The sequence below is a fragment of the Helianthus annuus genome, chromosome 12, assembly GCF_002127325.2.
Source record: "Helianthus annuus cultivar XRQ/B chromosome 12, HanXRQr2.0-SUNRISE, whole genome shotgun sequence".
Lineage (NCBI taxonomy): Eukaryota > Viridiplantae > Streptophyta > Magnoliopsida > Asterales > Asteraceae > Helianthus > Helianthus annuus.
In genome coordinates, this window is record NC_035444.2 from 85,568,592 (window position 1) to 85,640,680 (window position 72,089).

The 72,089-nt window shown below is 38.7% G+C and overlaps 3 protein-coding genes and 1 long non-coding RNA gene across 10 annotated transcripts; 1 reads left to right on the forward strand and 3 right to left on the reverse strand.

The window, feature by feature from the left end:
* Positions 1–22,988: 22,988 nt before the first annotated feature.
* Positions 22,989–26,450, forward strand: LOC110896877 (glycosyltransferase BC10). Its single transcript, XM_022143933.2, has 2 exons — positions 22,989–23,566; positions 25,590–26,450. Exons 1-2 carry the CDS (start codon positions 23,039–23,041, stop codon positions 26,235–26,237), a joined length of 1,176 nt encoding a protein of 391 aa, XP_021999625.2. The 5' UTR covers positions 22,989–23,038; the 3' UTR covers positions 26,238–26,450.
* Positions 26,451–28,716: 2,266 nt separating this feature from the next.
* Positions 28,717–29,554, reverse strand: LOC110896876. Its single transcript, XR_002568243.2, has 2 exons — positions 29,189–29,554; positions 28,717–29,099 (listed from the first exon to the last, which is right to left on the reverse strand). It is a non-coding gene; the product is annotated as an uncharacterized LOC110896876 (long non-coding RNA).
* Positions 29,555–29,908: 354 nt separating this feature from the next.
* LOC110893139 (4-hydroxy-3-methylbut-2-en-1-yl diphosphate synthase (ferredoxin), chloroplastic) lies at positions 29,909–31,897 on the reverse strand. 7 transcript variants are annotated; one of them, XR_004874958.1, is made up of 9 exons: positions 31,806–31,897; positions 31,188–31,264; positions 30,990–31,107; positions 30,816–30,890; positions 30,667–30,744; positions 30,527–30,586; positions 30,379–30,435; positions 30,241–30,294; positions 29,974–30,144 (listed from the first exon to the last, which is right to left on the reverse strand). XR_004874958.1 is itself a non-coding variant. In XM_035981010.1 (7 exons), exons 3-7 carry the CDS (start codon positions 30,990–30,992, stop codon positions 29,914–29,916), a joined length of 447 nt encoding a protein of 148 aa, XP_035836903.1. In that variant the 5' UTR covers positions 30,993–31,107; positions 31,188–31,264; positions 31,806–31,897; the 3' UTR covers positions 29,909–29,913. The 7 variants fall into 7 exon arrangements, 2 of the variants coding, with proteins under 2 accessions (XP_035836903.1, XP_035836904.1); XR_004874961.1 differs by lacking the exon at positions 30,241–30,294 and having other exon boundaries at positions 29,965–30,144; XR_004874959.1 differs by lacking the exon at positions 30,379–30,435 and having other exon boundaries at positions 29,977–30,144.
* Positions 31,898–34,132: 2,235 nt separating this feature from the next.
* LOC110895382 (alpha/beta hydrolase domain-containing protein 17C) lies at positions 34,133–37,721 on the reverse strand. Its single transcript, XM_022142695.2, has 5 exons — positions 37,212–37,721; positions 35,780–35,816; positions 35,446–35,682; positions 35,284–35,331; positions 34,133–34,783 (listed from the first exon to the last, which is right to left on the reverse strand). Exons 1-5 carry the CDS (start codon positions 37,508–37,510, stop codon positions 34,382–34,384), a joined length of 1,023 nt encoding a protein of 340 aa, XP_021998387.1. The 5' UTR covers positions 37,511–37,721; the 3' UTR covers positions 34,133–34,381.
* Positions 37,722–72,089: the final 34,368 nt, after the last annotated feature.

The following is a 72,089-nucleotide window of genomic DNA, read 5'->3' on the forward strand; positions in this document are numbered from 1 at the left end:
CCGTAGACTGTTACACTAATTAATATCCCGTAGGTTATGATGATCCCGTATATCATCTTTTATTCGAGTCTTTATTCAAATGTGTATACGTTTATATACGCATATGGCGTTAAGGCACCCCTTTTTATGTTTAGAATTATTCACCTTTACTTTTTGGATTTCATTTGACCTTGACCGTAGTCTAAGGCTACATTGTTTTCTTTCGAATTATCTTTCTGACTTCTTGACTTCTAACGTCAATTACACGTCGGTTTGCCCTACACTTACCGTTACCCGGTTCTTACCTATACTTCTTTACGTCCCATTACCCGGGTTCTTTTATTTTAATGTTTTTAACGCCTATAACTCCTTTACATAGGTTTATTAATATTTCACACTTTTATTTATTCGATTCGCGCTTACTTACTTTAGCAAGTGTCATCCTTTATTAAATTTGTTTGACTTGTTCATGTAAAAATTCATCACTTATGAATGTCAAACTTCAGTCTTTGTTCGACCCATTCAGCTTTGAAATAGTTGAACGTCATTTATCAAAATTTCTATTTGCAGTATCTTATCGTCCTTTAGTCATGACTCAAAACCCGAGTCTTTTTGACTTTCCATACACGTTCCTGTTTCTCAGTCTACGCATGCGTTTAATTCCTTACCCATCAACCGGGTGTTTTACCGAAATCGTTATCATTGCACCCCTTCCGGTATGCATTAAGACTTCATTTCGATTTATTTGGTCATCTTAGCGAAATCCGTCGCTTTTCTTCGACCATGTCTTTTATCCTTTACGTGACTACCATTGGCAGCCTTATTAATTATGAGTGACGAGTATCATCGTTATCCTTTCTTTACTACGACTAAAGTTAACAACCTTGATTATCTTTTTCATGTGGGCAACACCTTTGTTTTTATGACCCGGCGGATCATCTATACTTTGGTTTTACTTATCCATTTTGTTCACCATGGCCCTTTTGTCCAAGATGACTTATTTTCGTGAATTTTCTTTTGATCATTCATTTATATCATCATTTACATTAATCCTTGTCCCTTTTCTCGGGCTCATTATCCTAATGTAATACGCTTCTGTCACCCGGCTGTGCGTTTACATTATTATCAACTATTTGTTCATTTGTTTCATTTGGGTACTTTTTAATTTGTCCCATTCGCCTCGTCCTTACTACATCGGATGTAAATGTGTCCGCTATAAGAAGTTCATGGTATCATATTGTAACAACTCTCACTAAAAGTAATACTTAGGATGATAATTAATCAAAAAGGAAACCCTAATTGAGACACCCAAGTAATTCTGCATAAACCCTAAAATTTCCAGAACAATCGGAATCAGGATCAGGGCCCCTAAAACTCAGGGGGGTTAAACCCTAGTAACGATTATCTAAATTCACTCGTTGTCACAGTAGAATTTTATTATTCTGTCAACTCAGCATGCCTAGACCCAAACCTGGCTACCCTATAAATAGACTGCTTCCCTTACGTACCGTAAGGGAAGTGGCTTACGGTCCGTAAGCGTGTCCAAAAATCAGTATAAATAGCCGACATTGGCACTTGCATTCTGTCTTTGAAACGACGTAAGAACTCTCTGTGGATGTCAAGTTATAGCAAGAACAGTTCAATAACACACACTAATTCACGAAGTGCTGCCACAATCAGGGTAATAACTCGATCGCTATTACGATTCAACGTCCGATCGATTATAACTATCCAACGATTGTTTAAGTGCTGCTCAAATTGAGCTTATACTTTGATTATTCGTCGTGATTTCGACTTGAATATTTGAGTGCTGTTCGAATTCGGACTATGCTCTGTTATTCGTCGTGAATCCGTTGAATTATTCAGTATTGCACCGTATTAATCGTTGTGAGGGTTTAATCTCGTGAATTGTCGTAACTGCTGTATTAGTTACTAACCCGTTTGTGTGTGCATTATGTTAAATTAGGTTAATCAAGGCTAGTCAGTAGGCTTATACTTTGCTCATTAAATCTGCAATGTGAGTCATTCTCTTTTTATCAAATATGTTTTACAAAACTCCAAAATATTTTAAAAGTTATAATTACAGGGATTAAGTCTTTTTAATCACCAAATTATAGCTGGTATGTGGGGTTTTGTATACATTACTTGTTAATCCATCACCATTGGACAACGAGATAGCCAAGGGGTGATATGACCATAGTCACAGACCCTATTGGACAACGAGATAGCCAATAGGTGGTCGAGTGACAAATACCATGGGTAGTTGGTTGACATTGAAACATTGTAATCGCTCTTAATACTGTAAATTATAACAACCATATGATTTTCTGCAAAATGAATGATTCACTCAGTATTTCCCCGCTGACAAAACCTTTTTCAAACATGTTTCAGGTGAAACGTTGTGATCCAAGAAAAGTGCCGTGAAGCACTACAAGCTCAGAGAAGTGGCTCAATGTGAATAAATAAAGAAACATGTTTTGAGAAATAAAAGATTTCCTTGCGAAATCATACTATTGTAAATTATGGGAATTTATCCCTAACTTTATGTAATATATTAAACGGGCATTTTTAATATTAAAAAGATCCTGTAGTAAAGACTTCCGCTGTCACCTAAATTAGATACCACGGGATTCCTGTCTCGCGGCTCTTAAACCGGGTCAAACCGGGGCCGAGGGCCGTGACAGGAAAAAGGTGGTATCAGAGCCACTGATCGAGCCACTGATTTAAGCCTATTACTGATTTTAGTAAAGTATTTAAAATACTTAATTCTATTAATTGCCATTCTGTGATTATGTGTTTTATTAACTGGTTATTTGTTAGCTACAGTATGGGTAAACAAAAGCTTTCTGCTATCTACCACAAATTAGATACTACAACCATAGAAAAAGGAACCTCTTCCTCCAAACCCCCAGCAGATCTGGAAGAAGGAATTTTTGTCCGTAAAGCACAATATGAAAATCCTCTTACCCCAGAGAAAAGAAATTCGATCATTAGAAAAAGCCAGAAACCCCAAGTCAAGAAAGTGAGGTTTAATCCAGAAATTCAGGAATTAGGCAATAATCCACCTTGGGAAGATAAATTAGATGAAAAATGGGCAAATCTGTATATGCTAGCTACCGTAGCGGAAAATGCAAACCTCTAAACTATCAATAAGCCTGGTCTAGAAAAAAACTACCATATAGTAAATAAATAAATCCTAGCGTGTTCTCTTTCCTGTTATCTTTTGTACGAAGTAGTGTGCAATAAAACTTCAATGTTTATTTGTTAAACTTTGTTCCAAAGTTTTAACATTGCATTTTTGTGCATTTTGCATATATGCTGCACAGCATGAATGAGATATCGGAAGCATTTCAGAATCTCAACCTCTACCCAGTACCAATTGAAGTCTCCACGACTTTACTGGTTATATTGCTGACATAGAGGAACCCCTGGAATTCCAAGCTCCGCCGCTGGAAAAAAAGCCAAACCTAAAAAGAGAAGAAGATATGTAGGATGGAGAAAAGTGCGCAGGAGGAAGCCAGCCACTAGGAGACTTCCCAAAATAGAAAACCCCATAGACAAGGGAAAAGGAATCGAGACCGGAGAGAGTTCTAAACCAGTAGAGATAGAAATAAGACAAGACATTAAGCAAAAGGGAATAGAGATCGGAGAGAGCTCGAAACAACCGGAAGAAATCACATTTCAAGACGAAATAGACCGTCTACTGGCGAATTGTGATGTCATAGAACCTATCAACAATAATCTCTATTCTTACCCTGCCATAGCCCAATTCCCAATAAACTTAGAACCAGTGATTCCAGACTCACTAATCCACACACGACCTTTAGGCCAAATGGAAGAATGGTGGACAAATGACTGGCAATTTCAAAATATGATCAATAGTCCGTATACTTTACTTCCTCAATTTGATCCAGAACCTATCCCCAACCCGCCAATGAGCTATGAAAACCTGGCCGAACTTCATCAGTTTGGTGAAGAACTGATAGGTACAGGGAATAGGATCCGGGAAATAGGGTAACAAATCTCCTGGAAGTACGACGAGAGGGAGCGTCACTACTGAACTGCCAGTTGATCAAAGAATAGTGGGGTTGGAAAGTCTGTCTGTATAATAATAGTAATAGTGAAATCTAACTCTGTAAAATGGGAAATAAAACATTGTAAGAAATATAGTGTGTATTGGCGCCTATATAATCTATCAAACAAAGTAGAAGTCGAGAAAATCGACAATTTTGGTTATAGATGTGTGTTGTAAGGTTTTATGTGTTTATGTGTAATTGCTTTGTTATATCTAACTAGCAATTATTTGACACTAATAAATTACACTTATACTAATTATCAGAGGGAAAACGCTAGTAAAGAACCAGTTAATGAAGAGAATCAATCTGAGCAAAATCAGGAAAACCAGTATATGACTAGACAAGATATTGAAAATATCATCACTCAATGGATAGCTAATGCTATTCCAGCAATCATGGCTGCTGCTCAGAAACCTGTTGAACCACAACAAATCATTCCTAGTAAACGTACCCAGGAAGACAATTTTAGTCATAGTGTAAATGGAGGCAGCAATCATGACAATAATAATCCACGACATGCTCCACCTCCTAAGAAAATGAAAGCTGCAACGCCTGGTTGCACTTACAAAGAATTTCTTGCCTGTAAACCAGCAGAATTTGCAGGTAATGAAGGGGCAACTGTAGTCCTGCGTTGGTTAGAGAAAACCAAAGCAGTAATTGCAATAAGTAAATGTGCCGAAGAAGATCAAGTTATGTATGCATCGAATTTGTTCAAAGAAGGGGCGTTAGAGTGGTGGAACACTGTATTGCAAGCAAAAGGAAGAAGGGTGGCCTATGCAATGAACTGGGAAGAATTTAAGAGTCTTGTAGAAAGAAAATTCTGTCCCGAATACGAAAAGGAACAAATGGCCAACAAGTTCCTGAGTCATCGTATGATAGGCGTAGATTGTCGGGGATATACTTCGACATTCTTCGAATATGCGAGAGTGGTACCTACCCTGGCTTCGCCAGAACTTGTACTCATTTCCTGTTATATTTGGGGATTAATTAGTGAAATCCGTAACATCGTTAAAGCTGCGAGACCTCGCACTATTGACGATGCGGTAGAGTTAGCTAATACTCTAACAAATGAACTGGTGCGCACAAAAGAAGAAGATCGAAAAAAGGAATTGGCTCAAAAGATTACCCAAGGATTTCGTGTGGGTAATAATAATAATAAGTTCAAAAAGAGAGGAATAAGGCAATCCGCAAATCCGCCTTTTTGTAGAAATTGCAAAAAGAATCATTTTGGAAGATGCGGTATGACTTGTAACTTTTGCAAAATGGTGGGACATCGAGAAGAAGATTGTAGGAAAAAGACCAGAATCTGCTATAACTGCGGAGAAACCGGACATTTAGACCAGAATGTCCTAAGCTGGTTAAACCAACGGACAACAGAGCTAAAACGACCGATGGAACTACTAAGAAGAATGCACGAGCATTCCAGCTAACCACTCAAGAAGCCGAACTCATCACAGATGTGATAGCTGGTACGTTCCTAGTTCACGACGTGTTTGCAAAAGTATTATTTGACTCTGGTGCAAACCAAAGTTTTATTAATACTTCATTTTGCCAAGCTCTTAAGTTACCCTTAACCACCCTTAGGCAAATTTTTACAGTTGAAACTGTAGAAGGTAATTCTGTTAACATAGATAAAGTTTTGCAAGAAGGAAAAATAGAACTATTAGGCCATAAGTTTTCTGCAAACCTGTTACCTATGAAATTAGCCGGATTCGATGTGGTATTAGGAATGGATTGGTTAGTAGCCAACCATGCTCGAATCCTATGTGATAAGAATTCCGTAGAAATTCGTACCCCCACAGGAGAAGTAATTTTAATTACAGGGGATAGACCTCGAAAACCACTGAAATTCATCTCAGTGATGAAATTGGCTAGTTATTTGAGAAAACAAGAAATGGTGTATATGATTTCTGTAATCATTAACGCTAAAAGTAAGGAACTTCAGGACATCCCTATAGTTTCGGAATACCCAGACGTCTTTCCAGAAGAATTACCTGGGTTACCACCCGATAGGGAAGTAGAGTTTAGAATTCATCTAATTCCGGGTACTACACCCATAGCCAAGGCACCTTATCGATTAGCACCCACCGAAATGTTAGAATTGAAAAAACAATTAGAAGAATTACTAAGCAAATGATTTATACAACCTAGTTCATCCCCTTGGGGTGCACCAGTGTTGTTTGTAAAAAAGAAAGACGGATCAATGAGAATGTGTATCGATTATAGGGAGCTGAATAAGGTTACAATTAAGAATCGATACCCATTACCTAGGATTGATGATCTTTTTGATCAACTTCAAGGCGCTAGATATTTTTCCAAAATAGACTTAAGATCTGGATATCACCAACTGAAGGTACAAGAGGAGGACATACCTAAAACTGCTTTCAGAACTAGGTATGGTCATTATGAGTTTACAATCATGCCCTTTGGATTAACGAATGCACCCGCAGCATTCATGGACATGATGAATAGGATCTGTAAACCATACCTGGATAAATTTGTGATCGTTTTCATCGACGATATACTTATTTACTCCAAAAGCCAGAAGGAACATTGCGAGCACCTACATGTACTCTTAACTTTGTTAAGAAAAGAAAAGCTCTATGCCAAATTCTCGAAGTGTGAATTTTGGCTGCAAGAAGTGCAATTCTTAGGTCATGTGGTAAATCACAAAGGAATTCATGTAGATCCTGCTAAAATAGAAGCAATCACTAAATGGAAGGTCCCACAAACAGCTATGGAAATTAGAAGTTTTCTAGGCTTAGCTGGATACTACAGAAGATTTATTAAGGATTTTTCTAAAATAGCTGTACCTTTGACTAAACTGACCTGTAAAGCCGTTAAGTTTGAATGGGGACCTAGACAAGAAGAAGCTTTTAAGATTTTAAAACACCGATTGACGAATACTCCAATTTTAGCTTTACCCGAGGGAACAGAAGATTTCGAAGTATATTGTGATGCCTCAAAGTTAGGATTTGGATGTGTATTAATGCAACGCAAAAAGGTAATTGCGTATGCCTCTAGGCAATTGAAAAAGCATGAAGAGAATTATACGACTCATGACTTAGAATTAGGAGCCATAATTTTTGCCCTTAAGATCTGGAGACATTATCTGTATGGAAGTAAGTTTACTGTTTATACAGATCATAAAAGTTTAAGGTACATATTTGGCAAAAAGAGTTAAATATGAGGCAAAGAAGGTGGATGGAAATCCTAAATGATTACGACTGTGATATTCAATATCACGAAGGAAAGGCAAATGTAGTCGCAGATGCCTTAAGTCGTAAGTATCAGGAGAAGCAAAAGCGAGTCCGTGCTCTTAGATTAAATCTACAAGTAGATTTAATGGAACAATTGAAGAAAGTTCAAGAAACAGCAATCAAGGACGATGCTGAAGAAATGAAAGGATATATAAAAGAACTGGAACAAGGAAGTAATGGAATTTGGAAATTCCACAAGAAACGAATTTGGGTACCTAAACAGGGAGAGTTAAGGAGTAAGATTTTGGAAGAAGCTCATAAATCTAGGTATACTGTACACCCAGGAAATAATAAGATGTACCAAGATTTAAGGAATCATTTCTGGTGGATAGGAATGAAAAAGGATATAGCCGAATACGTATCTAAGTGTCTAACCTGTTCACAAGTTAAGGCTGAACATCAGAAACCTTCAGGACTACTACAACAATTGGAAATGCCTGTATGGAAATGGGAACTCATAACAATGGATTTTGTTACTAAGTTACCCAGAACCAGAAAAGGTAATGATACGATTTGGGTAATTGTGGATCGATTAACCAAATCAGCTTATTTTCTACCAATGAAAGAAACCTTTAGCATGGAAAGGTTAGCCAAGTTGTACGTAGATGAAGTAGTATCTTTACATGGAGTTCCACTCTCCATTGTATCGGACAGGGATAGTCGTTTTACTTCTCATTTCTGGACTAGTTTCCAGAAAGCAATGGGAACTCGACTAAATCTGAGTACTGCATATCATCCATAGACAGACGGACAAAGTGAAAGGACGATACAAACTTTGGAAGACATGCTCCGAGCATGTGTGATAGATTTTGGTGGAAATTGGGATAGCCACCTACCTTTAATTGAATTCTCCTATAACAATAGTTATCATTCAAGTATTGAAACTGCTCCATTCGAAGCACTATATGGACGCAAGTGCAGAACCCCAGTTTGTTGGGCAGAGATAGGAGAAAATCAATTATCAGGTCCTGAGATTGTACAAGAAACTACTGATAAGATAACTCAGATCAAGGAAAGACTGAAAACGGCTCGAGATCGTCAGAAGAGCTATGCAGACAATCGCCGCAGGCCATTAGAATTTCAAGTCGGAGATAAAGTTCTCTTGAAAGTTTCTCCTTGGAAAGGAGTAGTACGATTCGGTAAGAAAGGAAAGCTGAGTCCAAGATACGTAGGACCTTTTCCAGTAGTCCAACGAATAGGACCAGTTGCTTATCGTCTACAACTACCAGAAGAACTCGCTGGAGTACATGATGTATTTCATGTATCCAACCTCAAGAAATGTTTATCAGACGAATCCCTGGTAGTACCTCTTCAAGATGTAGAGGTAAACGAAAAGCTGAAATTCGTAGAAAAACCACTACAGATCGAAGATAGAAAAGTCAAGTTTCTCAAGCACAAACGACTAGTGCTGGTCAAGGTCAAATGGAATTCAAAGAGAGGACTAGAATACACTTGGGAACTAGAATCAGAAATGAAGCGCAAATATCCTCATTTATTTCAGTAAATATCGAGGACGAGATTTTTCTTAAGGTGGGGAGGATGTAACAGCTCTCACTAAAAGGAATACTTAGGATGATAATTAATCAAAAAGGAAACCCTAATTGAGACACCCAAGTAATTCTGCATAAACCCTAAAATTTCCAGAACAATCGGAATCAGGATCAGGGCCCCTAAAACTCAGGGGGGTTAAACCCTAGTAACGATTATCTAAATTCACTCATTGTCACAGTAGAATTTTATTATTCTGTCAACTCAGCATGCCTAGACCCAAACCTGGCTACCCTATAAATAGACTGCTTCCCTTACGGACCGTAAGGGAAGTGGCTTACGGTCCGTAAGCGTGTCCAAAAATCAGTATAAATAGCCGACATTGGCACTTGCATTCTGTCTTTGAAACGACGTAAGAACTCTCTGTGGACGTCAAGTTATAGGAAGAACAGTTCAATAACACACACTAATTCACGAAGTGCAGCCACAATCAGGGTAATAACTCGATCGCTATTACGATTCAACGTCCGATCGATTATAACTATCCAACGATTGTTTGAGTGCTGCTCAAATTGAGCTTATACTTTGATTATTCGTCGTGATTTCGACTTGAATATTTGAGTGCTGTTCGAATTCGGACTATGCTCTGTTATTCGTCGTGAATCCGTTGAATTATTCAGTATTGCACCATATTAATCGTTGTGAGGGTTTAATCTCGTGAATTGTCGTAACTGCTGTATTAGTTACTAACCCGTTTGTGTGTGCATTATGTTAAATTAGGTTAATCAAGGCTAATCAGTAGGCTTATACTTTGCTCGTTAAATCTGCAATGTGAGTCATTCTCTTTTTATCAAATATGTTTTACAAAACTCCAAACTATTTTAAAAGTTATAATTACAGGGATTAAGTCTTTGTAATCACCAAATTACAGCTTGTATGTGGGGTTTTGTATACATTACTTGTTAATCCATCACCATTGGACAACGAGATAGCCAAGGGGTGATATGACCATAGTCACAGACCCTATTGGACAACGAGATAGCCAATAGGTGGTCGAGTGACAAATACCATGGGTAGTTGGTTGACATTGAAACATTGTAATCGCTCTTAATACTGTAAATTATAACAACCATATGATTTTCTGCAAAATGAATGATTCACTCAGTGTTTCCCCGCTGAGAAAACCTTTTTCAAACATGTTTCAGGTGATCTGTTGTGATCCAAGAAAAGTGTCGTGAAGCACTACAAGCTCAGAGAAGTGGCTCAATGTGAATAAATAAAGAAACATGTTTTGAGAAATAAAAGATTTCCTTGCGAAATCATACTATTGTAAATTATGGAATTTATCCCTAACTTTATGTAATATATTAAACGGGCATTTTTAATATTAAAAAGATCCTGTAGTAAAGACTTCCGCTGTCACCTAAATTAGATACCACGGGATTCCTGTCTCGCGGCTCTTAAACCGGGTCAAACCGGGGCCGAGGGCCGTGACACATATGCCACTACTTACTTGGCCAGAGTAAGCGGTTAACACATGACACGCATGACCTTTTTATAGCTTTCATATCACACCCTATGTAAGTAATGCCTCTATTTGTTTCTCTTGAAAACAATATCCCGAATACATTTTCTATTCGGGTTTTTCCAAGTTTTTAATCTACATGTGCAACTTTCAATTTCTACTTATTTGTTGCATATTACTATTTGTGTAATTAAATTTAAAATGTGCACCTGGTAATGCTTGCCCTAACGGGCTTCTCTTGCCATTAGCCTTGTTCGCGACTCTTACGCGATTTAGGTCCTTGATGAGCATACTCTTTGGACCGTTCCTCTGTCAAATCTGCGATTTGTTAAACTCTCGCTATCCTCATATGCGAGTATCCTTCAACTAAAACATATACATCAGTTAGTAATTTCAACATTAAAGGATGCCCGTATTATAATACAAGGCTTTTCTACTATACGCATCAACGCGTGTAATTTCGTTGACTATATCTATTCTATATCATTTTTATTGGTGTAACGTGTATTACACGATAACCATATGTGTTGTTCTCAACACTTTAATCATACTAAACCATTGATATACATGTACTTACCGGATTTGCGATCAAGCCTCGAACCGAACACCAATCTTTATTAAGAGCATAAGGTTTAAGTCCAAACATGGTTTTCCCCACCATACTTGAATCTCTTAAACCAGGGCTCTGATACCAACTTGCAACACCCTTGTTATTATTTTAAAGGTTTTCGTATAATTAACGAAAATAAATATGTAATTACGATTGAGTATCCTTAGAAAATACGAGTAATTTAAAACTTTTACAACTTAAAAGTTTTCAACATTATATAAATAAGTTCGTCGTTTAAAAGTTACGACGTAACACTGTGCGGAAGCTTTAATCTCATGTGTTCGGTTCTTCTTCGAGCTTAATCTTCATCCGGGCACTCTTGGCGATCACCTATGATCAAAACCCCCTTAAAAGTTAGTTTTATTAGTTAAATAACAAGTTTAAACAAGTTATATGGGTCAAACAAACAAAATTAAACATTTTTGGGATTCAGGGGGGCCGTCGCACTACGCCTAGCCCCCATTTCGACAGAATCTTGTTTGCTGGTGCTGCAGATTCCCAGCATGACCCGATTTCACGGAAACGAGCATAACTCTCTCGTTTTTAATCAGTTTTACCCAATTCTTTTTCCTACACGTTCGTAATTTAATTCTCCATCATATGGAGTTAAAATACAACATCCAACATAATAAATTTTGAGACTTCTAAGCCTTCGACTCGTTACCTTTTTACCGAATTTTATCCCGTTTATGCATTTTATCAAACAAACATATTTGTTTGATCCCTATATCACATACACTTCTTTAAATTAATGTTATCTACCATTTTAGGATCTAATCACAGGTTTATTACACAATTTAAACCCGTTTTCGCTCATATGCTTATTTTGACCCGTTAAGGGTATTTTAAGCACTTTAAAGATTGAAATCGCTTTCATTCATTTCTAGCATCTTATTCCTACATTTCTTATCAAGTAATCTTCAACTACAACTCTATGTGTGTTGGATTTAAATGTGGATATCTATATCTTCCGAGTTTTACCCTTCGGATTGTTATTTTACGGCAAGACTCAAATATTGCCATTTGACTAACGTATTACATCTTTCAACTTCTACAGTTATTCTAAGTATTTATCTAATCATGAAACTCGTTTCCAAACAGCCTCTAAGGGTTGTTTGTTCAATTTAGCCTACAAGGGCGTTTTGGTCAATTTTGGTCCTTCTATTACGACGAAGGACTCTCACCAATTATTCGACCAAAATAGCACTTTTAACTACAACATAATTATGCGTACCTGGCTCGGATCAACATATTGGCCCGTTTTAATACCTTGTCTTGACTTATTTGCTATTTCATAGCTTCGCTAATTCACGAGTCGTTCATCCTGCGAGCATGACACTCGACATACACTTATTAGTCGTTAATTGTCAAACGGTATCAATATTACCATTTGATCCCTTTTACTCTTTTTACTAGTTTTGGCTTACTTATAAGGTAGCCGTTCGAAAACTCATTTTATCTTATTCTTTTCTTGACTAATTTACCGTTCCACCCCGTTTTACCATTACTATGGTTTCTAACATTTGTTTCTGATTCCGACCCAAATCATTTCGTGTCGGAAACCATATTTCGAATATTATCTCCATTGTATTTATAACTTATAGAATAGATATGTATTCTACGAAAAGGTGTAAGTTTCACTTACCTTGCATCCTGCTATGCTCTTTTTTGGCGTACTTGTTCCATTTAACCCGTTTCTTTCCCCAAGCTTCCACCTAGCTTGTCGAGCGTCAACTATCATCATAATTCGTAAGACGGTTAGTTTAGTCATTATCGCATACGACTATTCCATCTTACGAATTCTATGTCGAAACTACTATTCGACTTCAACGTTGGTTAATTTGACTTTCGATAGTCAACTAACTTCAATCATATTATACGCACAATAAGTTCAATCAACATCACGTTTAGAACCCATATTATTCCGTATTACACGTAGTTAGTCAAGTTAGCCAATTACGCGTTTCTTTCATAATTTCATTATGTCAACATTCATTCGGGCATTTTAACAAACACCTTGCGGGCAAGATTCTTACATATCTTTTATCTAATTTATCACTAACTTTTAACCAAGTTTTTAATTATCAAAATTAAACCATTTGCCTAATGTTCATGAACAATATCAAGAACTTGGATCATAACATCAGTTTTCTCACAATTTAACACACATCATCATATATTCATCACCATAATATATAACCCACTTAACACACATATGGGTAATCATTAAATCCCTAGTTTTTAACACTAATTCATCAAGTTTTCAACTAGGGTTTGTTTCTAAACATGAATTTCATCACAACTATGCTCATAGATTCATCATTCACCCCAGAATTTCGATTACGGGTGTTCATCATAATTTCAAAGTATCATCAAATAACACAATTCAACATACCTTGTGATCCCCCATGACTAGGTGATCATTTTTATGTGTTCATGCGTTGATTTAGGGCTTGAATCGAGCCTCAATTCGTTGATTTGTTGAAGTTAGGGTTTGAGCTCTCATGGAGCTTCTCCTGGTCGCATACATACACACATGTGTGTGTGTTTTTTATTTCTTTTTTTATATAAGTGTTTTAATAAAACACTTCTCTAGTTGCCCATGTTTAGTCCCTCAAGTTTAGAGATTCATAAATGAAATTATAACTCATAGTTTATTATTTAATTACCCATTACTAACTAGGTTAATTTTACCTACTTAACTTAGTGGGTCCCGGGAGTTAAAACCCGTTTTATTTTAAGTCCCGTTAACTCGGGCTCTTATAAACTCAATTTCTTAATTCTTTGATTCGCTTGTATTTAATTATTAGGATTTCTTATTTAAATCCAAATATTTACTGGGTTATTTTTGCTGCTAACGGTACTTTACCCGTCTTTTAGTATTAACGGAGTTTGATTACCAAACCCGTTTTCGGGGTGTTACAGTTATGTATTAATGACTTTAATAACTAGCTTCTTATGTTGAAGGTGATTCTTCCTTATCGTTTGTCAGTGGTGTCTTGGCATTATTTTACTGTCTATATAAAATAAAAGATTTTCACCATTCATATCTCCACGGTCTATATGGAGATATGTTGGCTACCTGGTCGGGGGTTAAGGGAACGGTTTGGTAAGAGTCTTGCCATTGTTCAGTGTATAGATCCTGCAAGGACCTGGGTCAAATTTAGTAGGACCTCCTTCAATACCCACCGGTATCGGATGGCGGGGGTCCAAACTCTTTGATCCCCTCATATGTAAGCTTCTATTAAAACTTTAACCCGGCTACTTAGGACTGTATCCCTGCTGACTCAGACTACTTAGCTGAGGGTAATGTCACCTTCAAAAGAGTGGCCTACCACATTATGCATTAATAACTTAATTAATTATCTTTCAAATTCCGACCCTTTAAGATTGTATCCTTGCTGACTCAAACTACTGGGTTGAGGGTAACGTCTCCTTCAAAAGAGGGGCCTACTACAATAACTAAGATAATCTCTTAAAAAGTGCAAAAGTGCGGAAAAAATCAAATGCTACACTACACACGAGTCGGATCCAAGTGATTCATCTTGTCTATCTGTTTTTATTTTTATTTAATTTTTCAGCATTTTAGTTAGTTTTATTTTTCTAGTTTAAAAACCTTTTTCTAACTTTTGATTTGATTAGACGTTGAGGATAAACCGGTACTAAAAGCTCTTGTGTCCTTGGACGACCTCGGTATCTTACCAACACTATACTACGCCCATGATGGGTGCACTTGCCCATATGTGTGTTTAGTGTTAGTAAATATCGTGTTTTATAAATTTAAAACTTGGCTAAAAAGTGTAAAAGGGCTTAAAATATACACCAAAAATATATTACACTACACGCACATCATCGGCAAACCAAGGTGACTCGTCTTTCACCTCGACACTTAAAAGGAATTCGTGGGGGAAGTTGTCATTTATTGGTTCCTCCAGTGAATTCTCATAATTACCATGGTCGAATCTCGAGAGATGATCGACTGCAACGTTTAAAGCACCCTTTTTATCTTGGATCTCAATGTCAAATTCTTGTAGTAACAAGATCCATCTGATAAGACGCGGTTTTGCGCCCTGTTTGCTAAAAAAGTATCTGATAGCTGCGTTATCCGTGTACACAATTGTTTTGGAAACACAAGGTACGACCTGAATTTGTCGAAAGTATAAACTACGGCCAAAAGCTCTTTCTCTGTTGTTGTGTAATGCTCCTGAGCATCAAGTAGAGTTTTGATGGCATAGTAAATAGGATGAAAATGCTTCTCCCTTCGCTGTCCTAAGACTACTCCTATTGCGAAATCACTGGCGTCGCACATTATCTCAAATGGCGACGCCCAGTCTAGTGCAATCAAAATAGGGGCTTCAGTAAGCCTCTGCTTCAATTGTTTGAACGCCTTCATGCATTCGTCTGAAAACACAAATGGAGCGTCTTTTTCTAACAAACGGGTCATAGGTCTTGCGAGTTTTGAAAAATCTTTTATGAATCGCCTATAGAACCCTGCATGACCCAGGAAATTTCTAATTGCTCTGACCGAGGTAGGGGGAGGAAGTTTAGAAATGATATCCACTTTTGCTGGATCAACTTCCAACCCGACTTTAGAGATTTTGTGCCCGAGAACTACTCCTTCCTTCACCATGAAATGGCATTTCTCCCAATTTAGCACAAGATTAGTTTCCTCACATCTCGTTAACATTCTTTTCAGATTTCCAAGGCATTGATTGAAAGAACTCCCGAACACAGAAAAATCATCCACGAATACCTCTATGGAGTCTTCAATCATATCATGGAAAATGGCTACCATGCAGCGCTGAAATGTGGCTGGTGCATTGCACAGCCCAAAAGGTATACACCGGTAGGTGAATGTGCCGAAAGGACATGTGAAAGTAGTCTTTTCCTGGTCCTCAGGAGCGATAGGAATTTGAAAATAACCAGAGAACTCATCCAGAAAACAGAAAAATGACTTCCTCGACAGACGTTCCAACATCTGATCGATGAATGAAAGCGGGAAGTGGTCCTTACGGGTGGCATCGTTGAGTTTGTGTTAATCGATGCAAACTCGCCATCCGGTGACGGTACAGGTAGGAATAAGTTCATTCCTATTGTTCGGGACTACAATAGTAACACCTTTTTTGGGTACTACTTGCACTGGACTTACCCAAACAGAATCAGATATAGGATAAATTAGCCCTGCATCTAACAACATAATTACTTCTTTCTTTACCACGTCTTACATATTTGGATTCAAACGCCTTTGATGCTGTGCACTAGGCTTGTAATCGTCCTCCATTAGAATCTTATGAGTACAAAAAGAAGGATTAATGCCTTTGATATCCATAATCTTACACGCCATGGCTTTCTTATGAAGCTTTAGAACCTCGAGAAGCTGTCTCTTTTCCTCTTTTGCTAAAGATGCTGAAATGATGACTGGCAAGTGACACTCCTCATCTAGAAATGCATACTCGAGATGCAGGGGAAGTTCTTTTAACTCCAACGAAGGTGGATCTTCAACTGAAGGTTTTGACTTTTCTTCAACTTCACGGTCAATCTCCACAAATCGATCAGAACTTTGGGAACCATCATCACTGATTTGGCGAACCGGCTGCTCAACTTTGTGGCCCTACTGTGAAATGCCATCTAGGTTCCCACACAACAGATGTGTGTCCGTATCGATTTCTTCAATTGTACCTTGGAAATGAGAGCTTACACAAGTGTCGACAATGTCGACATAGTAAAGCATGTCACCGTGACTTTGCGGATATTGCATTGATCTTTTAATATCAAAATTCACGTGCTCGTCATTTACTCGGAGCGTGATTTGGATACCTGCCACATCAATAATCGTCCTCGCGGTATTGATGAACGGGCGTCCAAGTATTAGTGGGCACTTTTGAGCCTTCGTCCATGTCAAGAATAACAAAATCCACGGGAAATACAAATTTGTCGATTTTAACAAGTATATTTTCAACGAATCCACACGGATACTTAATTGAACAATCTGCAAGTCGAATGCTCATTCTAGTGGGTGAAGGTTCACCCAGATCTAATTTAGCAAAAACCTTGTAAGGCATAAGGTTTATGCTAGCTCCTAAATCAGCTAATGTATGACTGACAGACATGCTGCCAATGAGGCAGGGAAGAGTAAAACTGCCCGGATCTCCCATCTTTTCAGGTAAATGATTTTGGAGAAGGGCTGAAAAGTTTTCATTCATCAACACACAAGACAAGCTTTCAAGTTTCTGCTTGTTCGTGAGGATTTCTTTTAAGAACTTCGCGTATTTAGGCATTTGAGCCAACGCCTCGACAAATGGTATGTTTATATGTAATTGTTTAAATATTTCTAGAAACTTACCATGTTGTTCATCGTTCTTCTGCTTCTTCAGTCTGCTCGGATATGGAATTGGAGGAGAATAATCTGTAACTGGCACCTGGAGTTGTGCTGTACTTGCTGGGACTCGCCTAGCGTGCACCTCGTCTGAAGCGTCAGTATGGACCGTCTCAGTGATCGGTGGTGAGTCCGATTTGTCGGGTCCTGTGGTTTTACCACTCCTCGTCATTACTGCATTAACATGCCCTCTCGGGTTTGGTTCTTTGTTACCTGGAAGACTACCCTAGGGTCTTTCAGACAACATTTTGGCCAACTGGCCGACTTGATTCTCAATGGTTTGTATTGAAGCCTTCTGGCTCCGTATTTCACCTTCCTGCGCCATGAAACGCTCCTCATGTTGCTGGTATCGTTTCTCAGATATTTGATTGGCATTGTTGGAGTTGTTTAATAGTTGCGCCATCATCTCCTCTAGTTTCGAGTTGTTTTGAAAGGCTTGTGGCTAGGAAGTGCTTCCTGAACCTAAATTATTGTAACATGGTTGAAAGGATTGCCCTTGGGATTGAAAAGATTGCCCTTGGGGCTGAAAGGATTGCCCCTGAGGCTGTTATGGCACGAGAGCGCGTTAAGCATATCCGAGTGGGATTTGATTATTAGAACTAGATTTCCACCCAAAGTTTGGGTGATTTCTCCATCCCGGATTGTACGTGTTGTTGTAGGGTTTATTTTGGGGCCTAATTTGATTGCCCAAATAGTCCACCTCTTTGTGGCCTGTAAACATAACACCCTACTCACAAGTACCTGGCTCGTGTGACACTCCACACTGCTCACACGATGATTGTACTTGCGAAACGTTCCGAGCTTGATCAAACCTTGCTGCCAAAGCTCCAATCTGCGCTGCAAGAGCCGTACACGTATCCACCTGATGAACTTCAGGAATAGATGATGCTTTATTTCGCACTCCATTGTGATGAGAACTCGACTTCAAAGTACTTTTTTCTATAATTACGTAGGCTTCAGTTGGTGGCTTAGTTCCAAGATCGCCTCCTGCATATACGTCTATGCGCTCTTGTGAGTCGTAGTTGAGTCCTTGGTAGAAGTTCAACACAAGTTGTCTTTTGGACAACCCATGATGTGGGACATCGATCAGAAGATCTTTGAACCTCTCCCAAGCTGCGTGTAGAGATTCTCCTTCGTCCTGCTTGAATGTGTTGGGATCGAACCCTACAGAGGAACAATTGATAAAGCCAAAACTGGATCAGATCAGTGGATTCACAATAAGCAGTTGTTTGCATCAGATCTTTCCCCTTGGAAGTGATTCTAACATCTGATGACCTCAAGTACTGCTCTTCACAAACAACTGCTGATCACCAAAGACTGTTGAAGATAAAGCACTGATGCTCAATCTACTGATATTGTTCAAGTACTGCTGAAGACACAAAGCACTGCTAGAGCTATAACAGTGGAATGAAGAAGCAGCAGTTTAGTTTATTCTTGTATGATATTGTAATCAGTAGTTTAGTCAGCAGTGTTTGTAGTGATCAGTGGTTATAGGTTGTTAGGAGGTTAGATGTCACTTTCATGGTGACGTCAGCCAAAAAATGCTCAGTGGTTTGTTCTGTACTATAAATAGAACAGTACCCTGTACTGTTCTATTAGCTCTCTTCATCACCAAGTCATTATGTACGAACAATCACTGTGAGCTCAGGCTGAGGGGGAGATTATGTGCATGCATGAATTGTAATTGACTATTGTAATAAATACAATCATTCGATTTCATGTCAAACATGTTTGCTAAACTTATTCTCTCATTGATTGTGTGTTGAAAGTTTATTCCATCTATTTCCGCTGCAACTATCTCTGTTTCATCTTTATTTTTGTTAAACAAACACAATCATAAGAAACTCAGATCCTACAGAATGTCATTATACGGTTCTTTAGCTTAGCTGTCTTTTCCGGAGAGAAGTATTTTTGCATAAAAAGATCTACCATCTCGTTCCCAGTCGTGATGGACCCTGCTGGAAGTGACAAAAGCCAAGATCGGGCTTTGTCTCGCAAAGAAAATGGAAATAGTCGCAAACGAATTGCGTCTTCAGAAACGTCTCTAATTTTGAAAGTCGAGCACAGCTCGAGAAATGAAGCGATGTGCCGACCTGGATCTTCGTGATCCTTCCCATCAAACTGCACAGAATTTTGTAACATGTTAATAATACTAGATTTAATTTCAAAACTCGATACTGCTATTGTAGGTCGGGCGATGCTTGGTAGCAAGCCCTCTCCTCCTAGATGGCCGGTCTCATTCAAAGGCTGGTCGTCCTCCGTCATGATGCTTCCTCTTTCGTCTACTGAACTCTCGCTGTCAGAAAGTATCACTGGTTCGTCGATTGCGGCCGCAATCCTTTGTGCAATGACAGGTGATCTTTCACGAAGCCGCCTGCTTCTTCTTAGATTATGTTCTGGTTCGTTGGCTAGCTCAGCAATAGCCTGTATAGGGGTTGAGGACATTAACCTACAAGTAATAAGGAAAGCATTATACAGAAAAAGAATATAATAATATTATAAGTAACAATTTTATACTATTATATTATATACATATATATACAGATTATACTTATTTATTTATTTATTTACATCCGAAAAATGTTTTTTTATCAAAAAATCTGATATGTTCGATAAAAATCTGATGAAATCTAATTATCTCATTGAAAATCTGAAATTTTTATATTTTACAAGAAATTCTGATAAATTCATCAAAAATCTGATAATTTTATCAGAAAGTTTTTATTTTATTTCGTGAAGTAAATAATTAAATAATTAAACAAGCTGCTCGTTTCCGAACAAGTAAATAAATAAATAAATGAGTACAAATAAATGAATGAATAAGCAGTTAACTAAATAAATAAGTGGACAAAATGAATAAATGAATAAAAGAGCGTAAATAAATAAATGTAAATAAATGCATAAATGAAATAAATAAGTATATATAAGCGGTTCGATTCCGAACACGGGCATAAATGTAAATATAAACAGGAATGAAATAACTGAAATGAAATAAATAAATAAAATGGTTCGATCCCGAACACTTAACTGAATTAAATAAATAAATAAAAAATGTTACTTGGACAATAAATGAATTAAATATAAGGTTAGAAGGTTAGTTAGTTAGTTAAACTGAATTAAATAAACAAAGGAAATAAAGAAAATGTTAGTAGAACAGCAAATAAATTGAATAAAAAGTCAGTCTGTTAGTTAGGCTAGTTAAACAGAAAAAAAAAAAAAGAAAAGTTAGTCGAACAGTTAAATATTAACAAGTTAGTAAATATCAAAACAAATAAATATACAAAAATGTACAAGTATTCACAAGTATTCAAGTATGTGCACCGGTAAAATAATGACTCGGATTGTTCCGAAAATTCGCCGCGTCCCCAGCAACGACACCAAAAACTTGGTGTGCGTGTCTATATACACTTGATATTTACAGTGATTTTACACACGACAAACCTTTGTTTTAATATTTAGAGTGAATTTCAAGGATTGTCCTTCATCTTTATACCCATTTTCATGCGTTGTCCTTTATGTTTAAAATTGACGAGTTTTGTCCTTTATGTTTTCATATCATACACGTTTTGTCCTTTAGGCCTAACCCAGTTAGTTTTTTCAGTTAAATTTGGTCATGTGCTTTGCACATGAGGGCATTTTTGTCAATTCAAAGGTTGCAGAAGCTTTGAGCTGTAAATCTGTCGTTGAACTTACCTTTGAATTGACAAAAATGTCCTCATGTGCAAAGCATATGACCAAATTTAACTGAAAAAACTAACTGGGTTAGGCCTAAAGGACAAAACGTGTATGATATGAAAACATAAAGGACAAAACTCGTCAATTTTGAACATAAAGAATAGCGCCTGAGAATTGTTATAAAGATAAAGGACAATTCTTGAAATTCACTCTAATATTTATAAAAATGATTTATACCTTAACATTAATATTTATAGAAATGGTTTATGCCTTAACATGTGATACGTAATTATAAATCATATGTGACATGATTAAATGCCATTTTAGTCCCTGTAGTTTGGATCATTTCGCCAGTTTAGTCCAAATGTTTCATTTTTCGTCTGTGGGTCCAAAAAGGTTTCACCGTTGCCATTTTAGTCCACTGGGTTAACTTCATCCATTATTTCTGTTAACGAGAAAGACAATTCGGTCATTTCATATGGCCGAATTGCCCTTCTAGCCAACAGAATTACATTTAAAATGACCGAATTGCCCTTCTCGTTAACAAAAAAATGGATGAAGTTAACCCAGTAGACTAAAATGGCAACGGTGAAATCTTTTTGGACCCAGGGGCTAAAAATGAAACTTTTAGACTAAGCAGACAAAATGACCCAAACCACAAAGACTAAAATGACATTTAACTCTTTAAAAAAATAGCATAACATAGGTATTTTATCATATTTAATGCAAGTATAATATTGTTATGATTTTTCTTTAATTTTTTAAAATGCTTCATGATTATGTACACGATATGCAATCATGTATGTGATACATAATTATGGTATGCGCCAAGGAGACCCTATTTCGAATTGATGTGAAGTAAGGGGCTGTTTGGTAACATCTGAATGGTTAAGTGCTGAACCAGTAAGAGGTCTGAACTATTAAGGGTTGAACCAGTAAGAGGTCTTAACCATTTAGACTTTGTATAAATCTTAACCATTCAGAGGCAAATGTCTGAACCATTCAGACATCTGCTCGTGAAACAAACAGTCTGAACCATTAAGTGTTGAACCAGTAAGAGGTCTGAACCCTTAATAGTGTCATTAAGAGGTAAACAAACAATCCCTAAGTGTTTTGTTTTGCAATTATCTCCATCTTGGAGATAATCCGTGTTTGTGGTGTTTTATGAAATTTGCCTTTCAAAAAAAAAAACATAATTATGGTAATTGATTTTGAAGAATTATAAAGGTGTGTGACGATACATGTGATACGTAATTATAAATCATATGTGACATGATTATATAACCTGACTACGTAGTTTATTAAATCCAAATAAAATAGTTAAACCTTTTATTTACGAAACTCTGTTTCCATCTCTAAGGCCATGCGGTGTGGCTTAGCGCCACCCTGCCATATCGACATGTATAGCGCCCCGGGACGCCATCGACCACCCCGTTGTTGTTAAAAGGGGGCGCCAACCCTTGTTCGCCAACGTGCTAACGGACCGAATTGAAAGGATCGAGGTGAATATAGTTTAAAAGGGGGCGCTATAGTTTAAAGGGGGACTTTATACCACACCTTGCAAGTTAAAAGAAGGGGCTTTAAAGTCCCCTGTGTGACGTGACGGTGAGGTGAAACTGAGGTGTCGTGATAAAGCCCCTACAGGCTTTATACCACACCCTGTAGCCTAATAAATTTCTTCAAAATTGTTCTACTCTTCCAAATCGCCAGTTTACTAGTAGTCTTTGCCAAAATTGATTTTGACAAATAGTTGGTCGAAAGCCAATAAAATTTCAAAACCGGTATAATTCCACATTTCCCCATCTCCCATGTCTTTATTTGTGTTTTTCTACATGTTGTTTCGGTTAATAAAGAAAGCACTAAGCCAAAAAATTCCATAACCCACTGAAACCAAAATAATATTTTTTATTATTATTTTTTTTAATTTTCTAACGGCTGAAACAAAGTTATATGCTATCAAAGTACCAATGAAACACCACTATATGATTTGGCAGCCCCCTTCATTATATATTGTATGTAGAAGTAGTCTTTTTAGTCATACAAATAATTATGGCTGCCAGCCACACCAAAATAGCATTCACCATCAAACTCTTGAAACTTTTCCACTCTAAAAACTCTCTTTATCACTTGTTAATCTTCTTGATTGGCTTGCCAATCGGCTTTGTTTGCGCTCTCTACCTTCAAAATTTCTCTGCCGCCGTCCAGATCTCTATTTTTAGTGTTTTCCATTCAGTATCATTACCACCACCACCGCTAGCGCATGCTAGTACGCTTTCTTTGTTACCATCACCATCATTACGGCCGCCTAACGAACAAATGCGCATGATGCACAATATGAGTGATGAAGATTTGGTAAAGAGAGTTGTGGAAATTTCAAAGATGACTACCACAAATACTAGTCCTTATAAGGTAGCATTTATGTTCTTGACACCAGGGCCATGGCCACTTTCACCATTGTGGGAGTTGTTCTTTAAAGGGCATGAAGGTCTTTTCTCCATCTACGTCCACCCCCATCCATCTTACAATGACACCACCCCTCATGAATCTATCTTCTATGGCACAAGAATTACCAGCCAGGTGAGTTTAATCTGACATATTATTTAATAACGTTTTATTAATATAAGAGTCAAGTAATTAAATGCATATTTGTTATGTTTTACAAAACAATGGCAATTTGAAAGATACTTATTGAATATAATGTCCTTTTTTGGAAATACGTACAAAATAATCAACTGTTGAAAATGAAAGATAAGGGGGTAAGGGGCACTCCCCTAAGAGGGGAGTCCCCTCTCTTACACATAACCAATTCTCGTGTGTCACGTCAACTCCCCTCTTAAACTCCCCTAACACCCTAAATTGATGGCGGCACTCCCCTCTTAGGTGACTTGGTTTTTTATTAAAAAAAAAAAGAAAAAAAAGAAAACTTTTCATTGGTCCACTCCTCCCTCTCTCCTCCCTCTCTTCGGTGACTTCCCACCGATTTCACTCCCCCAAACCACTCACCTAAGTGATGGCGGCGGTGTTCCCCTTAGGTGAATGGGGTCACCGAATGGGGTCACCGAAGGTGCCCCTTACACCCTTTATTGAATGAAAGATACTTATTGAAGATATTATCCTTTATTGGAAATTATTATATATAATTTTACAAAAATACAAGTAACTTTAGAATTTTTTGTTTTGGTCACAAAGTTTCTGTATGTTTTAGTTTCACCACAAAATTCTAGCAGCTACATTCATTTTTTTTAGTGGATAATTTTCACTTGCACCCCTCATCTTTGTTTGTTCGTTTATTTTTGTTCCTAATGTATAATTTTCATTTGCACCCTTTCATCTTTAGGTTTGTTAGTTTTTTTTTCTTTTTCTTTAACGATTTACATTACAACCTCTCTTTGAATTTTAACTTTAAGTGAGTTATTTTTATCTACGTTTCGACGAGAATTTTCGTAATAGTGTTTTTAAACCAAGCGTTGTTTTAAATATTATTTAAACCATTTGGTTTTTTAAAGTGTCCGACGCTCATCTCTAAATACACCATTGCACGCTGTATAAACCGCCCCACTGTAATGCACGATCGTCGTGTTTATCTAATTTATATGTGTTTTAGTGTAAAGTTTGTTCGACTAACTTGACTTTTGTATACAATATAATGTAACTTTTCCATGACTTTCGAATATGCCATCGCTCGTGATTTTTGTTTCATAACGTTCACGATTTGCTTAATTTTATGTGTGTTTCAAACCCGGTGTGGAGCGCGAGTAGTAACCCACTAGTATGTATAAAAATAATAATTAAAAAGAATATAGTATCATTTTTTGGAAATTTATAAAATCGGTTTTTTTATATTGATATTTAGATTTCTTTCTATGATTAAACATGTTTAGAAATCAATCACAGAGAGTAGACGTACGAAAGTGGTGTGGTGGTATCTCCACTCTGGGAACACCGCCCTGTGAGTTGGCATGGAGGTGGCGTGGTGGTGAGGGCGGGATATCTTCCACTGGCGTGGGGGGCATTTGGGTGGTGAGGTGGAGCGCTCTTGATTGGCAGGTGTTGTTTGGGTTGGTTTTGAATTGATTAATGTTTTTTTTAAATACCACTTTCACGCCCCTCTCCCTCCGTTTTTTTCACCATGTCCGGGTGGCAATCCATGTTCCAATACACCACCTCTATACCACATACCCTAATAATGATTAAAGAAATTCGCAGTTTTGAAAATAAAAATAAAATAAAAAAAGAACCTAATATTGTTAATAATCGCTAATGGATATGAAACTATGAAAGTAAAAAAAGATGAACCCAGATGAATATCTTATTAATTAGAAAAGATATACAATAAGAATTTAAATTGAAATATATGGTTTTGTGTTAATAAAGCGTTCTTGTTGCCATTAAAAAAAATCTCTCATATTTTCTTAATGTTGTAATTTAAAAAAAAAAAAAAGAAATCTATCTTTAACTTCTTTCAGCTTTCAAATATCTTGAAACACTAATACACATTTATTTTACTACTATTAATTACTTCATGAATTATAAATGTTTATTTTCATATATATATGGATGCTTTAGCTTAGCCTTGAGTCTCATATCATTTACTTTGCAGCCTGTGTATTGGGGAGATTTTTCCATGGCTGATGCCGAGAGAAGACTGCTAGCGAACGCACTCCTTGATCCCTCGAATCAAAGATTTGTGTTACTATCTGACTCATGTATCCCATTGTTTAACTTCACCAACACTTATAGTTATCTTGTTAACTCGAAATTAAGCTATATAAGCTCTTATGATGAGAAAAGAAAATCAGGTCGTGGTCGCTACAATCCACAAATGTCACCCAACATCACTATTCAGGATTGGCGAAAAGGGTCTCAATGGTTTGAAGTTAATCGTGATCTTGCTCTTGCAATTGTTGATGAACAAAACTACTACAGTCTTTTTAAAGAATATTGTCATCCACCATGTTATAATGATGAACATTATTTACCAACAATGGTAAATATTTTATATGGAGAGTTAAACTCAAACCGAACTATTACACATGTTGATTGGTCAATAGTGGGCCCGCATCCAAGAAAATTTGTGAGGAGTGAGATTACAGAAGAGTTCTTGAACTCGATTCGGTTTGGTTCTAACGAATGTGTTTATAATGATAACACGACACCTATGTGTGTGTTGTTTGCTAGGAAGTTTACACCAGGTACTTTGAAGCCGTTGTTGATGTTTGCTCCTTTGTTACTTGGTACTAATTATTAAAACTGGTTTGCAAGTACAAGGAGCGTAGATTCTAGTGTGATCTGTGTCTCTATATTTACTGTTAGGATACTTGTGAGTCACGAGAGGTGCTAAAGTTATTGTTTAAGTGTAAATACCAACAGCCATACAAAAGAGAAGCAAATGAAATGAAGACTTGTATCTTCATACTCATCTTTTTATGAACTAGTCATGAGTAGCTATGAATCTTTTGATTTGAAAGACCTTTGATACTCAAGTAGAGGCTTTTATGTTAGTTTTTTCTTAGGGGTGTTTGCCAACTTCGAAATGGTTAAGTGTTGAACCAGTAAGAGGTCTGAACCACTAAGAGCCAGTATAATGCTTAACCCTTCAGATGCAAATGTCTGGCCAATTCAGATTAGAGATCTTAACCATTCAGACTCTTTATAATACTTAACCATTCAAAGGCAAATGTCTGAACCATACAAATGTCTAACTATTAAGTGCTGAACCAGTAAGAGGTCTGAACCATTAAGAGCATCATTAAGAGGTAAACAAACGGCCCCTTAGTTATTACTAACAAACCTCCCATAAGCTATGGTATGTGTGTGTTTACTTAAATATGTTTTCCTACTATCATTATCAAATTTCATGTCCTTAATTCACAATTCCATGTGATTATTACTAACAAACCTCACATTATTTAGTTCTTAAATATATCATAAAATAGGTTTGATAACCAAACATATTGTATTCTCATTTCCATCTCTGATACGCGAAAAGAATGGCTAACACACAACTTGGACTTGCGAATATATTGAAGTTTTTCAGCCACGTCTTAGTAAATGAACGTTTGATGTTGATACACGAGTGAAAAGCTGATGCATCATGTATTGTCACGTATCTTATTCCTTTAAATCATTTTTAATGGAAGTATAGTTTCATATCAAGTAAAAATAGATAACATGGCTATGAAACGACATATATCGTGATTATGAGACTATTTTGAACATACCTTTAGATTTTAGAACTACAACATACACATACTCATGAAAATGATTATTTTCATGATTTTCTCAAATTCTAATAAACTTCCACATATTTTTTTAAGATTAGAAAAAGTAATATAATTTTATATTTATTAATGCTATTATTATTATACAATAAAGACAATTATCAAAATTATATATTGTCTAAACGATTTAATTATATTATATTATATTATTTATCATCTTTGAAATTTCACAGAATAAATTTTAATAATATAAGTTAGTTTGATTGAAGTGGGCTAAATTATAATGGACCTAAAATGCATTTTAACCCATTCTATCATATATAATTATTTAGTCCATGTATTTACATAATATAAATTTACAGCATCTTTATTTGATATTACATTTTTAATCTAAAACTATTTGATTATTTTATTTTTTACCAAAAAGTTTTCATCTTTTACAATTTAACATCACAAAATTTTTTATTTTCAACCTGCTATCCTTATGTAAATTTGACTTGGTGATTGGAATGAAAATTTATTTATAAAACAAAAAAAAAAAAAAACTTTGGTCCCTGTACTTTTCATAATTCGTATTTTTTTTGTTTTACGCTTCATTTTAAATTTTGCGAGTTAACATGACGCAAATTGCGTATGTGGTTCAACATTTTTACGTTTCGTTTACGCCTCGGTCCACTTAAAATATCAAATCAAAATTCCTAATATGTAGCTTTTGTCACGTAGTTATCATATTTTTTTGTCCTTTAAAACTTGTTGTATAAAACAATTTCGAAAAAGGTCGAATTTATGCTTGTTAAATGGTGCTAACTATGAAGTATATAATTATACGAAATATAAGACACAGATACATGTTTTTATGGGGTGATTAGATGACTTATACATCATGTTAGTTATCATCATAAATCATTTCGTATTAATTATCTTTGCTTAAAATATGAAAAAAAAATAACTGTTACGCTAAAATAATTAGTCTGTAGATCATATGTTGAAATATGTAAACATATGGTGTTACATATGTAAAGTTTGTTATATTATAATTTTATGTTTTTTATCAAGAAAATGGCTGAATCCTACATTTGATCATCTGAATGAAATATAGGATTTTGAAGTGGCCCAATACCTCTGGTTTGCGTCCTTAAGGACGTAAATCATTCAAGGCAAGCTCGTTAACCCAACCTCAACTTGTTTAACTTAAGATTGTCTGGTTTGAACTTTTCCTTTCGAAGACATATGTCTGAATCTCAACTTTACCTCGTAAGTAATTGTATAATACCAAGTTCGACTAACTTGATATTTATTAATTATTTTTACACGCATGTATAGTTCTTTTTGGTTATATATATGATGAAACTAGGTTATCACCCGGGAATGCTTCCCGGGTTGTTTATTTTTATTAGTTAATAAACATGTTTTTTTATTAAAATGTAACATATTATTTCATTAAACTTTTACACAACATTGATTAATTGTTAATACAATAATAAATTAAAAATGTCTTCATAGATATTAACAATAACAACTTAAGTAAATAGTGTCATTCAATGACATAAAAATGCGAAAAATTTAACCAGCTTCATTTGAGTGATCAAGAAATTAAAGAAAAACAGAACTCCACTACTTATCATCCTAACCAAACTTAATTCCCACACGGGATACATTTAATAAACAAATGACCCGACGCGACCCCACTCTAATGTACCGAACTTCAATGCTGCATCACTTGTGATACCAAATTCAGCAAAAAAGACGGTTCAATCTTGTTTGTGTTCTCTTTCACCTCCGCTCCTTCATCTTCGTTTTTGAAATACGCAACTGCATTTGTGATTTCTTGTACTAAATCGACGATTACGCCCATAAGATATTGAGCGTGTATCGCTTCGGGGACACTGCTGTTAAAAGTATAAACGCGGTGACCCATTTAATCAGTGTTTAATGGTTTTTATTCGATATAATAAAAGGAAGTAAATTGAAAGCTTACTTTAATTTACCATAAGTAAGGAGGAAAAGATTTGATTCTTTAATCTCTCTTACTGATGTAGGGTTTCTGAATATACCATTTGCTTCGAGAACAACGCTGTCCAATCCGCCGGATATGGCCAGCTTCTTAGTTTCTTCTAATGAATTCACACTCTCGTCATCAAAAACTCATTTCCGTCGCATATCAAGCAGACCCGACAATGAAAATATATCTAGTTATGAATGGGTCAATTCAGGTTGTGTTTTATCTCAAACAATTATAAATATCAAAACCTAAGATTTAAGAAAGGAAAATAGTTTAAACGGGTAGGTTGAAAGTTAATAAAAACTATTTTAATGGTTTAAACGGTTATCACCCAGGATTGCTTCCCGGGTTGAGAAAATTAATTATATTAGAAACTATTTATGACTAATGCTACTTAAATGTATAAATAAAAAGACTAAACCATGAGGTCAACTAAAGTCCATAAGGTTTTTGCAACACATGCAGTATCAAAATATGTCGAAAATTTAACTTTTAATTTTTTAACAATTTAATTTATCGTTTTTCACAAGAACAATGGTGTGTGTTAGGATGAGTCAATTATGGTAATTCAAATAAGAATAGCATTAAATAGCATGTCTAGTAAATAACTAAAAGTTAAAAGGAGCCACATTTCCATCATATTCTTTTCTTGAAAGAACTTTAAGTGCAATGTAAGTTGAAGCTGACTTTGATTGGGAACGTTAAACTGATGACTGAATGCAAATAAATAAATAAATAAATAATATGAATATTAACAACCACTTATTATCTAATCTTTGAGTTCTGGTATGAGGACTCGTAAAACAAATATGAAAACTTAGTAAATTAATTACCTTTGAATACCCAAAATCACATATTTTAAGTATTTTTAACACGAGGAGCTGCGCTTTCAACAGTGTATTTTCAAGCTTAAGATATCCGTGACAAATTTCCTGCAACACAATAATCGATCCAGAATAGAGCTAGAGGCGATATTGTTATGAACAAAGAAAGGGTAGAATGGTAAACTGAACGGAAAGATTGTATACCATTGAATGACAGTAACTAATTCATGATATAAGTTGTTGAAAGAAAAATCATGCCTGAGCATATAAGAAAAGAAAACACCAAAAGAACAAATCTTGACCACATTTGACTTTTAAGCATTAACTAAATAAGTTACTTACTTTTAGAGGGCTGTTTGGGATTGCTTATTGAACTTTATTTAGTAACCCTTGTTTCATCTTTTAAAGTTGAAGTAGCCTCAGTACGAAGTACATATGTTACGGAACATTCACGAGTTCTTATAAATCATGTGACAAAGAATGAACTGACCTTGAATGGCATACCAAGCACAAGTTTTGCAGCTAGTGATCTATAGAAGAGTTCAGGTGTCTGGAAAAAGAAAATGCAAAAGTTTATAATGGATACGTAAATGGTATTATAAAGTCTACATAATTGAGAATTCAATAAACCTTGAGTTGATTCAAAGAAACAGACATGAGAACAGAACCGTCACGGTGGAGTAAACCTCTATAATCCACCTCTTCACCCTGTCATACATTTAACTATTTAATATATATTTTAGAAATATTTAACGTTTTGTGAAGAGTCACAAACAAACCTCCTTCTGCACAGGTAAATCACCAGTTCTCCTTTGAAAATCGAAATAGCTTCGATGTTTCTCTTCAAATGGTGCCTTGAAATATAAATGCAATTAAAATTACGGTGTTATGGTAAATGACAATCTAGGCAAAATTAAGTAAACTTAAAAGTTGAAGGTAGAGAAATTGCTTACCATTCCCTTAGGAGAATCACCAGATCATCATGATACGATCTGAAAGACTCCCGTGATTTGTTCCAATGCGCATCGCTCTTCCGTATTTCTTGCATTTTTCAACCAAGGGGACAAAAACCTGGTGTAACGAAAATACATATACGTTGAATTCTATAAAATTTTATTATAAATGATAATAGAGCAAAGATAAAGTTTGACCTTTTCAATATGCTCAAGTTCCTTTTGATAATCACCATCTGTAAACTCCAGCTGCTCAGATTGGGCACGCCGATCAGCTGCAAGAATTAAAGTCAAAAGAATGAACAATTTAAACATAACTGAAGAAAAATGTAAATGATTGAAAAACTATTAAAGAACTTAAATGAAATATCAAATTTTTCAAGGGACAAACAAAGAACTTCATTAAAATGACCAGCCACTGTAACAGTGATCATGTATAGTAGTACACATTGACCTTTCCCCCAAATTTGTACTTAAAACTCATAGCACAAAATAGGGATGAGCATATGGTACTTGGTACCGGTATTGGTACTGAATGTCCCGTATCAAATTATTTTTGATACCATATCGGTATCCACTTTTTGGCATTATCGGTACCAGTACGCATATGGTACCGGTATTTTACCCATGGTACCGTACCATACCGAAAGTATTCGGTATCGGTATCCATATTTGGCAAATATCGGTACCTGAAATTCGGTACCGATACCGGTATCGAGCTCATATGATATTTCCTTGCCTTGACCTGAGTCACCCAAAACATTGAACTTGTACTACAAAATGAGAAGGTTTCAGTTACTGAATTTACCCACATACCAAAAATACGCACCCAATCATCCCTTGGGCCCAGGTAGAAGTCTCCTTGAGTTGTTCATATTCAGACTGAAGGAATTCTCCCAATAACTCACAATAGAATTCTCCCAAGTTCTTCAAAACAAAACTGAAAATCAACAAAAAAAAACATACAGTAACTACACATAGCATTAATGACACATAATTAATAAATAAATATTTTATATGGTAGTTATGTTTAGAAAAAAAAACAATGTTCTCACCACAATAACTCAAGTTTTTCAAGAGTGTAGCAATTTCAAACCTACTGACCCATTTGGAAAAAGAAAACTCAAAGTTCACTTGACCCGACTGAGATAAAACACAATCCAAAGTTTATTTGACCCCCAAAAAAAAAAAAACTATACCTCACTAAAAAAACAAAAAAAAAAACTATACCTCACTAAAAAAACCCCCAAAAAACCTAACCCCCCCACCCCCACCCTAAAAAAAATCTAAAAAAAACTAAACACCCACCCCTACCCCCACCCAAAAACCTAGTTTTTGGTGGTGGTGGATGTTTAAGGGTTTTTTTTTTTTTTTTTTTTGTAGTGAGGTTTTTTTGTGTAGTGGGGTTTTTTTGTGTAGTGGGTTTTTTTTTAGGTTATTGGACGCTTGTCACTCTATAAATCCTTCTTACACTTCTTACAATTAGGATCCTTTGTATTTGATCCTAATCCGATGAAATATATATACTATCTAGTTTTTATATAATATGATAATTTACACCCATGAGCTAGTGGTCCAGTGGTACGGTGTTTCTCCCAAAAAGTGACCTGAGTTCAGATCCTTGTAAGTGTAAGGTTTGGTCGTATTTAGCCGTTAAAAATGCTAAAAACGTATGATAATATTTATAATGGAAGTAAATTTAATATTATAAATATTATTTATATTTTAATAATAGACTCATTTAGAATCTTGCGCTAATTAAACTCGGTATATGAAGCTTGAGATCAAGCTCAATCATTAAATGAACTCGGTGTTGGACTCGGTTCATTTTAACTCAACTCAATTCAAGCGTTATCTTCATTTCATGAAATTTTTGTTCTTAACTCAACCACCCTTCACCTAATCTATCATCATCCGCCATTTGTTACTACAAAACTGAAGGAAACCACTATTTATATTTAATTAGTGGTTGAAAGTTTCTTGCCGAAAGAGATTATTAAAAAGTGTCATATCTTATCAAATTCCTGTTGATTAAACAGGAATTGTTTTATTTGGATCTTTAGTTGTTGTTTGTTTTTTAAGAGGTAAAATGTCTGTAGGTGGGGATAAATGGTTCTGGAACCCCGAAACCTCGGGTTGTTTTTCCGTAAAAAGCGTTCGGCACATTATTGAAAGAAAGATATTCTCTGATCTTGGTTTAAATTTTATTTTGAATGGGTGGGTTCCTCTAAAAGTAAACTTTCTATCTTGGCGGGTTGTTTTAAACAGGTTTCCTACAAAGGTGGACTTAAGAAAACGAAATTTGCACATTCCTTCAGTCGTGTGTAATTTCTGTGGGGACCAAGATGAAGACGCCAGTCACTTATCTATCGCATGTGGGCTGACCCAGCAGATTTGGGACTTCGTTGCCACATGGTGCAGACTTGGAAGTGTGTTTAGTGTGTTTTTCTGGTGTAGATAGAAGAGGTTGTGGAGATCTTTTTTAGAAAAACAAACACCACCTTAGTGTTGTGCTTGTAGGGGTTCTCTCTATTTAGGTGGTTTCGACAATTATGTTGGGTCGTTTCTTGTCTCACGTAAGAGTGAAACATAAACACCATAAAAATCATATCAGAAGAGGCTTCGAGGCCGTATAGCCTCGGGGACCGCCCTCCGACGATCAAGTTAGTAAAGAAAGATCAATGGTAGGTCAAGATAAGTATTGCGCCCAATAGAGAGAGACTGCGGAAAGAGGAGGGAGGGAAGAACATAGGTGCACAAACGGTTAAAAACCGGATCCAGTCTGGGTCAAACCTGGTCAAAATCAGTTTTTGTTGGTGTAAAAAATCGGTACAGCTCAGATTCGTGTTTGGTTCCAAAACCAGGTTTTGACCAGTTCGGTTCAGGCTTGATCGGGTTCCAAACCGGTTTCAAAGTATAGGTTCCCAGCCTGATTACAACCCGCCGCTTAGAGTCAGTTCCAGTCAAACCGGTTCCAATATCGGTTCCGGTTTCCTTCCAACTGCTTTCCTTTTAGAAGAGAAGAGTGAGTGAACCATAATGGGCTGAATTGGACTAATCCATGGCCCATCAAATTAGGCCCAAACACAATCACTTTTTCCTACTTTGTGTGTGAAATTTTGTTGCATATTCACACAGAAGAGTTACTTCAACACCAATCCATCTCCATGTTACAATATAATATTCATTTTACATGGTGAAATAAAAGTGAAACAAAAATCAAAGATAAATAAAATAAAATAAAAAACAATCTGGCTTGAGAGCTATGTTCTATAACATACAAATGCTTTTAAACAACAGTAAAACTAAATATGAAACAATACTTACTTTCATAACCGGACATCCATAACGGGTGAAAACTTGCGTAACAAGTTACCTTTCTTATACGAATATCACCACACCAACCCCTTTTTTCTTCTAAATATGTCGACACTCATTCGAGACTTCTCAGGTTTGTTTGACTTCTTTGACTTCTCGAGTCTACTGTCTAAACTATTTCTAGAAACTTCCGGAAGCTCAGGCCGCAACTCTAATGTGTCAGCAGGACCAGTGGTTCCGGTTTCGGATGGTTTCTTTGGATTCTCAACATCTGTTGCCGTGTCTTTTGGCCCGTTTGTGGCCCGTTTTGACTTCCCAAGTGCCAAAACGAACTTTTTCAAGTGTCGTATGAACTCGGGATAGAACTCGAGGTTGCAATGACCGCCGCCCGTAAGCCACAACGGTTCGTATTTGTTCTTGCAAAGCTCCCATAGCTGTTTACCGTGCGAATGATCAACTACTTCGTCGGACGTCCCCTGTATACAACACATTTTCTTTAGAGTAAATTGCCATTTTGGTCCCTAAGGTTTGGTCACTTTTGCCACTTTAGTCCAAAACTCAAACTTTTTGCATCTGGGTCCCTGTGGTTTCAGTTTCATTGCCATTTTGGTCCAAAAATGAAATCAGGTCATATTTGTCTTATAAAATTCTGCAATTTTTTCATTTTCCTCAGAGGCAAATCAGGCCATATTTGTCTTATAAAATATGGTATTTATTTATAAAAAAGAAATGATCATTTTGCCCCTGCGGAAAATGACAAAATAACAGGATTTTATAAGAAAAATATGACCTTATTTCATTTTTGGACCAAAATGGCAATAAAACTGAAACCACAGGGACCCAGATGCAAAAAATTTGAGTTTTGGACTAAAGTGGCAAAAGTAACCAAACAACAGGGACCAAAATGGCAGTTTACTCTTTTCTTTATAAAAAAAAAAAAAAAAAAAAAAAAAAACCCTATAGTGATTGATCTTACGTGAATGACGAGAACAGGGCAGTTCACTAAACTGATTTTCTCGATATTCTGAAACAACAAACGCAACAAAAGGGTAAAATGGTAAATTATCAATTCACAAGACGAGAAAAGGAAACTAAAGTATATTAACATTTAATATGCAGTTTGATAGTTTGTAACGACCTTGTATATATCGAACCAATAGGTTCGTTTGACGGGGTGTAACACCCTTAGGCCCGAGAGGATTGGACTGTGTAGAACCACACCTCGTAAGTCGGGCACACGCGATGCAAGATCAATGGTGGGCCCACTACCGACGGATTGACCGTATAAGATTAGTTGATCATCTTTGACACCGTATTTCTCCTTGAGGCATTTGTATACCGCATCAACGTCTGCATACGTATTACACTCTGATGGCTGTTATGAACAAAAAGAAACAATAGTTTTAATTTTTAAATAGTGGCCATAAAGTATATTTGGATAAAAATATGTGTACATAAGTTAGATATCACACCTTTCCCGTCGATTGCCCATAGCCAGAGTAGTCGTAGCTGCACATAATCAGAATCTGATAATGAGTTTCTTAAGTTTTATTATTTTTACCCTAAATGATCATTGATCACATATACAGTTGTTATACACAACATTAATGCATACTTATCATATATCCAAAGGCCTCCGTGAGCATCAACGGAATCCCAAAACGGAAAAGATTCAACACAATCAAATTCAATTCCTTTCCAACCAAACATGTCGGCATTTGGACTCCGAATGTTGAATTTTGTGAACCGAACAGGTTGGAAATGAAACCCAGATTCCGTTCTCATTGAATTTCATCGAACCATATGCACACCCAAAGTTTTCATCATTGAATCTACTTTTGTATAAACTAGGGTTCAAACGAGCCGAGCCGTGCCCAAGCTGGTCGAGCTTGAGCTCAATTAACTAATGAGAGCTCAAGCTTGGCTCTTGGTAGTTTCTCAATCTCGAGCTCGGCTCGTTTATTACTATTAAATAGATATAATATAAATAATAGTCTCGTTTAGGCTCGCGAGCTTGATTAGTGAAGCTTCGGCTCGTTTACTAAACAAACTTATTTTTAGGTTCGGGTTCGGCCCGTAAACAAGTTTAAATAAGCTAGGCCGGCTCGGCTCATTTACTAGACAATGTTAAATAAGGGATAAATGTTATTAACTATTAATGAAAACTAATATTACACTAAGGCTCAATAAGGATCGACGAGCCTGACGAGCTTCACATGCCAGGCTCAAGTCTGGGCTCGATAAATAAACGAGCTTTATTTTAGGCTCGATAAGGCTCGGCTCGTTTCGAGTTTTTTTCTCGAGCTGCTCGGCTCGTTTGCACCCCTACTCCCCTAGTATAAACCCTAATTGATAAGCAAGATTTTTATACAAACCCTAATTGAGCAAGATCAAAATTCAACAGTGATATGTTTATATAAAAATAAACTCTAATTAAACAAGATCAAAATTCAAAAGCAAGATTTTCATATAAAATCCAATTAAACAACAAGATTTTTATATAAACCTTGATTTAACAAGATCAGAATTCAACAGCAAAAATTTCATATAAACTCCACTTGAACAACAAGACTTTTACAAAAACTCTAATCGAACAACAAGATTTTTATACAACTCCTAATCGAACAGGATCAAAACCGAACACCAAGATTTTTATATAAAACCCAATTGAGCAGAAGATTTTTATCTAAACCCTAATTGTTCAAGATCAAAATTGACCATCAAGATTTTTATACAAACCCTAATTGAACAACAATCCCTAATTGACCATCAAGATTTTAACACAAACCCTAATCAAACAAAGATCAAAACTTTCCATCCTAAACACTCAAAACCAACCAAATCCAACAACAAAGAAGATCACAAACCAAAAGGGTCACAACAAAGATTCAAGAAAAACAATACCCAACAAGATTAACCCTCAGACGAAGGCTCAGTTCCACAAAAAGCTCAAACATCTGCCCCAAATCAGCCGCATTTCCATGAGAATACAACAGTGTAGCAGAAGCTTTAGGATGTTTAATATGTACAGTCACTATATCATTTCCCCTTTTAGTTCTAAGCTTCAACACCTCAACCCCATCTCTCCGGGGAACTTCTGGGATACACAGCTGCCCGCCGCCGTCTTCTGCCACCGTGTACGACGGCGGAGTGGGTGGGAAGAATGCGAACTTAGCGGCGATCGATGACGTCACTCCACCCATTTGTGGGTCGATTCATATATAAAGTTTGGATCTTTATGGAACTTTATAGTAATTGGGTTTGTGGGTATGTGTTGGATCTTGTTTTTCCGGCGAGATTTTGGGTGAAAAGTGGTGGCGCGTGGGCGAGTGGTTGTGGGTTACCGTTAGTATGAGGAGTGGAGACAAACATATAGGATGGACAAAATATTGGGATACTATTGATACATTTTGTGATACTAGATCACATTACTTTATTGGTTATATTTTTTTTTATTTTTTTATTTATTGTTGATGAATTTGATGATCTGGTGATTTTAAATATCGGTTACGTATTTTTTTGGATTAAATTTAGAAAGTTTTTTTTTATAATTAATGGGTTTTTGGTTTAAATTTAGAAAGTTTTTTTATAATTAATGGGGGAAATGGAAAATGATTGTTCGGTTTTGAACTTTTTGGTGATTGACTATAGAGGTTTGGTTTGGGTTACATGATGGAAGAAGCAAATATTGGAATGGGTGACGATGAAGATCAACACGGTCACACCTCGTTTTTTATGTCTCGTTTCAGATATGCAAAATCAAGAAACACGTTAAAAAAAGGTCATGGGTTGGAGTCTCTGGACTATTCTTCAACGCTCAAGTTAGTAAAGAATTTATAACCAAATAGAAATATTAGTTAACCAAACCGGTTGTTATATTTTATTAAAAGATTAGTGGTGTTGAGTGAGGGAATACCGTATACGAAATTTGAGTATGTATAAAGACCAAGTTATGTATTGATTTTGTTTAAGTTGTTAACTTCCGTCGAAACTCAAGATGTGTATTAAAGTTGGCTTTATTAAGCTTAGCAACAAAACTAAGGTCGAGTGGTCGGTTACCTATATAATCAAAATAGATAGGTGACATTGGGTTTGTGTAATAGAAAAATGGCTATTTTTATGGTGTTCTCTAATAATTATTTAGCTAAACATACTTTGGTTAGATAACTTTCTAATTTTGTATTGTTAATAACTCAAATAAATATTGTATCATTCAAAACGAGATCATTTGTCAATCTTTTTATGGTTTGTTATGCAAACAATATACCATGAATACATAAAACTATTAACAAGACAACCATTTTAGGTCAAATTTATATGGAACAAAAAAGGTTAACGACTAACCACTCAATGACACTAGAAGCTCCATAGATAACAAGAGAAAAAGCTTGTTGGGTTAAATCGATTAACAACAAAGGTTGGTTGGCCGCAACCTCTATCCTCACTCCATCGAATATGAGGGATATGTTTCTCTAAATATCTTTTGGTACCACAAGGTAAGGTTACATGCACACGAAGACAATGTACTTGTTTAGTTTGACATTAGAGATATTAAATCCTTCGAAGGTGTTAGGGTGTCGGCAGCACCTTCGGTAACCCCATGCGGGGAGTTGTTTACCGTGCGGGAAGGGTGCCGCCAACACAAGTTTACCGCGCGGGAAGGGTGTAGCTCGGTGTATGTTCACCGATTGAGAGAGAGGAGAGAGAGGGGGGGTGATTGGTTGGTAATGTGGGTCCATTATTTTTCCACCAATCATATTTTTTTCTTCTTTTTTTTATAAAAAATAATTGTGTGAGTGGAGTGATGCCATCAAATTGAGGGTGTGTGAGGGGAGTTAAGAGGAGAGTTGACATGACAAGTACTGATTGGGTGTGTGTAAGAGAGGAGACTCCCCTCTTAGGGGAGTGCCCCGCTCACCCTTAGGCCCATCCTCTTATATAATAGGCAATATATTTCGTATTCTTTGTCTTTTCTTCTTCCTTTTTTTTGTTTTAACTTTACATAGAATTCTAATTAACTATAAAACCTATCTATAAAACCTTATTGTTTGAGTACTTAACTATTGCAGATCGTGAGGATCTACCTTTCAAACATTACGATTAATAGGGATAAAGCATATGGATCGTTGGGCTCTTTCCCGCTTTTACCTTAACGCTCTTGCAACTAGTTTATGTATAACTGAGTAGGATAGCTAATGACTAATCCAACTGTATTGTAAGTTAACTGTCTCATGAGGATGAAGAAAGAGGACACAAGGTGGTGAATGGATGGTTATGTCCAGAAGCAAACCTTTTTAAGGTCATCTTTATAACATTCTGATTTTTTTGATATGTTGTCGAATATATTATACTTAACATAATAATTATAAAAATTTCATTTGTATTTGGTTGGTATTATACCCATTTACTTATATTAAAAATTGGACCAAAATTTAGTAAAATGTTAAAATTAGGGTAAAATGTATAAATATTGAGTATTTAGTTACTAGAATGGTTAAAATTACCATTAAGAACTTGATATTTATCCTATAGGCTACAAGAGAAGAACACAAAGCAATTCTAAGTGTGTTTCGCAAGACCATGTAAAAGAGCCTCATTTCTATTACGAAATTAGTATCTAAACAAAGACGTAGGCCTCTGTTCAGTTGCTACAAATGATTGAGAGAAAAGAGTGATGAGCTAGGTGAAACTAAGTTTAGAAAAGTTTAATTTGGTTTCGAAGCACATGTATTAAATTTCTAAAAGTTAAGCATGTAGTAGTTGTCCAATATCTTAGAAACATGTCAGATGATTATTAAGATATGACTTTTAACTATACCAATATTACGTGTAACTTATAACAAAGGTAAATGAGCTCAACCAAATCATTAGACTGAAAAACTATATACTGAGTACATGACAATGATATATATATATATACAACACTGTAACTGTAACTAACTCTCATGTAACTAACTCTATATACTCTAATATGCCCCCTCAAACTAAACGGGGAGCATCCACGTGAAGCTTGGACCACAGACTGTAAAACCGAACACTAGACAATCCTTTGGTCAAAATATCTGCAATCTGAAGTGTAGTGGAAACATACCAAACATGTAAAACACCCATCAAAACCATGTCACGAATAAAATGCAAGTCAATCTCCAAGTGTTTGGTGCGCTGCTGAAACACTGGGTTGACTGCAAGATATGTAGCTCCAATATTGTCACACCAAAGAGATGGTGGACAAGTCATCGTGATATGTAACTCATGTAATATAGATGTAATCCATCGTAACTCAGCAGCCGTATGAGCAAGCGCTCGGTACTCAGCCTCTGTACTCGACCTAGCAACCGTATGTTGTTTCTTGGAACTCCAACTGATAAGGTTGTGTCCAAGAAAAAAACAATAACCTGTGGTAGAACGTCGATCATCGGGACATCCAGCCCAGTCAGCATCACTATAAGCATGTAAAACAACACAAGTAGACCGACGTATACATAGACCATGAGAAATGGTACCCTTAAGATACCGCAAAATCCGCTTAACAGCGACCCAATGTCGATCAGTAGGTGTCTGAAGAAACTGTGACACCTTACTGACCGCATAAGCAATCTCTGGTCGTGTCAATACAAGATACTGTAATGCACCAACAGTGCTCCGATACATAGTAGGATCAGATAAAGGATCACCAGTATGTCAAGAAAGCTGTCTACCGGAATAGACAGGAGTAGATAATGGTCGACAATCAGCAAGACCAGTGCGATGTAGTAAATCAAGTAAGTAGCGCTGATGAGACAAGTGTAAAACATCCTCAGAAAATGTGGCCTGAATACCCAGGAAATATGACAATTGTCCCAAATCCTTGAACGCAAACTGAGCATGTAAGCGCCCAATCAAACAAGTAACAAAATCAGACGAGCTCCTAGTAATAATGATGTCATCAACATAGATCAATACATAATAGAGTATCGAATCCCGACTGTAAACAAAAAGAGATACATCTGAAAGACACTGGGTAAAACCATCAGCAAGTAGAGCGGTGGATAGCTTGGAAAACCAAGCTCTAGGAGCCTGCTTTAGGCCATAAAGAGCCTTCTGCAGACGACAAACATGATGTGGTCTAGACGAGTCAACAAAGCCTGGGGGCTGGGTCATATACACAGTCTCAGAGAGGTCCCCATGTAAGAACGCATTGTTGACATCAACCTGACGAATAGACCATCCTCGAGAGAAAGCGACTGAAAGAACTAGACGAATAGTAGTAAGTTTGACCACAGGACTAAAAGTCTTAGTGTAGTCAATACCCTTAGTCTGGTAAAAGCCCTTGGCAACAAGCCGGGCTTTTTAGCGACTCACTGATCCATCAGGATTATGTTTAATCTTGTAAACCCACTTACAACCAACAATGCTAGCGTTAGTGGGAGCCTAAACCAGACGCCAGGTCTGATTGGCATAAAGAGCATCAATCTCAGCACGCATCGCATCCCACCAAATAGAGTACTACTGAGCCTGTCTAAATATGGAAGGCTCAGTGGTGGGAGTAGTAGAGACATGAAATAGAACATGATCAGGAAACTGACGCAGTTGCCGTGTGTGATCACGAGATCGTGTAACCATCGGGTGATTCGGAACAGATGGAGGAGGAGGAGGAGGAGGAGGAACAGAAGATGAAGGAATATCAGGTGAGGTAACAACAGGAGAAGGCGAGGAAGGAATAATAGGAGGAGATGAAAAGGAAGGAGAAGAAACAGAATTCGGAAGCGAAGGACGATGAATGAAGAAAGACATAGAATCTGAAGAAGCTGTGGGAGTAGTAGAACTCCCTGGAATGTCAAAAATCAACTCATGGAATCGAACATGTCGAGAAGTATACGTACGTGATGTATGAGGATCATAACAAAGATAACCGAGTTGAGATGGAGCATAGCCAACAAAGATACAAGGAGTAGACTTGGGTGAAAGTTTATCCGCTCGAGTATCACCAAGAAATGGATAACACAAACACCCAAAAGTACAAAGAATAGAGTAATCGGGACGAGATCCAAATAGAACCTCATAAGGAGATGAATGATGAAGTACCGATGATGGTAACCGGTTAATAAGGAAGGCAGCAGTGGCATATGCATTATACCAAAAATTCTTTGGTAACCGAGCATGAAACAATAAAGTTCGAGCTACCTCGGAAAGATGGCAGTTTTTCCGCTCAGCAACCCCATTCTGTTGGGGAGTATAAGGACATGAAATGCGATAAGCAATGCCAGAATCTGAAAGAAAACGAGCCATAGAACCACTAATGAGCTCAAGAGCACCATCACACTGAAGATGTTTGATGGTACAGGAGAAGAGGTTCTCAACTAGCGGTTTGAAATGCTGAAAGAAATCAACCGCTTGAGAACGACAAGTCAAAGGATACATCCATGTAAATCGACTAAAATCATCAATGAAAGTAATGAAATATCGGTATCCATCTCTAGACATAACCGTGATGCACCCCAAATATCACAATGTATAATATGTAAAGGTAAAGTAGAACGGGATACAACCGAGGTAAAAGGCAATCTAGTCGATTTCGAAATACTGCAAGCATTACAATGTGCGTGTGTGGGTTTGTTTGTCAAATGTAAAAATGAACATCTAGACAAAACATCATCAGACGGATGACCCAACCGAGAATGCCAAGTCTCACGAGAAACAGAAGTGAAAGCAGCAAGTGAATATAGCTGATGCGGACTACCACGTGTGTAATGAAGGATCTGTCCATCAAGAGTCTGAATGGACAGACCTAGATATGAGAAAACAACAGCTATAGGATGATCAGTCACTAACTGCGTGATCGATAAAAGGTTCATGGCTAGGCCAGGAACCACAAGAACATGTCTAAGAGTAAGAGTACGATCAGATAAATGAAGCAAGGTAGTGCCAATGTGAGAAATAGTAAGAGCCATACCATTGCCTACAACGACTCGCTCAGAGCCGGTGTAGGGAGCAGCATCAAAGACAATAGAAGAGTCATCGGTTATATGCGCAGTGGCACCGGAATCGGGTATCCAAGAATCAACTTTCTCACATAAACCCGATAAATCTGCCATGAGCCCATAATGCGGTGTTTCCATTGTACTAGCCCAATTTGCAAAGTAGGCTGACCCGAATCCACTAACATCAAATTGAGGAACATTAGCCTGTGGTGCATTATTAACAAAACTACGTGGCATAGGAGCTTGCGGCCCAACAGTAGGTAAATTTGTAGGATTTGGGCTTTGAAAAGATTTGATGCATGTAGTTGGGCCAACATATGAGCCTGGAAAAGAACCCAAAATAGAACTTGTAGATGAGCCGAAAATTGTAGGACTAGTTGACTGTTCATACCCATCAATAATTTAATCAGAAACCGAATCACCAACACAATCAAGAGAATTATCCAATTCTTTTGCATGAGATAAGTATTCAGCGATTGATTTTGTTCTTTGTTTCAGTAAGTGATCTTCTAGGTTTTTCCACAACTCTGATGCAGAGTTTGTTTCTTTTGCTAGGTATAACAGTGGAGAAGACAAGGTAGAAGTAATAAACGTTGAAACACATCCATCCAATCGATCCCACACTTCTCTTTCTTCAGATCCAGGTACTGGAACAGGTAATTCACGGTTTAAAAACTTCAAGAAACCAAGAGTTTTTAAAATTACTAGTATCAGATGTTTCCAGTGGAGATAATTTGTCTTATCAAGTTTAATTGGAATAACTTAAGTGATATTTGGAAGATTTAGTGTTGAATTTAATGAAACACCACTAGAATCTATCATGATGAATTGTAGGAACAAGATGAATAAAGGAATTAGATCTGAGACAGATTTGCAGAAGAAATCAGATCTGAGCGAACAGAAGATTGATATAGATCGGAAAATTAAGTCGGAAAAGATTGCCGGAATCAATGGTAAATCGCCGGAATCTATGGAAGTCGCCGGAATCAAGAGCTCCTAAGCTCTGATACCATAACAAAGGTAAATGATCTCAACCAAATCATTAGACTAAAAACTATATACTGAGTACATGACAATGATATATATATACAAGACTGTAACTGTAACTAACTCTCATGTAACTAACTAAGTCTCATGTAACTAACTCTATATACTCTAATAACTTAGTTATTGATGAGATTTAATTAAAATTGACAAAAAGCGAAATTTTACGAAGTATTGCATTACAAATCATTGGAGCAGCTTTTGAACGATAAACCAAGTGGAATTGTAAACCTGATGAAAATGGTGATTTTGACTAACTTTATTAAAATCATTATTTGGTGAACTGATTAGTCAATAGACCAAAATTGATTCTGAATGATAAAATATGCTTCTATAAATGTGTTTGTATTTCAAAATCCGTATGAGAGATTAGTCATGTTTTGTTATTTTAAACCAAATGAATTAACTGAGGTTGAATTAAGTAGTTTGAGCTCAAAATCATTATTTGGTATAAAAGCATTACCAAATGATACTAATAGTTGAATTTGGTTTATTAAAAACAACTTTGGTAAATTAGACTTAGCCTTTTTAATGGTAACTATTACCAAAACTATCATGATGGTCTTGTGGATCCAATCAATCTTTGAGAAAGGGTTGATATCATTTAAACCTAAACTTACTATAGTGAGTACTGTAACAACCCGCACTTTCGTGCGTTGTTACTACTCGATATACTCGTTACGCCTAGCACCAGAGATTCGGATCATAATGTACCCACATCAGTTACATCGCTATACCACAATATTTTCGCATATTCTATCACATCACGTTACACTTGCTGACAACCACGAAGATGTCAAGTGAGGACCAATTCTACCCTCCTTGATAGCCGTGATGTGTCGCAGTGCAACTCATTACTTAAAATATAGCTAATGTTCACGATGGCATTGGGAGAGGACCTATTCTACCCTCCTCGATGACCGTGAAGTGTCGCAAAGAAATCGAATATTCGAAACAAAACTCAGTTATTGTATCGCAACTTTGGATAATTAAATATATAATATGAGTATGTATATACGACCCTTTTGTGATTCATTATCATAAATAAATAAATAAATAATAAATAAGTATATGAAAATGAGTGACCAAAACTATCGTAACGCGCAACACATGGATCGAAACGCCAAAACGCAGCTCGCTGAAGGACCTCCGAACGGGTAGGCCGTCCGGACGGATGGACCAGCCGAACGGCTAGGCCAGCCGATCGGATGGGCCAGCCGATCGGACGGGCCATCCGATCCGGACCATTTCTCCTCCTCCTCCTTTTTTCCTATAAATACCCCATTGTCACATCAAGCACACTTGCTGTGACTGTTACTGTTCGACCAGACGTTCCAACCCCTTCATCTCCCGATTTCTCGCGATTCTTGTAAGTTTTCAACTCAAAACTTGTACTTCCTTGATCTATATGCACTTCTCCACCTTTCTATCTTTCGAATCTCAACTTTTAACCGTGAAATCAACGGATTTGAGGTGTTCTAGGGTGATGTCATCATGAAGTTCTTATGAACTTCAAGTGTTGGCCTCATTCCACCAAGAACAACTCAGATTCGAAGGATTTCCACAAGAATAAACAACATTTTCACAACAGATCTACACATAATCATGAATAAAAGGATTGAAAGATGGTTTTCCAACTTTCTTTCAACTCTTTTACACTCAAGCACTCAAGACCGGTAGAATCGGAGCTTATACCGACCTTCTGCTCATTTCTAGTGTCGTGCTGGTCCAAGATCTGATTTCTAACGAAGAGACGGCCAGTTTCGGGTTAAACATGGAAAGACCGTCAAGAACGGCCAAATCTGATGGAACGGGGTGATTCCCGGCCGTAGAACAAGTCGGACTTGATGGAATTTCAAGTTGTTTAGCACGTCACAGCAACGTCTCGACCAAAACCACCGAAAAACCTTCAAACTTGTGTCGAATACAGCTGGACGGGCCAGCCGATCGGACAGCCCATCCGATCGGACAGGCTAACCGATCGGACAGGCTAGCCGATTGGATAGCAGCCCATCCGAACGGGGCAGCATTCGATCAGATTTTCATTCGTTCTTGTGAATTCCGTTATCATTTAACGCGCTATCAAACGCTCATGCAATCAGTCTGTAATCAGGGTATTCTCAGACACTTTCCCATCAATCCAACCAAGCCGTGATTAGCTTACCGAGTACGCACAGTGAGTATACTTGAACCCCTTTTTATCGCATTTTTAGGTGTAACATACGTTCCTAACAAATCGAACTTATCAAACGAATTATTCAATCAATCAATTTATCACTTGCGAATAACTGTTATGCGTAGATATACATGATGCTAGTTGCATATGTGCTAGGACTTATACTCGTGACGTCCCACCACGACTAATATAGTACTATTGCGCCCGACGGGGTCTAGTTATGCCATCGAAGAATCGAGCATCGAGGACTTAGCTGGTAGTATAGTTTTGTGAGTATATATGTCGTGTATTACGTTTATGCATGTGGAAATTCGCAGCACTTTTTAATCTATTACGCTACTACATATCAAACCTGTATACTCGCCAATACTTTAGTATTGACATTATTTTAACGTATGTTGCAGGTTTAGTCGCAGTCTACATCAACATCAAGCTAGGAAGTCTAGAAACTCACCTAAAAATCTAGGTTGTCGGATTTGTATTGTTCGAGAGGACAAGAATTCTGTGATAACTTATGTGATTGTATTATTTGTTAGTATGGGATAACGAATGTAATAAAGATGATCGCAAAATAGTTGTTATGGATTCTCTTGAGCAATCTGATTCGCCTAGTGTCACGCCCCGATGATTCCGCCATCGGTTGGGGTGTGACAGATTAGTATCAGAGCCATAACTATAGGGAATTAGGCAAGACTCGACCTAGTCCGGGTCGACGTCTTAGAAATTGACCTAGTCTATAGTCTAAGTACCCACAGGCCGACTCATACGAAGCCAATAGGGTTTGTATTGGGCCTACCTGATACTCTCGATCGAAATTGCTAAAAACTACAACTTTGTGTGAACCTCGCATACTATAGCTTCACACGGAAAAGCCTTTCCTAAGGCCGAAATACTACTCAGCCTTTCCTAAGGCTGACACAATACACATGTTTTCGAAAGTACTCGCATCACACAACCGAGTGAACCAGTCGAGACCAGGTGTGAAAACCAAGAACTCTCGATAGGGTTGCTCACTCAGCGCATTTCTCTAGCACGAGAATCTTTCGTTGAGTTAGGAGTGACATCCATACCTCGACGAAAGCCTCCATTTCGAAATTCTAGTGGAGCTCTCGGATTCATTCGATGAGCACAACCACAATTGGGAACGAAGCTGTTAAGTCAGGGGTGAAACCCGTACCTTAATGAACCGTTCCGCTCCCTAAATGGTTTTCGAAAAGCTCTCACCAAGGACTCGACCATAACAATGACTCTGGCCACGCGATGACTAGGAAGACGAATGCCATGAGCTGTATCCCAGTGGAAGCATAACTCTTCCAGGTCAACGCACGTGCACGAACTTGTTGGGTAGAGTTGGGTTAACTTGGGTAGTCGACGCCTAAACACCCAAGGCACTCCGATTATTTTACTAAGCCTACGACTCGCCGGTTTTACACCTTGATGAACTTGGTTACACTTTATGTGTTGATTTTACGATTATCAATTTTTCGCTCCCTGTTTTACAAAACGCACAACTCGCACAGCCATCGCAATCTAAAACGAAGACCGAATGTTCGCAACAAAACTAATGTCTAATTACCCACTTTCTCTCTCTCTCTCTTCCACGCATCGCGTCCTCGCGTACTCTACAATCGATATATGTGTATAAGTGTAAAGTACAACTATCTATATCTAAATACAAACAACTCATTGTGTGAGAACCTAGGAATCTCGTGTCTCCTATGTGGCTCCTAAGTGAAATCTATTTATATCGCACGCTACAAGTTTTGATCGCGCTCAATCGCATCGCAAACTCAAAATCATTATGATCGAATCTCATTCCAAATCTCTCTCTGTCTAGATGCCGTCCAATGACCCTACCTCGAGACGAACAGCTAGGAGAAGAGCCAAATGAAGCGCCGATAAGAGGATTGCCTCGCTTGTGACCAAGGAAGTGGTCAAGCTCATTCCTTAAATTATCGCTCAAGTGCACTCTCTCAACAACTCTCGAGCCTTGGAAGACTCTAAGACGGAAGCGCCGCAATCTGCTTTTCTCTACAAATACTTCAAAGCCTGTGATCCCATGGAATTCACGGGTGAAGGAGGTGTGACCCAACTACTCCAGTGGTTCGATTCTATCGAAGTTACCCTTCGTCAAAGTGGGTGTCCCGATAGTTTCCGTACTACTTGCGCTATCGGAGTATTTCAATCGCGAGCACTCGAATGGTGGACTGCCGAACGCAACAAACGTGGGATCTCCGCAGCTTACGCTCTCTTTTGGGATGAGCTGAAAGAGCTCATGAGGAAAGAGTACTGCCCTTCCCACGAAATTCAGAAGCTAGAAGGCGAATTTTGGAAAATCAAGCAAGTCGAAGGTGACAATGTTGGCTACACCGCAAGGTTCAAACAGCTTAGCGTAATCTGCCCAAGTCAAGTCAACACTTCAGAAAAAGCCATTCCAAAGTACATTCGTGGCTTGCCTGAGTGTGTGGGTGATTTCGTCGAAGCTGCAAGACCTGCTACCATCGAAGAAACCTACCGTTTAGCCGTAGAAATTAACGACAAGCGAGTCTTGGACGGATTCTTCTCCAAGAAGCCTGTCAAACAAGCTCATCAAGCAATCATCATCAACTCTTCTGATGATTCTTCCAGCGAATCTATCAATGATCCTTCTGAAGATTCCTCCGATGATGCCCCCAGCAAATCATCAGACGAAACCGCCGACGACACCGCATCATCTCAGGAAGCTCAGCCCAGTCGTAAACGGAAGACCATGAGTTCAGACTCTTCAACAATTGGGCTGTCACAACCAAAATCTCTCCGAGCAGCTCCAGTTCAACTGAAACGTGCTTACAATGGACCCCATCCCCTGTGTCACAAGTGTACGTATCATCACCCGCCAGAAGCTAACTGTCGCTACTGCGCAAATTGCAACTAGTACGATCATTTTACGCAACACTGTCGCACGTGACCGCAGCTTTGAGGAATTTCAGCAACGACCGCAGTCTCCACATAAGGCCTCCACAGCAACGTTATTTTGCTTCTAATGTTGTTGTAATAATATGATTTAGTGCCGCTAATCTCTTTTATGTGTGGATTCTATTTCTCTTATACTCGCGCATCATCTAAATGCTAGCACTATGTACTATGTAATATACTTTACCCCTACCATGCGTTCTTGAGATGAGGTACGATAAACGTGCAAGAATCAAGCTAATCACGGGTGCACACGGGATTATTTTGGTTAGTGCACGGAGATCGTAGTGAGTCTCAATGATGCCTTAACGTTCAGGGCATGGTTAAGCGTGGTGGATACGCCGCTGGTACTTCCTATATATAAGCGTCTTGACCATGTCTGACAAAATGTGACACCTATTCACGGGACAAAGGTGCATGGTTGAAACATGGCGGTGTTTCGCTGTGCTAACCAAAGTTTTGTGAAGAAAGTGCCATGTGGAGTTGGAACGTAGAACTATTATACTATTGTGGTTATTTTCGACACACTAAACTATACATCGCAAGGCGTAACAATATCAATCGTAAACCAAAGCGTGTACTCGCAAGACTTTTCGTAAGTCAACACGCTCGCAATCGCATTATCGCATGGAATCTATCTCGCAAAATCGAAATCGTATATTTGGTGTCTCGCGCTAACGCTTATTATGCGTTTTAATCTCAAACGCTTATTATGTGGCTCGAAATCGCAATAATATATTGTGCGTATCTCACAATCTCTACCGCTACTATGTACCGCTTGCTCAGAACCGTGTAGCGTGAATCGCTTGACGAGTATCGCACGTCACTCGTCGCTTCTCACTGTAATGCTTCTCGCACCTATCTCATCGCCTCGATATTTCCAACACTTATCGCTACTTCGTGTTATCTGTGTTAAGATGTGTTATGTTAGCACTCATGACCTCGCTTCACGGGACGAAGCTAATAGGGCTAAGACACGGTGGTGTTTTAGCCGTATCAGCATACTTTCGTGGAAAAAGGCCATGAGGGTTAATGGTAGTTAAAATTGTGGTGTTATTAAATCTAATCGAATCAAACGTCTCCATCGCTTGCAAAGCATCGACTGTCGTTTATCGCTCGACGGTTGTCGCTATCAATTGACGCTATCGCTTATCGCTTTTCGCTTATCGTTGTCATTCTCGCTCATTGTGTTACGTGGTGTTATCAATCAATTAACTACCTCACTTGGATCGCTGAACCGAGTTCGAAAACGACTCCATCGCCCAGTTCGCCCTTTTAAGACTTGATCCAACCCCTCTCGCTTGGATCGAGTCATCGTAATTCTGTCTGTGCTATGTCGACACGTATGACACCGCCTCACGAGACGGAAGCCATATGAGTAAAACATGGTGGATACGCCGCTGGTACTTCCTATATATAAGTGTTTTAACCATATTGTAGAATTTTCGTGGAAAGTGCCATGCGGGGCCGACCTGAAATTAAAATTTTGGTATAATTAAAAGGCTTGTCTACACAAATTTTAAACTTATTTTTCTTACAAGACTTTTCCTATAAAACTTTTTTCAAAACCTTTGTACAAAACGAGATTTTCTTGTGACACCAGTGTGACAATCGACTCAAGTCAATGACGTGGGGCGAGAAAATTTCATAAAATGAGTTTAGTCACTTAAAGATCTTTCAGTAACCTAAAAAACCTTTCTCGTCGTGCTGGTGTGAACAACGCTACAGCTAACGCCGCACTGTGAGAAGATTTTTCCTGAGCAAGTTTTTCTTAATTAATCGACTTTTCAGAAATTTAAAACACTCTCTAATCACTGTCGGTTGGTGTTATCATCCTTTGTCCTGCAAATCACCCTACTCGCTGCTATCACCGGTTATCGCAACACTCTCACTCGTCAAATCCTAATCAATCGCCCGTTTATCTAGACGCTTTTAATCGTTACTCTCATTCGCATCAACTCTTACAACCCTACTGGTGGATTAATTTCGGGATGAAATTTCCTAAAGCAGGGGAGACTGTAACAACCCGCACTTTTGTGCGTTGTTACTACTCGATATACTCGTTACGCCTAGCACCAGAGATTCGGATCATAATGTACCCACATCAGTTACATCGCTATACCACAATATTTTCGCATATTCTATCACTATCACATCACGTTACACTTGCTGACAACCACGAAGATGTCAAGTGAGGACCAATTCTACCCTCCTTGATAGCCGTGATGTGTCGCAGTGCAACTCATTACTTAAAATATAGCTAACGTTCACAATGGCATTGGGAGAGGACCTATTCTACCCTCCTCGATGACCGTGAAGCATCGCAAAGAAATCGAATACTCGAAACGAAACTCAGTTATTGTATCGCAACTTTGGATAATTAAATATATAATATGAGTACGTATATACGACCCTTTTGTGATTCATTATCATAAATAAATAAATAATAAATAAGTATATGAAAATGAGTGACCAAAACTATCGCAACGCGCAACACATGGATCGAAACGCCAAAACGCAGCTTGCTGAAGGACCTCCAAACGGGTAGGCCGTCCGGACGGATGGGCCAGCCGAACGGCTAGGCCGGCCAAACGGCTGGGCCAGCCGATCGGATGGGCCACCTGATCGGACGGGCCAACCGATCGGACGGGCCATCCGATCCGGACCATTTCTCCTCCTCCTCCTCTTTGCCTACAAATACCCCATTGTCACATCAAGCACATTTGCTGTGACTGTTGCTGTTAAACCAGACGTTCCAACCCCTTCATCTCCCGATTTCTCGCAATTCTTGTAAGTTTTCAACTCAAAACTTGTACTTCCTTTATCTATATGAACTTCTCCACCTTTCTATCTTTCGAATCTCAACTTTTAACCATGAAATCAATGGATTTGAGGTGTTCTAGGGTGATGTCATTATGAAGTTCTTATGAACTTCAAGTGTTGGCCTCATTCCACCAAGAACAACTCAGATTCGAAGGATTTCCACAAGAATAAACAACATTTTCACAATAGATCTACACATAATCATGAATAAAAGGATTGAAAGATGGTTTTCCAACTTTCTTTCAACTCTTTTACACCCAAGCACTCAAGACCGGTAGAATCGGAGCTTATACCGACCTTCTGCTCATTTCTAGTGTCGTGCTGGTCCAAGATCTGATTTCTAACGAAGAGACGACCAGTTTTGGGTTAAACATGGAAAGACCATCAAGAACGGCCAGATTTGATGGAACGGGGTGATTCCTGGCCGTAGAACAAGTCGGACTTGATGGGATTTCAAGTTGTTTAGCACGTCACAGCAACGTCTCGACCAAAACCACCGAAAAACCTTCAAACTTGTGTCGAATACAGCTGGACGGGCCAGCCGATCGGTGATACGTGGTTGAAAACCGGTGCTTGTTATTGTTTAACTTAACGTTTTTACGTGAGTTTTAGTTTCGAATAGCCTACTTTTAATGGGATTTGTGTTTTACAGGTCTAAAAGAGTTTAAGGAGCTTTTCGGGAGCTTTACGGGTCACCGGGTCGAGAACCGGAGCACCGGAATGCAGTACGGATCACACGGAAGCGAAACAAGAAAAAACTGGAAATGAAGAATCAAGAACCCGTCGCCGACGGGCCCCAAGCCGTCGGCGACGCCATCAAGAAACGCCCGTAGGCACAATTTTCCCGTAGCCAGTTAATTAGGGCGTCGGATCAGAATTGCAAACCAGGACCCGCCGCCGACGGGTTGAGGGCCGTCGGCGACGGCCTTTCAAATCCGGAAACGTGAATTTTGATGTTTGGGGGTTTTAGCTCGATGGTGATTGGTGGAAACTTATGGAATTCGGGAGTTACACATATTTTGGAGTTTGAAAGACATTCTTGGAGCCATATTCACGAACCATCTCATCACCAATCAATCTATCATCCATCCTACAATCTTGAATCATCACCCACCATCAAAACCATCCAATCTTCATTCCACAACCCTAATCATCAACCATCATTTAATCCATTCATCACCACCAACCATTCCAAACCCTAACCATTCAATCATCCATCTTCAAGCTCCAAGATGACCCAATTCAAGTTCCGTGCATCCGTTGATCGTGCCATTTACACCATGAGCGGCTAATTTCTTGGAGGTTTCACCCCGGTGTAGGTTATTGTAAGTCTAGGGTTTGAACAATGATTTAGTTTGGTTTTGTGACAACTTGATTTGTATTTGAATTGATTGACAATTGTCTTGCATTTGAACTATATTTGTGAATTGTCGAGTGAGTTATGAAATTTGACTTTGCGAAATAAGTTTGTGCAATTATGCCTTGTCATTCAAAAGGTTTTACTTGTCCGAAGTAACGAAGTGCATTGTAGTCCGTGTATGCGTTGATAACAATTGGCACCTAAGCTTTGATGATAGAAATCCGTTAATAACATATTCAAGTGAATTACATCTAAAACTTGTAAGAACCCTAGGATTGCAATAACCGAACCGGGTGTGAACCTTGTTTTCTCTATCTTGTCAAAACCTTTATTTACATCATTGCAATTGTTTGTTTTTAGTAGTTATAATTCACATCTCCAATCAAACAAAAACACAAAAACATATTTTAGCAAGCTTCATAAAAGTGACAACATCTATTCATAATTCAATCAAATCCGCACACAAACCACATACTCTTCGTGGTTCGACCCCTTGCTACCACTAGCTATTTGTTAAGGGTAATTAGGGCATATAAATATTATCTTTGACCGGAGCGCGACACTCCGATCAAATTTTGGCGCCGCTGCCGGGGAGTGCGTGCGCTTTGTGTTTGGATATTGTTTGAATTTGTGTGATTAACTGTTTAATTTGTTTTGCTTTCTTTTTGTATTGTCTTTTTCCTTGTTACGCGGGGTGTGTTACTTGTGCAGGTAACAGGTAGTGCATGCGTACACGAAATTTCGGGAGGACTTCACCGCTAGTCTACGAACCGGAAATTGAAAGACTCGCAAGAAGAAACTTAGCAAGCCGGTTAGAAGCAACTCTTGCTTCTAATCAAACCAACCAAACACCACCACTCACACCGACCTTTGAAACCGATTCAATGGCAAACCACAATTCCAACCAAGAATTTAACCCAAACCAAAACCTCCACCCAAATCAATTCCAATCCCGAGGAGCCTTTTATCCCGCTCAAGAGCAACCGGGTGGTAACACCAATGCAAGACCACCCACTCCACCTTTCCGAAACCAAACCCAACGAACACCTCAACAACAACCTCTTCACCGACAAGCATCGTTACCTATTAACCTTGATGATCGGAATGTCAACTCCGATCGAAGAGGTAACCGTGATCGCGGCAATCCCGTAAATGAAGACCCGTTTTTCAACATCGACGATTTAAGGAATGCAATTCCCGATGACGAACCGTATAGTGTTCCCGGTTATCAATCGGCTGAACACGTAAGCATTCATACGGAAAATTCGGACGATGGGGGGTATTACGATGATCGAGCTAATGATGATGAAGATTGGGGCTACGTGAATAGGGGAAATGTATACAATGCTCGAAGGTACGACGATGAGGAGTTTGGGTCTCAAAACGCCAATTATGTTGGGGAAGATGATTATGGGTACGGAGGTGGAAGAAACGACGGTTATGGGAACAACCGTCAACCACAAAACAACAACCAACGGAACCGGAATGAAGGGTTTTACAACAACAATAATAACAACAACAATGTAAACCCTAACCGGATTCCTCGTTTTGTGGGAGGTGGTAACCCAAGGGATAATCGAAGAGAGGAGCGAAGGGATGAAAGACGGGATAATCGAAGACCGGTCGATCAAGAAGTTAACGGGCCACAACGTCGTCAACAACCTCCACGGGGAGTAAATGACCGTTTCCGACCGATAGTGACCGAGAACAATTCTCCAATAGTATGCGAAAGGCGGATGTTTGATTGTAAACCGCATTACATCAACATCCTTCCTCATTTCAACGGGAGGTCCAATGACGAGCCGTACACCCATTTAACGGAGTTCTCGTCTATTTGTGATACTATTGGAGGGCATAATTTCGCACTAGAGGAAGTGAAGCTTCGGCTATTTCAATTTTCATTGAAAGATAAAGCAAAACAGTGGTTCTTTACACTTCCGGCCAATAGTATTCGAACTTGGGAACAAATGCAACAAGCATTTTTGGATGAATACTATTCCATGGCCAAGACCGACGATGCTAGAGATGAAATTCGGTCATTCCGTCAACTTTCAAGTGAGCCTCTACATGAAGCATTCACCCGATTCAAAGAACTAATGAGGAGATGCCCACATCACCAAATAGAAAAATGGGAATTGGTGAAATGTTTCGTACGGGGTTTGGATGATGCGACTTGGAATCGGCTCGAGACGACAAGCAATGGTACACTCTTGAGCAACCATGAGGATGACGATTGGGAATTTTTGGAGAGGATGAGCAAACGATCCAAACAAAAAGAATCGGCCGATAGAGCAAAAAGGCATCCGGTTTCCCGATCACTTCCCGATCTCGATTCCAAGGATCGAATTTCCACCTTAGAGCGGGAAATAGCTCAATTGAAGAAAAAGAAAGAGGTGAACGCGGTTCAATTTGAAGTGTGTGAAGATTGTGGTGATATTCGGCATAGCACCAAGCAATGCCCAACGGGATCGAGTGATTACACCGAGGAGGTGAATCAAGTGTATGGGGATCGAAAGCAATACGACATGAATTCCAACACTTACCATCCGGGTTTGAGAAATCACCCTAATTTCCGGTATGGTAACGCCTCAAATCAAATGAATCCGAATTTCCAATCGGGTAATCAAGGTGGGTCCTCATACAACAATCGTCAAGGTGGTAACCAAGGGGGTTACCAAAGGAATTACAATCAAGGGGGTAACCAAGGACATCAAAGTCACGAAAGCAACTATCAACGGGGTTACAACCAAAGTGGAAATGGGGGTGGTGCATCAAACTCCCAAGGTGATGAGTCGATAAGTTCAAAGTTTGATGCTATCATGAATGCCGTGAGTAATCTTACCAACTCACAACAAGCTCTTACCAATTCACACCATGAGTTCAAAGCCGAAGTGAAGAAAGAGTTTGAAGTGAGGGATAAATCTCAAAAGGCATTAGAGAAGCAAGTGGGGCAACTTGCTCAAGAGATGGCTCAAATTCGCGGAAGTGGAGGAGGACTTCCAAGCGACACCACGATGAACCCTAAGCATCAAGGGTCGAGCTCGAAAAACACACACGAGGTACCAATAAACAAAATTTCTTTACATAGTGGTCGAGTGATAGATAACGGTGTTGAGCCACCACCACCCAAGTTTGTTGAAGGGGTGGTGGAAGATGCGAGTGATGATGAAGAGAATAACGGTCGAACGGGTCAAAATAAAAATGAATTAAAAATTAACAAAGATACACCCGTTGCGACCGTTCCCGTCCCAAAGGCTAAGGACAAGGGTGTGGAGGGTAATACCGCCCCTTTTCCCGAAGCTCTTTTGGGACCATCTAAGAAAGTGGTAAACAAAAGAGGCCCACATCAAGAAGAGATGTGGGAAATTTTTAAACAAGTTAAAATTAACTTACCACTCTTAGATGCTATCAAACAAATTCCTTCATATGCGAAATACTTGAAAGATTTATGTACCCAAAAGAGAACTCACAAATTTCCTAAAAAACTTGATTTAACCGAAAATGTGAGTTCGATTCTTTCGGGTGCACTGCCACCAAAACTTCAAGATCCGGGGGCGCCCATTATTTCAATACAAGTGGGTGAATTCAAAATGACGCGGGCACTTTTGGATCTTGGGGCAAGTGTGAGTATCTTGCCGGGTAGTTTATATGACCAATACGATTTTGGTCCACTTCAAGTGTCTAACACCACCGTGGTGTTAGCCGACTTGACCCCTAAACTACCCCGTGGGATAGTCACGGATGTAATAGTCAAGGTCGAGGACTTTTACTATCCGGTGGACTTTCTTGTGTTAGATTATGTTTCTTTGGACCGAAGCAAGCAACCAACGGTGATCCTAGGTCGACCATTTTTGGCAACATCGAATGCCCAAATTAATTGCAAATCGGGCACGGTCGACATGACTTTTGGTAACCGTCGGTTGCGGTTAAATGTCTTTTCAGGATTAACGGATCCTCTAGTTGGCGATGAATGTTATATGGTGGACATCGTTGACGAGTGTATACCTCTATGTGACACTAGTGTCGAAGAGGAAAACACAATAGAGGAGTGTTTCATGTTTGACAGGTTACAAGGAGAAACAAATCGGAGCATGGATGAAGAGATGAAAGAGTTGGAGGTTATGGCGGCAAAAGAAGGAAGGCCCACTTGGACACATCAAGTGGAAAGTCTTCCGGAAAGCATAGACACGAAGTTGAAGCCGTCATTGGAAGAACCTCCGGCATTAGAGTTGAAGGTGCTACCCAAGCATCTTAAATATGCTTATGTGGGTGAAGGTAGCACGCTCCCGGTCATTATTGCATCCAATTTAACCGGGGAGCAAGAAGAGAGGTTGATGAAGGTATTGGTCACCCATAGAGCCGCTATCGGGTGGACCATTGCGGATTTGAAGGGAATTAGTCCCTCGGTGGTCATGCACAAGATCATCACGGAAGATGGAATGAATCCTTCTCGCGACACACAAAGAAGACTAAATCCGAATATGCGAGAAGTGGTGAAGAAGGAAGTTTTGAAGTGGCTAGATGCGGGTATTGTATACCCTATTTCGGATAGCCAATGGGTGAGCCCGACACAAACAGTTCCAAAAAAGGCGGGTATTCAAGTCGTCACAAACGACGCAGGTGAAGAGGTCGCCACTCGGCCGGTAACCGGGTGGCGTATTTGTATTGATTATAGGAAGTTGAATGCCGCAACTTCCAAAGACCATTTCCCTTTGCCGTTTATTGACCAAATAGTTGAGAAATTGGCCGGACAAAAATTTTATTGTTTTCTGGATGGTTATTCCGGATACAATCAAATTGCTATACATCCGGAAGACCAAGCAAAGACTACCTTTACTTGTCCATATGGTACTTTCGCATTTAGGCGAATGCCGTTTGGACTTTGTAATGCCCCCGCCACCTTTCAAAGGTGTATGATGAGTATCTTTTCAGATATGGTGGGGGAGTCTTTGGAAATCTTTATGGATGATTTCTCAATATTTGGGTCATCATTTGATACATGCCTTGACCAACTCGAAAAAGTTTTGAAAAGATGTGTTGAGAAAAATCTTGTTTTGAGTTGGGAAAAGAGCCATTTCATGGTTCAAGAAGGGATTGTGTTGGGGCATGTAGTGTCGAGTCGTGGGATAGAGGTTGATCGTGCAAAGGTGCAAGTTATTTCTACCTTACCTTATCCCACGAATGTTAAGGGTATTAGATCGTTTTTGGGTCACGCGGGGTTTTATAGGAGATTTATAAAAGGATTTAGTGATATAACCAAACCTCTTTGTAAATTATTGTTAAAGGATCACCCGTTTGAATTTAACCAAGAATGTCAAAATGCCTTTAATGTGTTGAAACAAAAGTTGGTTGAGGCCCCAATCTTGCAATCACCGAATTGGTCGTTACCATTTGAAATTATGTGTGATGCAAGTGATTATGCGGTGGGGGCCGTGTTGGGTCAAAGGGTAGACAAGAAACCGGTTGCCATTTACTACGCAAGTAAGACTCTCTCGGATGCACAATTGAATTACACAACTACCGAGAAAGAGCTACTTGCGGTGGTATATGCGTTGGATAAGTTTCGTGCTTATATATGGGGTACTAAGGTCATTGTTTATTCTGACCATTCTGCAGTTAGGTATCTCATGGACAAGAAGGATGCGAAGCCGAGGCTAATCCGATGGGTTCTCTTGCTACAAGAGTTTGATCTAGAGATTCGAGATAAGAAAGGGAGCGAGAATGTGGTCGCGGACCATTTGTCTCGGTTGAGTGTGGAGGATTCTTCCCGTGAAGAAATTAATGAGACTTTTCCAGATGAGCAAATTTTAAAAGTTGGAATATTACCATGGTATGCTAATATTGTCAACTATTTGGTTACAGGTGACTTGCCGGCTCATTGGGATAGAAGGAAGAGGTTGCACTTCCTGTCTCAAATCAAGTATTACACGTTGGAAGAACCGGACTTATTCAAGTTTTGTCCGGATCAAGTCGTTCGAAGATGCATACCCGACGAGGAGATTCCTAGCGTCTTGATGCACTTGCATTCATTTGCTTGTGGGGGCCATTTTAGTGGTCACAAAACTGGGCACAAAGTGCTCAATAGTGGCCTTTATTGGCCGACTATTTTTAAGGATGCTTTTAATTTCGCTAAAAACTGTGTTGAGTGTCAAAAGTTAGGGAGTATATCAAAAAGGGATGAAATGCCCATGCAACCGATCCTTATTGTAGATATTTTTGATGTATGGGGAATCGATTTCATGGGCCCATTCCCTAATTCACATGGCAATTTATACATTTTGGTGGCGGTCGATTATGTATCCAAATGGGTCGAAGCGATTGCCACCAAAACGAATGACCACACCGTTGTTTGCAATTTTGTTCAAACGAATATAATTTCTAGATTTGGGGTTCCCCGGGTGATCATTAGTGATGGGGGATCTCACTTCAAGAACTTTAATTTTGGCAAACTCTTGAAACGGTATGGTGTTGACCATCGAATTGCTACTCCCTACCACCCACAAACAAGCGGTCAAGTTGAGGTTTCCAATAGGCAAATAAAAGAAATTTTGCAAAAGACCGTTCGACCCGACCGAAAGGATTGGTCAACGAAGTTGAATGATGCTTTATGGGCTTATAGAACGGCTCATAAAACACCTATTGGAACCACTCCTTATCGTTTAGTTTATGGGCGAAATTGTCACTTGCCGGTTGAGCTTGTGCATCGTGCTTGGTGGGCTATAAAAGAGGTTAACATGAAATATGACGATGCAGGAAAGGAGCGAAAGTTAAAGCTTTATGAGTTGGAGGAGCTTAGGGAAGAAGCGTACGAGTGTGCCTCAAAGTACAAGGATGACATGAAGAGGGCACATGATGCGAAGTTGAAGCCAAAGGAGTTTGAAGTGGGTCAAAAGGTTTGGCTCTACAATTCGAGGCTTAAATACTTTCCCGGAAAGCTCAAGAGCAAGTGGATGGGCCCGTATGTGATTACACGGGTCGGGAAACTTGGAGATGTTACAATCAAGGACCCGAAGGACGGGTCGAAGCAAACGGTTAACGGTCACCGCCTTAAACCATTCCTTGATGGTAACGAAGAGAAAAAGGACGCAAATGTGGAGTTGGTATGTTTCTTGGTAAGCGTGCCAACATATGAGGTGAAGTAAAAGGACCGGTAACACGTTTTGTAAAGTTATGTATATTTATTCAATTGTTTGCGTAGTTGGATGTGAATCGTTTCCGGTTCATACTAACCTTTCTTGATTGTGTGAAGTTCGGGCACTCCAAACGGGTCATGACGATACAAGGTATGTTTTAGACTTGATTTGGTGCATTGAGGACAATACACGACTTTTTGGGGGGTGGTAGGGCCGTTAACGGTTATTTGTTTGAAAATTTTAACTTATAAAAAATTCACAAAAACATTTTTAATAATTTATAGGAATTTTTAGTGTACATAGTCTTTTAATTAAAATTCCATAACTTTCTTCATATTTTTCTTCAAAAAAAAAAAAAAAAAATTTTGACACCCGTCGGCGACGGGGTTGTGACCGTCGGCGACGGCACCCGGATGTGTCCCGTCGGCAGCTTTTCACCCGTAGGCAGACGATTAAGCCGTCGCCCCACACCTCAAATCCAAAGACCGTCGGCGACGGTGGGGGACCCGTCGGCGACGGGCTCTCATTCTGTCTCCGACGCAGGTAAGGTTTCAGCGTTTAAAAACGAGTTAAAACTCCTTTTTACCTAACCAAACACCACCCGAAATCAATATTCACCACAAATTCGTTTTCACATCATCTTACATCATTCCTCACTTCACAACTTCCCTGCTCTCTCTCTCCAAACTCATCTATTCCCTTCATCTTCTTCATCTCACCTCAAGAACCCTAAACCTTCAAACTACCATAACTCTCTCAATTCTCCACCAAATCCACTGATTTTTGGGTCCATCTTGAGTAATTTTTCAAGACGAACAAAACCCCCAACACGGTTTTCATCAAATCTTGTTATTGTGCAAGATTTCTGGGCGTGTTCTTTAGGGTTTTTGAAGGGGTGTTCATCAAATTGCTTGTTTGCCATCTTTTCTTAGTTCTTCTTGTCTAACAACATCAAAGGTATGGATTCTTCTTAGAATTATGCTTGATTATCATATATTAGTGTTTTTCTTCCGAAATTTTAAAATTGTTGGTTTAAGAGTAGGTTGTTTAGACAATGTATGTTGTGCTAGCATGATTTTGAGCAAGATTAGTTGTTTTGAATGGAATTTGAGTATGTCATAACCATAGTGAAGTGATTATACTGTTATGAACATGATTGAACATGAAGATGATGTTGAATGTTTGTTGAAATTATATGAGATTGTAAGATTAACAAAAGATTAATAAGTTTATGACAAAGTGAGCGACTTTGGAAGTTTAAAGAGGCGATTTTGCATATACTTGTTAATTAAATTAAATTGTCAACATCATACCTCATGTTCAAAGTTTGGGAGTTAATGAAGGTTGAATCTATATTGATGTTTTGCTTGTTTGTGATTGTAGTCATGGCGGGAAGCAAGAGACAAAAGACTACCGGTCAAGCTTCATCATCCGGGATTGGGTCTTCTTCCGGTTTAATACCGAAGAAGTGGGAGCAACTGAGCTCTGTTGAGGAAAATGATGCAAGATTATACCGACAAGATTGGGAATGGGCAAAGTTCAGGGATAGCCAAAGTGCCAGAATTTGGGACGACGAGAAGAACAAACAGTTGTCGAGCTATCAAGATAGAAAGTTAGAAGCGAAGTTGTGGAAATGGAAGATGGTGAATGGGGTGAACACGTCAGTTCCAACAAGAGTGATATGTGAACGGACCGTGAATGTAGAAGAATTCCGGAACATCGGGATTGTACAAATGTTTGAGAGGTTAGGATGGGAGAGTGTTTTGGATTGGTGTGAAGACAATACTTCTAGGATTTACTTGTCGGAAGTATGTGAATGGTTGTCAACCTTGAGGCTTGTCAACAAGAATGAATCCCCTTCACAATGGAAGCTAGTGGGGAAGACAACTCGAGGAATCATGACGATGTCGTTCGAAACTATGAATCGTATTGCTCGGTTTGACTCTTTGGGAGCACAAGCATATGACTACCCCACCATCGAGCAGTTTTTGGATAACCATATGAACCCAAATGATGTTGATCAATTGACATATGTTATTTTACCGACCCACCAAGGGGGGGGGGAAATGAAGCGGAAACAAATGTCGCTTGAAGGAAAGATTCTTCAAGGGATCTAGGTTGAAAACATCTTAGCAAGGTTTGGTGATCGTGGGGGAGTGAGAGTCAGTGACTGTAGGGTGGTGCACGCCTTACTGTATGGGACCCCAACGCTGTCGTGGAGGCACATAGTTATGATGAACACATGGGCCACCAGGGAGGTGTCTCAGAGGCGGTTTATTCCATATGCACGCCTCATTAGTGCCATGATTGTGCAGCAAAACTGTTTACCCCTGGAAGCACTATGGGTCTCTAAGCCAGTGGAGGAATTTAACGTGGCTTACATGAAGAAAAATTGGAAGATAGAGGTCAAGTTCTCGAGCAATAAGTATGTTGTGACCGATGAGTTGGGGAACAAGTATGAGGTCCGTACTTCTGGGGCACCACCCGTGCGGGAAGAAGATGTGGAGATGGAGGAAGAAGAGGAGCAGGAAGCTGAACCTTCCGGGGCACAAGGACCGAGGCAACGATACATGCGGCCACACAGAGAGATTAACGCAGAGGTGGCAGGTTTTGTGACTCGGAGACGTGTGCCCTCTTACAAAAATTTTGATAGGGGGCAACAGGAGATATATGATAATGTCTCCGCGTGTATAGGAGAAGGTCGGGAATACAATCAAAGGAGAGAAGCTTGGCAAGGGTCTTACGGAGCTTCAATGCAAGAATACTGGGACGCTCAAGGAGCCCAACGTGAAAGAATGAATAAGTTCATGGAAGAGCAAGAACTGTTCCAAGCCATGCAAAGATCACACATGGAACAGTTAGCAAAGCAACAGGAGGATGAAGCAGCCCGAAGGCGGGCATGGGAAGAAGCGGAAGCGGCGCGTCAACAACAAGAAGAAGAATTGAACCGCCGCCGTTGGAGTGCCATGTACGTCTCTCAACAGATGGCACTTAATAACGCCAAAGTGTTGCATGATCAGGAGCGACACCATAGAGACTACCAAGCCGGCCTCCCCTACGCCGAGCACTCGGGGTGGACAGATTACTCCGATCTTCCCTATCCTCAAGGCCCATCCGACCCGACTCCGCATTGGCCCGAAGCGGTAGGGTCTAGCTTCGTTCCAATCCTGTACCAACCACCGCCCCAAGGGGAGCAAAGCCCCTTAGATAACTATAGGGAGATGTTCGAGGCCCTCACTGGTTATCCATACCAACCCAACCCGCCCATGGATCCAAACGAGCGATATCAGCGGTAGAGGTATGGTATGTTTTATGTTGTTGTTGTTGTATATTATTTTCCGTTATTTCTTTTGTTTTTATTTAATTATTGCCTAGTTAAATGAACTTTGTGGGTGTGTTCCCTATATAACCCTCACGAGACCGTCTCGTCCTCCCGAGCTATCGGGAGGTTTAAAGGGCTTGCGTGCATATGCTAAATGTCGTCGTGATTCCTACGAAAGTGAGTTAGGTTATTGTTGTTGTAAAATATTTTCCACATAAAGTCAAAGGTAAAATAATGTATGGCTTGGTAATAATTTCATAAAAGTGGTAGAACTAGGTAACTAACAAATTTTGATGGTTGTGAGAAGCATGCTTCTACACAAGGGTTAAGATTTGTAGGTACACTATGTTCATGAGACGACCGCTTGGTTGAAAAGATGAAGAGCTCACGAGGAACTAGCGAAAAACCAGGTGCATACGTTTCTTTTTATCTTTGATTTTTAGTAGCAAATAAGTGGATTGTAAAGTGTATTTTATTTTCCGGGGTGTAATTTTGGGGAGGTTAGCCGTGTCACATCCCTTGTGCTTTAAAAAACTCTAGTTCTTACACATTGAGGACAATATGTACCTCAAGTGTGGGGATGGGGGAGTAGTAAAAATTTTCGATTTTGACCCGTTCATTTAAATACTACACATTGAGGACAATGTTTACCTCAAGTGTGGGGATGGGGGAAAATTTCAAGAATTTTTCAAAATGTCTTGTTTTCAAAGCAATCTCAAAAGCACAAGTAACCAAGTCAACGAGGGATGTCACAACCCATTTGGTCTTTTGTCATGATCAAGTTCAAATTAATAAGCATATCGGGTATTTAGCAGGTGGTTATTTGAGAATAATTCGCCTAAGGAACTAGCAATGTATGCATATCACATATCATACCCTTATACGTGAGGTTTGAGCCCTTTATACATCATAGATTCACATTCACATGTTTCTTTGTTTGAGTGGGCCATTAGTCGCGTATTGTAGAACTTGCAGCTTTTGATACATTCGAGACTATAGACCGAATACAAGCACGAGAATGATTAAACCCACTTACAACCAACAATGCTAGCGTTAGTGGGAGCCTAAACCAGACGCCAGGTCTGATTGGCATAAAGAGCATCAATCTCAGCACGCATCGCATCCCACCAAATAGAGTACTACTGAGCCTGTCTAAATATGGAAGGCTCAGTGGTGGGAGTAGTAGAGACATGAAATAGAACATGATCAGGAAACTGACGCAGTTGCCGTGTGTGATCACGAGATCGTGTAACCATCGGGTGATTCGGAACAGAAGGAGGAGGAGGAGGAGGAGGAGGAACAGAAGATGAAGGAATATCAGGTGAGGTAACAACAGGAGAAGGTGAGGAAGGAATAATAGGAGGAGATGAAAAGGAAGGAGAAGAAACAGAATTCGGAAGCGAAGGACGATGAATGAAGAAAGACATAGAATCTGAAGAAGCTGTGGGAGTAGTAGAACTCCCTGGAATGTCAAAAATCAACTCATGGAATCGAACATGTCGAGAAGTATACGTACGTGATGTATGAGGATCATAACAAAGATAACCGAGTTGAGATGGAGCATAGCCAACAAAGATACAAGGAGTAGACTTGGGTGAAAGTTTATCCGCTCGAGTATCACCAAGAAATGGATAACACAAACACCCAAAAGTACAAAGAATAGAGTAATCGGGACGAGATCCAAATAGAACCTCATAAGGAGATGAATGATGAAGTACCGATGATGGTAACCGGTTAATAAGGAAGGCAGCAGTGGCATATGCATTATACCAAAAATTCTTTGGTAACCGAGCATGAAACAATAAAGTTCGAGCTACCTCTGAAAGATGGCAGTTGCTACAAATGATTGAGAGAAAAGAGTGATGAGCTAGGTGAAACTAAGTTTAGAAAAGTTTAATTTGGTTTCGAAGCACATGTATTAAATTTCTAAAAGTTAAGCATGTAGTAGTTGTCCAATATCTTAGAAACATGTCAGATGATTATTAAGATATGACTTTTAACTATACCAATATTACGTGTAACTTATAACAAAGGTAAATGAGCTCAACCAAATCATTAGACTGAAAAACTATATACTGAGTACATGACAATGATATATATATATATACAACACTGTAACTGTAACTAACTCTCATGTAACTAACTCTATATACTCTAATATGCCCCCTCAAACTAAACGGGGAGCATCCACGTGAAGCTTGGACCACAGACTGTAAAACCGAACACTAGACAATCCTTTGGTCAAAATATCTGCAATCTGAAGTGTAGTGGAAACATACCAAACATGTAAAACACCCATCAAAACCATGTCACGAATAAAATGCAAGTCAATCTCCAAGTGTTTGGTGCGCTGCTGAAACACTGGGTTGACTGCAAGATATGTAGCTCCAATATTGTCACACCAAAGAGATGGTGGACAAGTCATCGTGATATGTAACTCATGTAATATAGATGTAATCCATCGTAACTCAGCAGCCGTATGAGCAAGCGCTCGGTACTCAGCCTCTGTACTCGACCTAGCAACCGTATGTTGTTTCTTGGAACTCCAACTGATAAGGTTGTGTCCAAGAAAAAAACAATAACCTGTGGTAGAACGTCGATCATCGGGACATCCAGCCCAGTCAGCATCACTATAAGCATGTAAAACAACACAAGTAGACCGACGTATACATAGACCATGAGAAATGGTACCCTTAAGATACCGCAAAATCCGCTTAACAGCGACCCAATGTCGATCAGTAGGTGTCTGAAGAAACTGTGACACCTTACTGACCGCATAAGCAATCTCTGGTCGTGTCAATACAAGATACTGTAATGCACCAACAGTGCTCCGATACATAGTAGGATCAGATAAAGGATCACCAGTATGTCAAGAAAGCTGTCTACCGGAATAGACAGGAGTAGATAATGGTCGACAATCAGCAAGACCAGTGCGATGTAGTAAATCAAGTAAGTAGCGCTGATGAGACAAGTGTAAAACATCCTCAGAAAATGTGGCCTGAATACCCAGGAAATATGACAATTGTCCCAAATCCTTGAACGCAAACTGAGCATGTAAGCGCCCAATCAAACAAGTAACAAAATCAGACGAGCTCCTAGTAATAATGATGTCATCAACATAGATCAATACATAATAGAGTATCGAATCCCGACTGTAAACAAAAAGAGATACATCTGAAAGACACTGGGTAAAACCATCAGCAAGTAGAGCGGTGGATAGCTTGGAAAACCAAGCTCTAGGAGCCTGCTTTAGGCCATAAAGAGCCTTCTGCAGACGACAAACATGATGTGGTCTAGACGAGTCAACAAAGCCTGGGGGCTGGGTCATATACACAGTCTCAGAGAGGTCCCCATGTAAGAACGCATTGTTGACATCAACCTGACGAATAGACCATCCTCGAGAGAAAGCGACTGAAAGAACTAGACGAATAGTAGTAAGTTTGACCACAGGACTAAAAGTCTTAGTGTAGTCAATACCCTTAGTCTGGTAAAAGCCCTTGGCAACAAGCCGGGCTTTTTAGCGACTCACTGATCCATCAGGATTATGTTTAATCTTGTAAACCCACTTACAACCAACAATGCTAGCGTTAGTGGGAGCCTAAACCAGACGCCAGGTCTGATTGGCATAAAGAGCATCAATCTCAGCACGCATCGCATCCCACCAAATAGAGTACTACTGAGCCTGTCTAAATATGGAAGGCTCAGTGGTGGGAGTAGTAGAGACATGAAATAGAACATGATCAGGAAACTGACGCAGTTGCCGTGTGTGATCACGAGATCGTGTAACCATCGGGTGATTCGGAACAGATGGAGGAGGAGGAGGAGGAGGAACAGAAGATGAAGGAATATCAGGTGAGGTAACAACAGGAGAAGGCGAGGAAGGAATAATAGGAGGAGATGAAAAGGAAGGAGAAGAAACAGAATTCGGAAGCGAAGGACGATGAATGAAGAAAGACATAGAATCTGAAGAAGCTGTGGGAGTAGTAGAACTCCCTGGAATGTCAAAAATCAACTCATGGAATCGAACATGTCGAGAAGTATACGTACGTGATGTATGAGGATCATAACAAAGATAACCGAGTTGAGATGGAGCATAGCCAACAAAGATACAAGGAGTAGACTTGGGTGAAAGTTTATCCGCTCGAGTATCACCAAGAAATGGATAACACAAACACCCAAAAGTACAAAGAATAGAGTAATCGGGACGAGATCCAAATAGAACCTCATAAGGAGATGAATGATGAAGTACCGATGATGGTAACCGGTTAATAAGGAAGGCAGCAGTGGCATATGCATTATACCAAAAATTCTTTGGTAACCGAGCATGAAACAATAAAGTTCGAGCTACCTCGGAAAGATGGCAGTTTTTCCGCTCAGCAACCCCATTCTGTTGGGGAGTATAAGGACATGAAATGCGATAAGCAATGCCAGAATCTGAAAGAAAACGAGCCATAGAACCACTAATGAGCTCAAGAGCACCATCACACTGAAGATGTTTGATGGTACAGGAGAAGAGGTTCTCAACTAGCGGTTTGAAATGCTGAAAGAAATCAACCGCTTGAGAACGACAAGTCAAAGGATACATCCATGTAAATCGACTAAAATCATCAATGAAAGTAATGAAATATCGGTATCCATCTCTAGACATAACCGTGATGCACCCCAAATATCACAATGTATAATATGTAAAGGTAAAGTAGAACGGGATACAACCGAGGTAAAAGGCAATCTAGTCGATTTCGAAATACTGCAAGCATTACAATGTGCGTGTGTGGGTTTGTTTGTCAAATGTAAAAATGAACATCTAGACAAAACATCATCAGACGGATGACCCAACCGAGAATGCCAAGTCTCACGAGAAACAGAAGTGAAAGCAGCAAGTGAATATAGCTGATGCGGACTACCACGTGTGTAATGAAGGATCTGTCCATCAAGAGTCTGAATGGACAGACCTAGATATGAGAAAACAACAGCTATAGGATGATCAGTCACTAACTGCGTGATCGATAAAAGGTTCATGGCTAGGCCAGGAACCACAAGAACATGTCTAAGAGTAAGAGTACGATCAGATAAATGAAGCAAGGTAGTGCCAATGTGAGAAATAGTAAGAGCCATACCATTGCCTACAACGACTCGCTCAGAGCCGGTGTAGGGAGCAGCATCAAAGACAATAGAAGAGTCATCGGTTATATGCGCAGTGGCACCGGAATCGGGTATCCAAGAATCAACTTTCTCACATAAACCCGATAAATCTGCCATGAGCCCATAATGCGGTGTTTCCATTGTACTAGCCCAATTTGCAAAGTAGGCTGACCCGAATCCACTAACATCAAATTGAGGAACATTAGCCTGTGGTGCATTATTAACAAAACTACGTGGCATAGGAGCTTGCGGCCCAACAGTAGGTAAATTTGTAGGATTTGGGCTTTGAAAAGATTTGATGCATGTAGTTGGGCCAACATATGAGCCTGGAAAAGAACCCAAAATAGAACTTGTAGATGAGCCGAAAATTGTAGGACTAGTTGACTGTTCATACCCATCAATAATTTAATCAGAAACCGAATCACCAACACAATCAAGAGAATTATCCAATTCTTTTGCATGAGATAAGTATTCAGCGATTGATTTTGTTCTTTGTTTCAGTAAGTGATCTTCTAGGTTTTTCCACAACTCTGATGCAGAGTTTGTTTCTTTTGCTAGGTATAACAGTGGAGAAGACAAGGTAGAAGTAATAAACGTTGAAACACATCCATCCAATCGATCCCACACTTCTCTTTCTTCAGATCCAGGTACTGGAACAGGTAATTCACGGTTTAAAAACTTCAAGAAACCAAGAGTTTTTAAAATTACTAGTATCAGATGTTTCCAGTGGAGATAATTTGTCTTATCAAGTTTAATTGGAATAACTTAAGTGATATTTGGAAGATTTAGTGTTGAATTTAATGAAACACCACTAGAATCTATCATGATGAATTGTAGGAACAAGATGAATAAAGGAATTAGATCTGAGACAGATTTGCAGAAGAAATCAGATCTGAGCGAACAGAAGATTGATATAGATCGGAAAATTAAGTCGGAAAAGATTGCCGGAATCAATGGTAAATCGCCGGAATCTATGGAAGTCGCCGGAATCAAGAGCTCCTAAGCTCTGATACCATAACAAAGGTAAATGATCTCAACCAAATCATTAGACTAAAAACTATATACTGAGTACATGACAATGATATATATATACAAGACTGTAACTGTAACTAACTCTCATGTAACTAACTAAGTCTCATGTAACTAACTCTATATACTCTAATAACTTAGTTATTGATGAGATTTAATTAAAATTGACAAAAAGCGAAATTTTACGAAGTATTGCATTACAAATCATTGGAGCAGCTTTTGAACGATAAACCAAGTGGAATTGTAAACCTGATGAAAATGGTGATTTTGACTAACTTTATTAAAATCATTATTTGGTGAACTGATTAGTCAATAGACCAAAATTGATTCTGAATGATAAAATATGCTTCTATAAATGTGTTTGTATTTCAAAATCCGTATGAGAGATTAGTCATGTTTTGTTATTTTAAACCAAATGAATTAACTGAGGTTGAATTAAGTAGTTTGAGCTCAAAATCATTATTTGGTATAAAAGCATTACCAAATGACACTAATAGTTGAATTTGGTTTATTATAAACAACTTTGGTAAATTAGACTTAGCCTTTTTAATGGTAACTATTACCAAAACTATCATGATGGTCTTGTGGATCCAATCAATCTTTGAGAAAGGGTTGATATCATTTAAACCTAAACTTACTATAGTGAGTACTGTAACAACCCGCACTTTCGTGCGTTGTTACTACTCGATATACTCGTTACGCCTAGCACCAGAGATTCGGATCATAATGTACCCACATCAGTTACATCGCTATACCACAATATTTTCGCATATTCTATCACATCACGTTACACTTGCTGACAACCACGAAGATGTCAAGTGAGGACCAATTCTACCCTCCTTGATAGCCGTGATGTGTCGCAGTGCAACTCATTACTTAAAATATAGCTAACGTTCACGATGGCATTGGGAGAGGACCTATTCTACCCTCCTCGATGACCGTGAAGTGTCGCAAAGAAATCGAATATTCGAAACAAAACTCAGTTATTGTATCGCAACTTTGGATAATTAAATATATAATATGAGTATGTATATACGACCCTTTTGTGATTCATTATCATAAATAAATAAATAAATAATAAATAAGTATATGAAAATGAGTGACCAAAACTATCGTAACGCGCAACACATGGATCGAAACGCCAAAACGCAGCTCGCTGAAGGACCTCCGAACGGGTAGGCCGTCCGGACGGATGGACCAGCCGAACGGCTAGGCCAGCCGATCGGATGGGCCAGCCGATCGGACGGGCCATCCGATCCGGACCATTTCTCCTCCTCCTCCTTTTTTCCTATAAATACCCCATTGTCACATCAAGCACACTTGCTGTGACTGTTACTGTTCGACCAGACGTTCCAACCCCTTCATCTCCCGATTTCTCGCGATTCTTGTAAGTTTTCAACTCAAAACTTGTACTTCCTTGATCTATATGCACTTCTCCACCTTTCTATCTTTCGAATCTCAACTTTTAACCGTGAAATCAACGGATTTGAGGTGTTCTAGGGTGATGTCATCATGAAGTTCTTATGAACTTCAAGTGTTGGCCTCATTCCACCAAGAACAACTCAGATTCGAAGGATTTCCACAAGAATAAACAACATTTTCACAACAGATCTACACATAATCATGAATAAAAGGATTGAAAGATGGTTTTCCAACTTTCTTTCAACTCTTTTACACTCAAGCACTCAAGACCGGTAGAATCGGAGCTTATACCGACCTTCTGCTCATTTCTAGTGTCGTGCTGGTCCAAGATCTGATTTCTAACGAAGAGACGGCCAGTTTCGGGTTAAACATGGAAAGACCGTCAAGAACGGCCAAATCTGATGGAACGGGGTGATTCC

Excerpts from the sequence above, each read along its gene's own strand:
- LOC110896877 (XM_022143933.2), top strand. The coding sequence starts at position 23,039 with ATGGCTGCCAGCCACACCAAAATAGCATTCACCATCAAACTCTTGAAA. Across the intron at positions 23,567-25,589 it reads GCACAAGAATTACCAGCCAG|CCTGTGTATTGGGGAGATTT; the intron begins GTGAGTTTAATC and ends TTTACTTTGCAG.
- LOC110893139 (XM_035981010.1), bottom strand. Across the intron at positions 30,587-30,666 it reads TTTCTTTGAATCAACTCAAG|ACACCTGAACTCTTCTATAG; the intron begins GTTTATTGAATT and ends TTCTTTTTCCAG. Across the intron at positions 30,145-30,526 it reads TGCTTGGTATGCCATTCAAG|GAAATTTGTCACGGATATCT; the intron begins GTCAGTTCATTC and ends ATTGTGTTGCAG.
- LOC110895382 (XM_022142695.2), bottom strand. The coding sequence starts at position 37,510 with ATGGGTGGAGTGACGTCATCGATCGCCGCTAAGTTCGCATTCTTCCCA. Across the intron at positions 35,332-35,445 it reads ATTGGTTCGATATATACAAG|AATATCGAGAAAATCAGTTT; the intron begins GTCGTTACAAAC and ends TTGTTGTTTCAG. Across the intron at positions 34,784-35,283 it reads GCCCTGTTCTCGTCATTCAC|GGGACGTCCGACGAAGTAGT; the intron begins GTAAGATCAATC and ends TGTTGTATACAG.